Genomic DNA, 72,089 nt, shown 5'->3' with positions numbered 1-72,089 from the left:
AAACTTTAGTAATCACCGTATTCGTTTTTTCAATTCCTCTTCACTAACAATATCAGACTTAATGGGAGCACATCCCCTTGAAAATGTGTTCCAGTTTTTAAGAGACAATGGCTTTTACGAATATATCTAGTTTTACCAATTGTCTTTCAACAATCTTTTTCTTAACATGTTTTCATCTTTTTATAGAGCGCAATTCAGTTCGTGAATGTGTTTTTAAATATCAATTGGTACAATAATTTTGAACGTAATTTTTTACAAAAGATTTCCAATATTTTAAACATACGTTTTAACCAGCACAGTTTGGCCATGGTTAAGTCTTGCGCCATTGAAATTCAGCCTTAATCCAGGCTTACGAAGCGATTGATGTAATAAACCTGCCGTTGGACTGCCGAGCACGGAGCCAAATTACTAGTATATAAAGTATTCAAAAAGTTGAACGCTATTTTCTCAGAATTGGTTGGCTGTTGCGTGTTAATATTTTATTAAATGAAAATCGTAAAAATATAATACTCTGCTCTAAATCTCATCCCAAACATAACTTCCCAACTCATACCCTCCCCTTGTTAATGCGCTACTACCAGAATCCATTTCGTGACACAAGCAATCCCATACACATTAGATTCTAAATTTTTGTGCTACTCGTATTTTCTACTGATGAAAACTGAGATCCTGGGCTTGGAGGTGGTTTAAAATAAACCATAGCATTCACGCCTCTGCTTCATTCAACGAAAATATTCGCTTCATGCCAGATTTTCAACTAACCTGTAAAACCACCCAGCAAGGATTAAGGGTGGTTATGGTCTCCAAGGCTAACTCTCAGCGTATAGGTACCGATTAGCACTAAGGCAAGTGCCGAGGCTGGGAAATTCCAGAATCGATAACTACCTTCCCTTGTTGGACTCCGTGGTGGGTGGTGCTGTCGGAACCCGAATCGCTATTATCTTGTGCATGGGTAAACCAAAGAAATCTCCTTTCAGTGGGCGTCAATGTGAACGAAAAATTTTGCACGAGCATTTTGACACTTTTTTCATTGTTAAACGAAAGTCATCATCTAACGAGACATTCCATACAGTCTTTCCTTTTTTAGTTGAAAAGGCGCTATCTCTAAATATCTTGGGAAAGTTCCCTCAGTGCGGAAACTTCTTTCTGGTGAGTTGCTTGTCTAGGCCAGTACACGAAAGCAAGCCCAGACTATATTGAAATTAAATAATGTTGATTCCATTCCTGGTACTGTCAGTGCACATAATGCAATTAACTTTTGCAGGGGAGTAATTTCGTGTGGTGAATTGTTTCACACACCAATTGAAGAAATCACTCAAAAGCTTAGAAGTCAAGGAGTAACTAATGTCCGACATATTACTATACGAAAAGATGGACAACTTCTTGACTCTAAACATTTAGTGCTCACATTTCATGCCTCCAGAATACCAGATTCTATAAAAGCGTGTTACATGAAATTGGTCGTTCGGCATTATATTCCAAATCCTTTACGGTGTTTTAAATGCCAACGTTTAAGTCATTCTAAAGATTCCTGCCACGGGGCTTTTACTTGCCCCCTTTGTGCAGAAGCAGCCCGATAGTTCTGCTTGTACTGCAGTTGAAAAGTACAAAAATTGCAAAGGTTCTTAATGCTTCCTTTTCTCGCACATGCCCCATTTGAATATTTGAAAAGGAAGTCATCACAGAAAAAATAATGAAACAAATAACATACGCAGAAGCAAAGCGAAATGTCAAAGCCCGCTTACCTGCACCTGGAATTAGCTATGCAAAAGCGGTGCAGAAAACGGTTCAAGCATAAAGCACTCAAGTGGCCCCTGTAATCTTACCTTCTGTTTCCGTCATATTTCTAGCATCATATATACCTTCTGAAACTTGCCCTAAGTCTGCTGAAACCTTTATAAGTTTGCCTTAATAATAGTGATAAAGAAATAGATTATCTAAATATGGAGTTCCAGAGTATACTGCTGATTCACAAGACCTCTAATTTTAATACTGTTAAAAATAGGAAAAAAATGGAAAAATATTCTAACATTAATAGGAATTATTTGCCCAAAAATGTGGGTAAAACATCGAAATTTTATAAAACTGTACATAGCGCAGTAGCATCCAAACTCAGTTCAGATAATAAGCGCAGTTCTTAGTTTTGGAAAACGTCCCCCAAACAAGTTTCAAACACCATTTCCAAAGAGGCTAACCATTCCTCTAATTCTACAAAGAATAAAATCATGGTTTCAGATGATGGTCCCTCTCGTGTTTATAATGGTCCTGCATTTAAGAAATCTGAAGTCTTGGAAACAGATGAGGAAATGAGTACTTCGAGTGCTCTGGAGATAATTCTGGAATACAGCATTAGTGAGGAGTTAGAGGAGACATCTTCAGATGTTAGTACACACGCTCCCCCTCCTCCTAAAGCAACAAAACAAAAACTTAAATATATTATTCCAACGAAGTACAAAAATGTATAATTTTTGCTTGTCTGTTCCTGCTACATTTTCCCGTTTTATTCTAACAAATTACTTAGTAATATTCAAAATATAAATTTCTTTGTCTTATATGAAAAGTTTAGTCTTTATATTTGAATTCTGGGAAAAAAATTAACTCTAGTTTTTAAAAGTGTGACTTTATTCGCTGGAATTCTGAATTCTAATTTTGTGCTAATACATTTTTAAATTTTTACATACAGGTTTTTATATCAATTGCCAAAACTCTAACACTAAATTATATTTCAAGTTTTATATAATATCATATGCTTGGCGCAGTATGGTCAGATTTGGCTTTTGCCCAACAAAACCACAACTACCAACCAATTACCAACTTACACGGTATAGCTGTGTTCGGAAAGATGCAGGCATTGGATCTCAGGCTTCTGGAGGTGTCCGTATCTTCACCTCCAACCTTTTTCCGAGCACACCTCTTATTTTACATACATCTCTTCAGGCTGTAGCTTGCATATTCATATACGATCTTTGGTCACAGTCTTCTGTATTTATCTTCCGCTTCGTGATATCATACGTCAACAAGATCTTGACACCTTAGTGGACCAGTTTCCTAAGCCATTCATTATAATCGGCGATTTCAACGGCCGATTTCCGAGCCCCATAAGGTACTAACTCTCGTGGGCAGCAGATCGAACAGTTTATTGCTAATAACTGTCTCTTCTCAATAATGACGAGCAAATGTACTTCCATGCGCCCACACGTAGCTGTCACTGTCTTGACCTAGCCTTATGCTTCCCTGAACTGCTACCGAAATTGAATTTGGCAGTTGGGGATGATCTGCACAATAGCGATCACTTTCCCCTAATAATCTCCCACTCTGATAGCGGCGGTGCGACTATTTGTCATCTGCTTTTTCTATTCCAGCGGGCAGACTGGAACACATTTTCCCAACTAGCAGTAATCAATGAGGCTATGATCAGTAATGCAGACATTTCGAAAGCAGCGCAAAATGTCATTGATAAGATAATGAACGTCGCTAACGCTACCATTCCGGAAACTACTCCACGTCTAAGAAAATTTCGTAGACCGTGGTGGAATGAAGCCCGCCGCGACAGTCATAATAAACAGAAAAAACTCTGAAATCTATTTAGAAGGTACCCGACGATTAAGAACTTTATTGCTTTTAAAAGAACCAAAGCGCTAGCTCGTCGCATTCGCCGTCGTAGTCAGAGAGAATCATGGACTAAATTTGTTCCATCCATCACATCCTCTACTTCCAGTAAACTTTTATGGAAGAAGGTAAAAGCTGCTAATGGGATCTATCATGAAACTTTCATTTCTGTTTTAAAAACAGGTAATGTTATGCATTCGAGCACATTAGATGTTGTTAACATTATCGGCCAAGCATTTGCACAAGTTTCCACTACTGATTCTTACAGCCCTGATTTTCTGGCACTTAAGAAACGCGCGGAACGATTGCCGTTGAGCTTCAATACCCGAAGTACCATTCCATATAATAGTGGATTCAGGATGTATGAAATAAACATGGTTTTATCTCAGGTCCATGATACCAGCCTTGTGCCTAATGGAATCACATATAACATGCTTCGCCATTTGAACAAACTTTCTCTTTCCAATCTGTTACTGTTATTCAACAGAATTTGAACTGCACAGAAATACCCTTCACAATGGCGAGAAGCTATTGTGATTCCTATATTAAAACCTGGCAAAGAACCACCTGTCCCTCTGAACTACTGACTGGTTTCCGTAGGGGTCGATCTACCTTCGATAACCTCGTATTACTGGACACCCAAATACGCAATGCATTTGTTAGGAGAAACCACCTTGTCTTCATATTCTTCGACATAATAAAAGCATATGACTGTGCTTGGAGCGTTGGCATACTTTCATCACTTTTTATCATTGGTTTTAGAGGAAACTTGCCCATCTTTTTACAGAATTGCAATAACAATGGCCACACTATCTTCCCAGAGAAGAGTAGTTGCATACACTTCTGTCGGAAAAGAAACCTTCACCAGGATCCTGGTATTTGTATTAAAAACATTCCTATTCTTGTTGTGATGGAAATACGGTTTTTCAGAGTGATTCTCGATTGGAAACTCACTTTCCTTCCGCATATCTTATATTTGTAGAAGAAGTGTGAGAAATCCTTAAATATTTTAAAGGTTCTCTCAAAATCATCTTGGGCTGCCGATGGAACCTGCCTTCTCCGTATTCACTAGGCAATCATTCTCACCCGGAGAGATTATGTGTGTGTGTGTTGTATGGTTCCGCCGCTCATTAGTATTGAGGCGATTGGATGCCATCCATCATGCTGCTTTGTGCATTTGCTTTGGTGCGTTCCGTAAGTCTCCAGTTGAAAGCTTCTGTGTTATATATCACCAAGTGCCCCTTTATTTAAGGCGACAGAAATTGTCTGCCTCAATTTATTTTCGAAAGAAGTCTTCCAAAACATTCCCTGACTCAAATGTTATTGCCAGTTAGTCTTCGACTTTTTAATGCCCGCCCTTCTCACATCCTTACATTTTGTGAAAGAGTCAAATTTCTCCTTCATGACTCTAATCTTAACACGGTTCGTGTTAAAGCTGTTGACGTTTTTAGTATCCCACCCTGGGATGTCCAGCAGTTTTCTTACTTGAATCCTTCCATTAGATTCGATAAATCCTCAAATGACCCTGTTGTTTTCCAACAGCTCTTTTTACTTCATCGTTATCAGTATTCTTTGTTTGTGCCAATTTTTATGGAGAGCTCGAAATCAGATGGACATTTCGGTTCTGGCATAATATATCCATCTGATACACTGAACCACCGTCTTAACAATTGTTGCTCTGTTTTTACTGCTACGTTGGTGGCAATTTTCTGTGCTCACCAGAAAATTTCATCCTCTACTCTGTGTAAATTTATTATCTACACCGATAGCATGAATGCTTTGGAGACACTTTCGCATTACCACAATCAGATACATCCGATTGCCATTAAAATTTTATTTACTTTGCGACTGCTGCAGAATGATGGGTTTTAAATCCTTTTCTGTTGGGTTCCGAGTCATGTCGGCATCTTGGGAAATGAGAAGGCAGACTTGGCTGTAAAATCTGCATCCACTTTTTTTAGCAGAGGTCTTTCCTTTTATGATGTTAAAAGGTCCATTGTTTATCATTTTTCTTCTAACTAGCAAAAGCCATAGGTTCTTCAGATCGGAAATAAATAGCATTCTGTTAAAACGGACATTGTTTTGTGGCCTGCTCATTCTATACGTGAGATGGAAGTTAAATTAACTCGTCTCCGTATAGGGCATATGTGCTTTACCCACAAACATCTCATATTTCGAGAAAATGCACCTATATGCAACAGCTGCCAAGTTCCTTTTACTCTTCATCTTGTTTTAATTGAATACCCTGTATTTAATTCTTATCTGCTCGTTTTTCTACCACGGCTTCTTCAACATCACAAGACCTGATGGGTGAAAAATGCCACCCAAATATTTTTAATTTCTTTAAAGCTATTCGATTTTTTTTAACTTGCATTTAGTATTTATTTTCTCCTTTTGTGTGATACAAGATTAAAAGGAAATATTCATTACTTTATTGTATTGAATTTTCATGAATCATAGTTTTAAATTTTTAAGTTTCTAATAATTTTTGTTTCGTCATTTTTCTTGTGTTTCTATCTTTATAATTCTGATCTTGTATTTTAATAAATGAATATTTTATAAACCTTTTTATAATTTTATCATTTGATTGGCGCAGCATAGCCAAATAGTGTTCTTGAGCTAGAAACCAACACAAAACCATGCCATCCAACAAGGAAATTTCAAAGTTTTATCACACTAAATAATACATCTTGCATCCTATTTCCATTTTCTTTTTGATGTGCTTTGCATTTTTATACAGAAGATAGGATTATGAGTTTTAAAAAACCTCTAATTTGCAGTCATGTCAATCGAAAAATAAATTCTGTAACATATTACAGGGTTATAATAATATATAATCGAAACCTCACATTTCTGTTCCAGCCTACGCCTGGCGCCGTCTGTGCGTGGGATGTTGAAGAATCCACCGATCTGCCTGGCATTCAACGTATTTCGAAACTCGAGATCTGAAGAATGGATCCAGATACCGGCGAGTTATAGTAATTATTCTTTGTCTCTTCAAATCAATGTCACTTTAAAATCAACACATTCGAAATAGGTGTCATAACTTTAAATTGTATTATTTTATAGTTCTGTTTTTAAATTGTGAAGATGAATGATTTTTTTTATAATAAATGGAAAGGTCTCGGATTATACGTATTATAAATAAGGGGTGATTCGCTATCACATTTACTGATTTATAAGAGGGACATTCAGAGACTCTCTGGAATCAAACAGCAATGTAGGATCAAAACCGCAGTCGCAAAGAATGGAAAAACGTTGTTAGGACATTGATAACGCATCCACTCAGCAACTACCATCAGACAGTAGGATGGAAGCTTTCACGAATGAGAAAGCAGACATGCCTCTAATACACGGTGCATTCTGAATTGCCAGAAGTTTATAATCTGCACTAAAGATTATACGAAATAAATTTCTTCGACAGACACACCGTGCACTAGAGATGTGCCCTGAATTGGAAGAGATGTTTTAAAATGCAAAAGATGATCTATGAGCCAGTACACGATCGAAATGTGTTCTCTCTCCCCAAACTCCCTTCTGGAACAATTCGAAGTCATATAATGAGCAGTGCGCTTGACTACTGGAACCTAATTATTATTCGGCTTCCAGTAGGTTGCTTTCACAGAAAGATATGCGCAAAAATAATTATCACTTAATATTCAATCTGGCGCAGAATCAGACAGTTTTGTTAAGGCGCATACTTCAAACCTTGAGAAATACTTCTTGTAGCTTTTCTAGTATCTAATGCTAATAATGCTCTCCCAAGTAGGATCCACCAAAATTTATGGAAGTTCAGGATGACTGAACTCACTTTAATTTCATTTGTTCAACTCCTTTCAGTTTTTCAGAATTTTTTGGGGGGTGGAGGGGGGCATTTCTTTTGAATTACCAACTGTTTTAAAGCCTTTCCATATTTTATTTAACAGCTGTTACTACCAAGCTCTCATTGAGTACGAATACGTACGTGTTTGGGCCCCAGTACGGCGCTTACCAGATTTCCATCCACACTCCTTACAACCACAACAATCCTTTCGTCAATGGACTTGAAGCAAAGGAAGGAATGTCCCACTTCTTCGACTTTTCCATAGTAAGTATCAGCCCAATGATTCTTTAATTTTGCATGATTTTATCAGTTTAAGATAAACTGCAGGCAGGATGTTTCAAAACTCTTGGCACGAACTTGAAAGGTTCATAGGACACATAAAAGGCTCTACAAAAAATGGGCGGGAACATATTGCACATGTACAGGCTTTATACTGTAATAATAAAGGTACGGTAAAACTAAGTTAACATATCGGACAAACTGGTACATTTTCAGTGGTTCTTATTGGCTGTCAGATGAGATAAAAATTATGATACATAAATTTTAATAAATAATGTACACTCATGTCCAAAAATTAAGGATAATTCAGAGTCACGCGGAAATCGAACTCTAAAATACATATATCACCCGTAAAATGACTACACACATCTTCGAAATTCATATGCAAATTGCAGGAACACACCAGATGACACGGATAGTACGTCACTATGAAGAGAGTGTAAGAGAGTGATGTATAAGGAATACAGGCAAAGAAGTAAAATTGTTCGCAAGCGCTTTATAAGCCTTTCAGTGCAATAACCGCATAATTATGACACAAAGGACGCATTTGGATGATTTTTTACGTGGCAGAATTATCGGCCGTCTGGAATGTGGGCGTACACAGCTAGAAGTATCCGAGGAACTTGGAATCAACCAGAGTGTCATCTCCAGGCTTTGGCAACGATTTCAAGATGATGGTAGACTTTACAGCACAGGTCGCCCCCGAGTTAAAATGCCGAATGAGGACCGGTATTTGGCAGTTACTGCCAATATAAACAGACGGAGCACAGCATCAGAACGGTCTCGTCAGTTCTCTTCAGCCACTGGTACGAAAGTTTCAAGTAAGACCGCGTACAGACGCTTAGGGCAGATTGGTCTATGTGTTCGTAGGCCTGTCAGATGTGTTCCACTTACTGCAACTCACTGTCGCATGCGGTTAGCCTAGAGTAGATAGCATGCATTTTGAACACCGTAACAGTGGTCTTGTGTGATGTTTTCCGACGAGTCCAGGTTTAGCTTGCAGTCTGATTCTCGCCGGAGTTTCATATGGAGATCGCCATGTACCTGTTACCACCAAGAGAACTTCATTGATTGCAAGTGATGCAGGATTGCTCGTTTGGGGAGGAATTATTCTGGATTCCAGCACTGGCCTGCATGCTCAAATTGGAACCACGACAGGCCAAATCTATCGGGACGTCATTCTGGAACAACATGTACATTTATTTTGGGGTGCCATGGGCGCAGAATTCGTGTTTATGAATGACAACGGCCGTCCTCACCGTGCAAACATCGTAAACGAATGCCTTCGATCGGAGGATATCACCCGCATGGACTGGCCAGCATTCTCACCGGACTTGAATCCAGTAGAGCATATATGGGACATGCTTGGCCGACGACTTGTAGCCCGTCAACCACCTTCCTACTTGTCTACCGGAACTTCGGAAAGCATTGCTTGATGAGTGGTGTAATATTCCCCAAGACCAGATCGATAATTTGATACTCAGCATGCCTAGGAGTTGTATGGACCATATTGCATCGTCTGTGAGACATATTAACCATAACATATTAGACTGTATTAACCATCATACCAACCATGTAATATAGGTTTTTTTCGTAATTTGCTTCAGAGAGCAAAAAATCGCAATTTTTATTAATGATATCAAACATATAGAATCTCTTTTGCTCTTTACCTTTTGTTTTATAACTAGGCTTTACAAATAAGTCACATTTCTCTTGCTTCTGACTCTTTCTTTTCCTGAACTTGCATTATCCTCAATTTATGTACATGAGTGTATTTAAAAAGACACTATCATTAAAATAAAAATTACAATATTTTAAAAAATTATTTTCTACAATTTTATTTTAGAATTTACATTTTATCATTATAACTATTATGAAATCAATTTTTTTGCTGAAATTATCTTCCAGAAACTTATTTTTAAGCAAACACTTATTTTTAAGCAAAACGTAATTCATTTAATTTATTAATAATAATTTAGATCTGAAAATTGTTAAAATAATGCGTTTTCGCATGAGAGAAACAACTTTATAAATTTCAAAATTTTAGGACGTAAGTAAAAAAATAAATATTAGAAATTCCCATCTTTATGAACATCATGTCATGTCAAATAAGGATTATGAAAAAAAATACTATCGCTTTTAATTTGAATCAGAATAAAATCAAATTTCCAAAATGAATAAATTAAATGATGCAATTCACTTGATGCATATTCACTTGGCATGTTTACGAAACAAAAGTAGCAAGTAATGGATTTCAACGAGAAATTGGGGATGCGTAGTTGACTTGTTTCCATTCTCTTCATGCGGAACTTGTATCCTGAATTTTAATTCTGAATTCCTCGAAATAAAATTGCAATGAAGAAAATGAAATTCCTAAAAGGTTCTTCCGCATGGAAAGACTGTGTTATTTTAATGCGCAATTTTCACTTTCTGGTATACAACACGAGGTATATAAAACACATTATATTCGAAAAATACCTCTCCGATTACGATAAACATATTTTTATAAACAAGTAACTATATTTGTTTGAATTAGATAACCCCAAAATGCAACCTTCTAGAGAGATCTCATTTGGCCCGATTTTGCAAAAGGAAACATGTAAAATGTAGTTTGATTTTTTCCCCAAAACTTTTTCACGTCATAATTCTTTAATCAATGTTTACGTTATTTTTTACAGGTAATTAAAAAGAGTTTGCCGAAACCTTATGAAACCGACTGCTTTGACTATTTGGGAAGGCTGAAAGAAGAAGGTCGTGTGGGTCCCACGAACCAGAAGGCTGGCTTACTTATAGTTTCATTTCACTTTCATTTAACTAATTACTTATAGTTTCATTTAACTTCATTAACCGATTTCTTATAATTTCATTTAATGCGACTAAATCGCTGCATGGCATGCGAATTAGTCGCACATATATACTGTTAAAAATTCCATGATGTTGAACAGCATTTTCATTATTATTGTATAACATTATTGAATATCGAATCATATATTATCTCGTAATATTGTACAATATTGTTCAACATGCTGTGCTTCCTTGTAGATGCGATTGATCGAAGTACAGGGTGATTCATATTAAAATATCCTTGTTTGGAAGGCACTGGCGAGAGATCCAGTCGACGTAACGTCTTTATATTTGGAGGATGTACATTTCAAGCCATCGGATATTTATTGGTGCAATAAAAAAGTTAGTTAAAAAAAAAGGTCGCAAGGTGAAATGTGGCATTGCGATGGGTTGAAGGTAGTGAATATGAAACATGACACCAACAATAAGTAACAAAATACAAGGTATCTGTTATAAACTCCATTATTACATTACTAAACGCAAAAATTTCGCCAGCTAGATAAAAATTCGAATATTCAACATTGCGGGCTGCATCGGAAAACAATATTTACATAATGGGTGAATGAAAGGTCTTTCGTAACAGATAAAAGCTGGGCATATAGATTCCGAACATTTTTAGGCTTTTCTCTTTGCCGGAGTGTGTATTGCTACTAAAGTTATTTTACCAAAACAGCAATAACTCTGCCAAAGAGCTTCATCTACACCAAGGGCAGAAATCTTTGCGTACGTCCAATAGCCCTTGCGCTCTGTAGTGAATGGAGAGACGTTTCGAGAAAATAGGCAGCTTTGTTGTTAAAGTAGGCTATGGACATAAAACACAGAGAAAACACAGATGAGTGAAGATGTCACTATATCTGTCGTTGAGCAAGTCAATTCGAACACAATAGAGACATCTAGTGCTCGCGCCGTATTAAGGCAACTGGAGTTGCCATACGCTACAGTTTGGATGTACATGCTGGTAGCACTCGAAGCCTATCCATATAAAATCCATCGTTCGTAAGAGTTAAAACCAGTCTATATGATGTGCGTGAAACGTTCGCTTTACTTTTTTGGCATGGGTGGATGTGGAACAGCATTGACCGTGGAGCCTCCTATGCACCGATGAGGCTCACTTTCACATGTGCAAAATAATGAACATCCAAAACTGCCGTATCTGGTTCATTGCGAATCCTCACTAAATTTAACAAATGCTACTGCATTCACCGCATATTATTGTTTGGATCGGTTTCACTGTGACTTTCTTGATTGGATCATTTTGCTTTGAGGAAGTCATTCCACAGGGACCAATAACCTGCCCCGTAATTGTAGCACCATAGTGTAAGTTCAATATTCCTGAGGAATATTCTGCAATATTCCGATCGGAATATTTTGTCTTTCCAATACTACAGCAGCGTGAATGCCTCACTACAACAAAATGGTGATCCTCCTCACATAGCACGTGTAGTTCAACAATTTCTACGACTCCATTTTACTGAGGATCGCATTATCAGTCCGGCATTTCCTAAAAGATGACCCCCACGTTCACCTGACCTAACGTTTTGCGATTTTTGGCTTTGGAGTTACCTCAAACATAAAATTCATCGAGGAAGCATAGGAAATCTGGCGGATATGAAGAACCAGATCCTCTTGCACGTACACAACATCGAACCCGATTTGTAACTGCCGCTGTGAATCTTGGTATAATACGATATAGTATGTTAGCCATGAAACAAGGTGGGCATATTAAAAACCATCTGTGAAACTTTTGTTTGCTGTTTTTTCTGTCTTTGGTTTGTTAATATCATTGAAATTTCTGTAGTAACAAAAATTTGTGTTACGTAGTAAAGTTTGTTACATTTTTACCTCGTACTCTGTCCTTTATTGTTGGTATCATGTTTCATTTCATTACCTTAAGCCGATCGCAGCACCACATTTTACTTAGTGGCCTTTTTTTAATTATTTTTTCTTATTACACCAATCAATTTTCCATTGCCTGAAATGTATATCGACTGGTTCACTCGCCAGGGTACTTACTTTACTTGGTACTTTAATTTGAATCACCCTATAGATCTGTAGCTTATGACGTGGTCAAATTTTGAGATTTATAGGGAATGACTAAGTATATCAGGAGGAATTTCGCTTAAAACGTTTAATGGTGATATATCTCTAAGGGAAAATGAAACGACGGAATTAACAACATTGTGCCTCGTATTAGTCTGAACAGGTGGAAAGCATTATGATACACTTTATTTCAGAAAATATCGGTGGAATCGACATTTACATACCCGAAATGGTTGATATACCCGAAGTTTCTCGAAATTAAAATTTTTTCCTATATAATATATACAACGTGGAAATTCCTTTTGTGTATTCAAGTATTTTTCCTTTCCTTTATATAACCTTTTCAAGTATTGAAATAAATAAGAATATTATTGAGATAAAAGAGAGTTTAAAAAAAACACAGAGTAGTACAGAGTCTTGACATCATCCAGCACGTATAAATTTTCTTACTTCAAAAATATCTAATTTTCTACTGAATTAATAATAATTGAAAGAAAAAATTACACAAAAATGAGAACTGATATCATTGAAAAAGTATAATCTTTAACTTTAAGATATACCGGTTTTGGTTTCTCTCTCTCTCTCTCTCTCGCTCGCTCGCTCTTTCTGCTATTTTTGGTCGTTTCAAAATATTAAACAAAAACTTTCTTGTTCTTTAATTTTCCAGCAAATATTTTAATTAAAACATTAAAAGTTATTAACCCCATCTGTTATTATGTTTTATTCATTTCTGTTTTAATACTAGCTTTATCACGTTTTCAATTTTGAATACATATTATGATTGATGCTCCCATTCGCATACCAAGTTCAAGTAGATGGACAAGTTTAGCATCAAAAATAGATTTTCAGGCATTTAAATATGAATCTTGGTTATTAAATTTGAAATGTGTTTTAAATACTATCAAAAAAGGCAAAAGAATGAGACTAATCTGGCTACTGTCAAACCTTCAAGAGTTTCATCACTCACCATTATTAAAGTTCACTAGTTCATGGATTGGTTTGTTCCATGAGTCGAGTCAACCATCAAGCATGCATTCCATATATTTCAAGCAGTTTTTAGGCTGGGAGGAGTATTCTTTATCATTTCCAGTAAAAAAAACCATTTTGATGTATGGAAAGATAATTTTGTAAGACCTCTTTAACTGGATTATAAGCGAATATTGAATTAATCTTGTCAGTTCTCATTTTTTTTACCATTCCGTCGATGGATATGGCATCATCTTGATGTGGAAAAGTTCCTCTTTGTATTTTAAAATCTCTCGTAATGTTGTGCAAATTTTTTCGGGTTACTAAACAAAAACGCTTTATTGAAGAGAGCCTTGTTTATCAAATATCTTCGTCATAGGAAGATGAGATGAAACAAGAGGGAGACTTTTATCAAGATTTGTGCCTTTATTTATTTATTTTTGACAAATCTTCCAGTCTCTATTTCATGTCCGAGGGGAACAGTTGGGACACCACTTTTATTTCTGAAACCTTTTGACACAACATGAACATTTTGCGTACAAACTTTCACAACTACAGGGTAAGTGAAACCAGATTTAATAAATCCCAATGCTTTTAGTTGGCGAATTCTTCCTCTCTTTGGTTTAAAGCTACTACTTCGGTGGCAGATATAACTTTTTTGTCACAAGATGATTTCTTGCAGTATATAAGATGATTGGCTCATATTTCTCAATTCTAAATTTCTACTTTAAAAACTCTTGAGACTGACGGAATGCTGACTCGGCGTATGATTTTGTAAATTAGCTGTTGTCTGAAAAGTTCCATAACATAACTCGCAGGTTTGGCTGCTTTTGAGGAAGATATTTTCTTCCGGATAAAACTTTCTACAGTAAGCAGTTTTTTCTCTTTCTAAATATTATCGCTGTATGGCTGCTAATGGCTGCATTAAAAGATTCCATTTCCAACTTATAAATTTTCAAAACGGAAGAAAGTTCAGTTTGTTATTTTTTATTTCTGGCACAATTTCTTTCCACCTATATAATCTTACACGGAGGCGATGCGTAAATCAAATGTGTAACCTAATCATTAGCAGCATGCCTTTCCGTCGAAAGCTTCTACCTATGAGTAAGTTCCTCTTTCTGTGGACTAGGTTGAAGCATTCATCTTTCTGTGGACTCGTCTGTCTCATGCACAATGTATTTCAGTTGAGATACTAGTAATTGTATTAAAATTTGGCCTTTGAAGATGTGCCTTTGATACCCAAGTTCATTATTAAATTTTCAATTTAATCGGCCAATAAGATGAGGTGCTAGATGTCAATGGTGGAAGCACCAAGAAAATCGAAGATATGGGGCACGGCCACTCTTGTAATATATCCTTATTTCATTTCTTTTGTCGTATAAAAAATCGAATGATTTATATCGATCACAAATTCTATGTTTTCATAGAGTACATTAAAAGATTGCCAATACAATTGCATGATTCTATAAATAATTTATTCTCCTTTTTTTATCATTATTTTTACTTTTTCACTTTTCAGAATATTTCATTTTTTAAACAACATTTATTTCCATTTTATATTTTATCCATTTTTTTTACTTTATTTTATTATTGTTTTAATCATGTGTTGATGCAATTTTGTATTTTTGTAGTTATTTGCTTCCAACATACTTTTATAAAACATATTTATATAACATACAAAACTAATGGACTTATTACTGATCAACACCCTTTAAATTTCTGATGCGAAACAATCCAGTTTCGATGTTGGTATACTGATGAAGACATTACCCTCAGAAGGTGAGATTTGTCTTCCTTTTCGTGCTCGCGACATTGCTTAAATATTCTGTAGCTGCAGGGACATCGAGAAATTCTCATAGAATAAATTAAGATATTTTTAAATTGACAGAATAAATACTGATATAACACAAATACAAGATATACTGAGGGCTACATCTCTTTTAATTATTAATTCTTGCCTATCTGCTAACCTTTCAGCGGGAGACAGTATGTGAGAGATATGCTCTTTATTTCCCGCAACTCTTTTCAATAAAAAATTAATCAAAGTTTGTAATTCGAGGCATTTATCTACTATTTGTATTTCAAAGATATTCGTGACCGTTTAAGTATGTTCTTTCAGCTGTATCTTCGATTGTTTGTTCTTTTAAATATTAACATAGATACAATCGACAGTTATATTATTCATTCAAAGAAGAATAAAGAAAAGCTATTTAAAAGAAAATATCTACGACTGCTGCTCTTGTGAAAGAGTACGTTAAGCGAAGAATGCGAAACTGTATAAAGAGAACAAAAACTAAAAGTGATGAAAAGGAAAACAGAACTACACTTTGAAGAAGTGAAGCCATCAAGTAAAGAAGATTTAAACTAGCCAAAATAGTAAACACACCAGAAGCACAAAAATTTAGCTGTGAGATTTTCTAATAATTTAAATATTTGGCACATCCGTAGTATATTTGCTCAGACTACAAAGATGCAATGACATGAATATGAAATTTACTTTCCAGCTAATAATTAAATTTTACTTTTTTTTTATTTCCATACTGTTTCAACAATTTTATATTACAAATTAAAATATTTCAATTAGTATATTGGTAATCTCATTTATTTTGTTTTAGGATCATTCGGCTAATTTATAGATCATTTTCTATCACTTTTTGTGTTTTAAGATTACAATATATCCATTCCTTTGTCAATAAAAATAGTTTAAAACTATTATACTTTTTAACCTTTATTCCGTTACAACTAACTTTAATAATTAACTTCTTAATCTGATTTAAGTATTTTTTTAATAGTGTATCTGAGAAATGAGCGGAAGCCTTTTATGTTGGTACAGAGGGCGGACCAGCTGAAAGGTTAAATAAAGGCAAAAAATCTAATATGAATAATTATTTTTGTGAAATTGTAATTATTACTACTTTTGACAGGAATGCATCGAGGAGTGCAAAATGTCGTTGAGCAGAACAGAATTGAATTGTGTCCTCACTTCGATATGGTATCCACACAGCTTCAGAAGATGCGAACCTGGTATGTTCTTCCTATTTTTGAACGTCAACGTTTCGAATCTTACAATGTATCAATCATGTAAACTGGAACATCCCAAATCGTACAGTGACGTACAGTACTGTTTACAATGGTTTCTGTACTGTTGACCTGAAAAAGATTTTTTTCTTTAATGCTCTCGATTCACTTCCTAAATAGCCCAAATTTATTCTCGTCTCACAAGATATTGAAAGTCTAGTACGACCGGCTGGAAGTCAGTATGAATGGATATTCTTGTTTCAATCATTTGTTCAAGTAAATATTTTTGTCACAAATTGTCATTTCAGAGATTTGAGTGATTGTTGAGGTGGCATTTTCAGCCAATCAAATTATCAAATGATTAAGTAATAATTAATAATAATAACTCGATTCAATAGATAAAACGAATTGACTTCCATGCATTCATTTAACTACAAGAGTCATCCAGAAACTAAATTCAGTTAAACAAATAAAAGAAGGAAAAACAATTATTAGAAGAACATTTTTATTGCATAAGGAAGTGCAATGCTTAGATTATTTTTCACTCGCCATTCTCACCATAGCTGAAGCCTTTATCGTATCAAGAGTTTTTTTTTTTTTTTTTTTTTTTTTTTTTGCTATTGTAGTTGGTAGATGCCTCTGCGATTATGAGAAATTTGAGAAAAGTACATTGACAGTGTCGTAATGGTGAATCTATTGTTATTTTTTTTTATCTTCTCTTCAGTGTCTCTTGGCAAATATTCATCCATCAAAGACTCGTCCAATTCTCTATTTGCCGTGATATTTTCACATCCTCCAAGAAACTTCTCACTGCACGTCCTTACAATTAAGTCACTCAAATTCGTTTTGTCCATCAGTGAATTTCAATTGGTTTAGTGTTCCTAAGCGAACGTAAGAAGGCGAATGGTAGAACGTAATTTTCATGAGGCAGAATATTCAATTTTTAAAAAATTTTAATGACTTTACACGCAGCCGACATAAAACTCAACGAATCTACAAATGACTTCTGTTTTTTACCAATGAGTCAGCAAAATAGATGTGCAAGTGTTAAATCAAGAAATGAGTGCTTCCGAAGTTTAAAAGGAAACATCAGTTCTGAGTACCACCCATATTTCAAACAATTGCCATTTGCTACCATTTTCCCTACTTATGTAAAAATTGTTTTGCCCTTGATTATCATTCAAATTCATATCAAGAGGCATTTAGATGTCTTTGATGTCAGTATTATCTTTCACAAGAAATGCGCCTGAGAGTCGAAACGAAGTGCAATGTCCAAAGTGGGATTCATTGTGTTAATTTAATTTATGGCGTAGGTCGATCGACCTTCTCTTTCGCTCTAGCCAATGCAGTTCAAAGAAAAGGATCGTACATCACAGAAAAATATTATTGCTTGTTTTAATTATCTATAGGTTTACATCATTTTAAAATTCAAAACATTACCTTTTGAATAGTGCCAATTTAGTCTGCGTGTAATTTTTTCTTAAATTTTGAAATTTTTTGAAAAGGATTTTTCGCATATTTTTCAACGATAGACTTTATTGTTGCAAATGTCATATTGTCAACCCGTCTTCATTGTTTCTCAGCTCAATTTTCTTATACTGTTGAAAGTTTAGGAAGAATCTTTCTGCTAATTATCTTAACAGTTTTTATGGGAAATCTAAAAGCGAAATTACTTTATAGGAAATTATCCAATCGCTTAAGTTTTTAAGGCGCTGTACACGACTCCATAAACAGATTATGTGCGAAACTATTAAAATAACACGATTATAATGCTTATCACAAGTTGATGCATAAAAAATTAAATTTGATGGTATTATGAGCATTATCTTACGTAGCTTTTACTAAGAGATTATGATACACTTTCATAACTAGCATTACTGGCGGACTAGCTGGGAGTCAAAGGCAGTTAATACATTCATTAAGTGAAACCTTTAATTATTTAATTAAAAATGGTAGTTGTAAACGATTTTACTGCAAAGAAAAATTCGGGTACACGTCCAGGCTTAGAAGCGAATCTCATATTCTAACCGGAAGTGTGAGAGTAGGTTATTCTAGAATATATGTGAAAAACATGTTACAGTGCGTCTCAAAAGTATATGGACGGGTGAATGTTAGAAATAGCAAATAAAAAAATGAATCAATATTCCTGAAAAAAAACCAATTAGCATATGGAATTATAACATACGTTTATTACAACACAGAAATATTATGCTTATATCATTTTTTGTAAAAATATAAATTGAAAATAAGCTGTCCCAAAAATATATGTACAATGAAAAGAATGTCTTTTTTTTCTACTGTATCGAATAATTTGCATATTCTGCGTTCGGTGCAAGTGACGTAACAGCTTTTAAATAAAAAATCATTGCTTGTTTTCCATTCTCAAGTAGTTGAAAAATAAGAACAGAAAGACGGTGATTTTCTACGAATTCCAGAAAGAAGACTCCCAGGAGCAACTGAAGCAGTGCATGGGTAAAGTGTGTGGACGGAGGCTGGTCTCCTTCAATGCATTTTCAGTAAACAATGATTTATTTTAAAACTTCGGTTTCTCTTCGAGCAGACTTCTTAGAAGAAGCGATACACAATGGCTTAGACGAGAGAGGGTAACAAGCACTCGGGACATTTTTTCGCCCCTTCATATTTCCATTTTAAAAATTGACGTAGACGTACTATATTTTGTTATGATAGTGCATGAGGCGTCCATACCCTTGTTTCCCGGTTGCTATGTCACTGGAGATACAATATTTTGAGTTTGGATAGTCTTTTGATAAGGAAAATGTATTTTCGTTGCAGCAAATGAAAGGGAACTTCTGGCCATGTACACTGCAAGATGTGATGGAAAATGCAAACAGCCATGCATGTGAGTTGAAAGTTTCTATTTTTAGAAAAATTGTCCAAATGAATTTTAATAAAAAAATTATTATTTAGTTTAGTTGAACTGTACTAATTCGAAGACGAGGACTACAACAAACATTTGATTTAAGAAAGAATGGATCTAAAAATGAGTTTCGTAAGAGGAAATTAGAATCATATACTTTTTAAAATCTAAATTTAGTAGTAGCGGTTTATTTTCAGCACTACATAATGCTAATAGATAGTATTTAATTAATAAATAAAAATTAACTAATTTGAATAAATAAATTGCTGATATTCATATTCGAAAACTTATAATAGGTTTTAAAGTAAGCATTTCAACAAATAAGTAACTCATTTCAATAAATAATACTTTAAATACTAAATGAATATTGAAAGTCGTTTTTAAAAAGCTGTAAACTTTATGTTCAATGGATTCAATGTTTTTTTAAATAGCTGCTTTGATCATTGAATACATTGTGCAGTAGTAAAGTCGTGGGAAAAATACTAAAGGATATTCATAGTAATAAATTTGCGCAATTTTTAGAAGACAAAACGCGTTTCTCCAATTTTTAATTTTGATTTCGAATTAACCAAAATAAATGTGAATAATTGACGACATTTCAACATTATTTTGCTTGGAAAATTCAAGGGACCAAGGGAAAAAAAATTCAAATTAAAAAGCTCGAATAAGTCAAGTTTCACTGTATTTTTAAAAATTTCATTTAAAATCTATATAAATAAATGGCACAAACATTTGAAAATAATTTTACTTCTTAAGTACTTTAAATTTTCTCATGACAGTAGTTCCTTACAAAAGGCATAATAAATTGTCCACGATATCTATCAGCGCCGATCTCTTAGCCATCTTTTTCAGAAACTGACTTTACATTATCTTCTCATCTTCCAACCTCATTTTGACTATTTTAATGACAATTTACTTGGTTCTTTTTTTAACTTGAAGTAGAAAAGTATAACTGTGATTGAATCAATCTAGAAAAATTCTTTTATTTTTTAAATTTTAATAGAAAATTTGCGCACAATCCTTTTTTGCCGAGTAGCGGCATGATGACATTTTGAATGGATACTTGATGGAATTTACAAATATGTAAGCCCTACATCTTTAAATTAATTATGCACGTGGGGGACTGCTAAGAAAACGCTTGAAGAAATGTGGACAACCGTTCTTAGTTAGAAGTGATTTAAGTTGGCACTTAATTATTTTTTTCGTATGCATATTTATTTTAATACTTAATTGTTATTACAATTATTTTCCCCGTGTATACGAGCAGAAAGTATTGTGATTGTCAAAAAATTATGCCTGGATATTTTAATGAATCTCCAAGCATTCAAACTTTCAGAATCAGATAAAAATAACACCTTTGAAGTTATAATAAGCATCTCGACAACATAACACAATGGAATGATGGCTTTTACACTTTTTGATTTTTATAAAATTTTAACCGAAATCCACCTAAGGAAAATTTATCTATGTGTCCATTCTAATCATGTAATTACAAAAACTGGAAAACAATACGAGTCGAGGAATAAAGTTTAGAAAAAGTTTTACCACCAAAATTAGATACGCATCAAATTTTGGACTAAATTATAAAATCTGTCAAAAGTTTGCCTTTTTGTTTATGAGTATGTGAAAGTGATAACTCAAAAAACACTTAATAATTGTAATATGATTTGTAAATTTAAGATCAAAATTGTAAATTTTTAGCAAATTTCGGATCTATTTATACTCACAAATCCTTATTCGATTGTCTTAACTTTACGTCGAAGCAAAACACACAGCGCAACATATTTTGTAAATCTTGAGGAAGCACATCTTGCGGATTATTTTTATATTTTTAAGGTGCTGTTTGAAAAATTAAAAATATCTTTAGTGTTATGAATGTAATTTCTTAATATCTTTAAAGCAAATATGTATGTTTGTGGCTTCTGAAATTTTCGTATATCTTTTACTTTTCAGGGAATACATCATGGAAACAAAGAGACTTGATTTCGTTCCAGCTGAAAAAGTAATCACTCTACTAAATTCCTTCCAATAATTACTTTTTGAGGTTTCTGCGCTATAGTTCATTGCGTAAAACGTTTTTAAACCAAGCGTGTCATTTCATTTCATAACCGGTGAATCTGATATGCGTTGTTGCGCATCTTCTCCGCGATCTTTCGAGATAATTGCAAAAAATTGTGAATAAGATATTTTAGCGCAAGGGAAATCGAAACTCACGATCAAAGCTTTAGCGGAGAGAGAGGAAGGGGTGGGTGTCATATATTAAAGCAGTTTAGTTTAAAATTTATAAAGAGGAGGAGCTTGTTGGAGCACAAGAAGATGCTGTGGGACTAGAAAATCAAAAGTAACAATCGTATATTTTAACTGCCAATTTGAAAGGTTTGTTGCAGTCTCCAGTTTGATATACGGCGTGTTACGAGCAGTAAGAGAACTACAGAATATAAAAAGCATTTTCAAGTCTATTGAGTTACAAATGAAGAAATTTATCGTTTTTATCGGTGGCAATCTGCAAAATTTTTTTCCTATCTCTGGGGCTGGAAATTGCTTTGCTCGGATTTAAGCCTTGTGAATATGATTTGACTCTAAACAGAAATCGCCTCCTTATATTCACTGCCGAGCAGTTAGTTTCAAAGATTCTTAAACAATAGTCTCTCAAACTAATATCATTGATTCACTGCAGCCCTTTAAATTTTTCCTATAGTAAAAACAATGATAATTCATTTATCCACCAGCAGTGATAAATATTTGGCAGCTTCACTGGCATACTGGCATGCGATTTCGAAGACCCTAAGTACTGCTCTCCATAGTATAGTTTAAACGAATATTTGGAAGACCTACGTACAACAAGGAACTCGCCCAAGATTCTACGTTGACCATGCACTATTATTGACTGACGTTATTTTGATTAATACTTGTAACCGTAGCTATAAGAAAACAGTTTATTTTCTTTCATGCCCATTTCTTGTCTCCTCGTATACTCCTACACAAGGAAATTTTTTGTTGTATTGCGCTCTTGAAATTTTAGCGGTGAGTGTACATTAATCCTGCATATAAACATTTCAATTCAAGATGTTATTTTCTTTCAATTTGAATTATTTGCGACCAACATTCTAGAATTGTTTAAAGGACTTATTTTCCTCAATAACAAAAAAAAATCTTTTCAGCAAAAATAGTTTTAAATGCTTTTTATAAGAAATCGCTGTCACAGAGGTCTTTAAATTATTTCAACTTAGGTATGAAAGCATTATCAGTCCCTATAATCTTATCTAAACATTAAAAGCTAATTTTAAGCTAAAAATAATTAAAATAATCTCCAAGATTAAAACTTTTGAATAAATCAACTATCTAGAAGAAATTGAACAACTCTGTAGTATCTCGGTAGAATTCTGAAGAAATTACCTCTAGATCAGGCGTTACTACTATTGGTATGACAACTGTTGTTGACTAAGATGATAAAATATTTTCAAAAAAATACTTAGATCAGTTCGAAAACTTTTGAATTAGACTTTTGATAGCAGACTTTCCTTCTATAAATGAATAGTAGTTTCTCTTACATTATGATAATAAGAATTTCAATAATACGTAAAGAAACGAAACTGATCTGACTGAAAATTAAAACCCTTTACACGGGATAATTCAAAGATTTTCTTTCAGAGTTGGTGGGAATAGTAGATGAGCTTCCTGGAAACAAGAAAAAAGGTCAAATTATGTCTGCTATCACATACTTTTTTTCTCTCCGTCGCGTGCCCCTCGAAATAAACAAAAAAATTTGTAGTAAAATTTGCAACCAATTAAAAACGTTAAAGATATTGAAAGAAATATGTTTCTTCTTAAAGTGAAAAATTGGCGGAATTTCTTTTACCTTAAGAGAAGTCATACTCTCTTAGGTAAAACTTCACTCTCCGACCAGCCATAATAAACCAATAACCGACCAGCACGGATAATAAATACTGCATAAACGATCCGCCGCTACAGCAACAATGGTGGGAACTGTAGTTAAGTACTAAGGGCCATCACCGGCCATGGTACAACCCTTCCCTAAGGAAGTACGTCCCATCATCGATGAGAAGAGCCAGACACCCACCTTTTCGTGTACCCTCCACGGTGGCGAGATCCGACCGCCATGCCGGAAGCCTTTCAAGGTGCCCCCGGGGGGATTACTTAAAGACAAAAAGGTTTCGTTCATTTATTTCAAGAAACGTTGATTTTTTTTTTTTTTTGTTGGACATTCTCTTACTTTAGATTAGTATCGACAAGATTATATTTAAATCAGATTTGCTGTTTGTACAAATGTTTTTCGAATTGTAATGTAAATGTAAATGTATAAATTTAATCGAGTTTTGATATCTTATCTCGTGTGCGCGGAAATTTTGTTCATTTGTATATTCTCGATATCGGTATTTTAATTGAATGGGTCGGAAAATAATCATAACGAATCGACTAATTTAACCAAATTTTGAATCCAAAAGTTTCATGACACTTCACAATCAATTCAAATCTCTCACATTTATGTTATTAAAAAAGTGGAAAGGAAATTTTTAAAATTTCTATATTTTTGATTTAAGCTGAAGTATAAGTTCTATATTCATTGCTCTCTTATACTCTGATAAAACTAAAACTTTTAATATGTTGCCTAAATAAAATTTGTTATTAAAACTAAAGCTTGTTTTCAATGAAATGTTTTAAATCAATTCTCCAAAGAAATATAATATTTCATTTCATTTTGCAGATTGTTTGCGAGACCCCAATGCAGATGACAAAGAACACATTGTAAGTTTTCTTCCATTTTTGTGTGTCAGTAATAAAAGTAGCAGGATCAAGACATTCTATACTTAAAAGCAGAAATATTCAGTCATTTCTACAGGCTCATTATTTGCATACAAATGTCCTTGATGAAAATTATCATAAATCATTTATTTATGATTTATGTTAGTGAGTTTGATTAAGGAACTGTTTATTGTCAAAATAAGATTTCAAATTTTGCTTTTTGTTCACAAGCAAATTTCAAATCAACAGATTTCAAAAACTGAAAAAAGTGACAGAAAATAATTGCAATAAAAACTGTTGATTATTTAAAGATAAAATAAGCAATAACTAATTGATTTCTGCATTATTTGTATAAAGGCCATTATTTCTATTTGAAACAAATATTTCTTTGGTGTCTTCCTTTTTCAGTGCTTCTGAGTCCTTCTTTGTGGCAAGATTCTCCCCTGCAATTAAAACCATTTATGAAACTCTACCAAAATATCAGGTGAATAACTTTGCTTTTTGCACAAGATTTCAAAAGAATTTCATTGATTTGCTGTGAGAGGCAAAAAAGAATCTTAAAGCTAAAGTGAAGTATATAAGTATTATTCTAACAATGATTTTTCCCGAACTTCTCTTCTATCCATTATAAATGTTTGAGTCTGTACATGACTAATATAAACAATTAAATAAACTAAAAATATTACGGTCTCGTTTTCGACGTTGGAAAATCGTATATTCGAGACCCTCTTCTAACAGCGACCGTTGATGCACGAATTAGAGTCATAGAGATGTTATTTCGCGAAATCGAAGCACGGTCTTTCTCACTTCAGAATATTCTCCATTCGGATCTCTGTTCAATCTTCGTCGAAACAACCCGGGAAGTTTTCAGCAGTTGAGTCTTCCCTGACGTCTCCATAATATCACTCCCAAACGACCACTTTGCTTTTCGGGCTTAAGAAGATATTACAAAGAGTTTCTCCTGCTATTACTCCTGTGCTCCATTAAAGAAGGTGCTCTAATGTAGTGGCCCTGCTGTGCACAGAAACTTGTGGATAATCGCTGCTGTACGTAGAGGGCGATTTTTTTTTTACATAATTTTTCAAACCGCCAGGTTTTGTCGGAATCTTTAATATACACGATTTTCCAAAATTTATACCATCAACAAATATCTGGACATAAAATTGGAGATCAAAAAACCTAACAGACCGCACACGTTCAGTATTTTTATCAATATTGCAATCTATTCTTGTGATCTTCTCGGCTTTCAATTAAAAGCTTGATTCATTTTAATGAGCTGTATTTTTCTATTCCCTCAGAATTCTTTATCTAATTTTTCGCCAGAAAGTTAAATTGATTCTGCAGCTAATTATCTGTAAAATATTGAATATCGTTTTTCGAGAAACATTTTTTTTACAGAATATTGTCTCTTTTATTGCATACAGCTACATGATTTCAGAAGGAATGTACAGAATGAGTGTACAGATGGAATGAGCATATCGATACTGTGTACAGATATTCTTTACCAGAAATGCGGTTCATTCGCTTTATCCTAAAACATTCCTCTGGCGAATGATAAATTATTCAAGCAGTTTTATAAACATATTTACAAGACACATAAAGATAGAAAATTTAAAAGGCCAATGAAATATTTTCCATGGAATCTTTTGACTTGTCTTCTTTTAAAGCTTTTGTAAGAAAATTTGCAATTTAAAGTTCTGTTTGAACATGTTCTAATTTGATTATATTATTTCCGAACAAATGGTTTATGAAAACACACATTCATATCCCTCGATTGACTCGAGAATTTGGTGGATTTAAATCATTATATTGCTGCTTGACTATCTAAATTTATGATGACATCATTGTTTCTCTCATTGTATCAAAGGCACGACAATGTTGAAACAATATCCTCTCGATATTGCTTCTGTATTCAGAATATCTATATATCGAGGAGCGAATATATTGTACTACATATGGTGCTAATAGAGGTTTAAATTGATTTCATTTCAATTCAATAATAAATGTTTAATCCAAATAATGTTTTGACATATTTCAGAAATATCAACTAAACTTCACACGTTGAGAAACGAATGCTTTTTTTTGTTGCTGTTGCTGTTTCTGACATTTACATGAAACTAATATATTACCTAACACAGTTACGTTACCAGAAAATGCCTTACCATTTTTCACATCCATTGCTAGCATGAAAAGTACTATTCAGAAAACTAAATGTGTCATAAAATAATCCTTTATCTTGTATGCCGTCCAATAACTTAATACTCTTTCAATCAAATGATAACTCTTTCTTCTTTTGCTTATAATTAAATTGTAACAAATGAAATGTTATCTACAAATGATAATCAGAGTGTGTTTTCCATTAGTTAAATATAAAAGTTTATCCATTAATGAATGATACATAATAATGCTAACTATTCATTTGTAAAAGGAAAATTTTAACTTTTCTTTCAACAGTTTGGAGTTTTAAAGCATTTTCTAAAGTATGTGCAAAAGTTTATCACTCGTTATATTCCTATTCCGACCCTTACCATGGTACCATTTTCAGGTTTACAGTTTCTGAGCATGAAAATTTTCAGGTTTCAACTCTTGCACTTTAGATATACAATGAGTTACAATCTGAGACATCTTGTGGCCCAAAACAGTGTTACTTTGAAGTTCTCTTATAATAAATTAAAAATTTAATTATTACATTTTTAATTTAATATGTCAATAATTAATTTTGGATAAAATTTTTATTCTATTCATTTTGCTAAAATGCATTATTTTTTTACTTACTATGAGTTATGCCCGCTAGTTATCCATGTTTATACTCCATTAAGTTATTTAAGATGTTCGATATTTGTAAATAGTAATAGTTCATTGAGCGTAATAAAAAGATAATATTCTGACCTCCCGCATCTGGCAAAGGTTAATAATATCCTATTATTTCATAATTAATGAAATTTGTATTTTTTAAAAATTTTATTTGTAAGCTAGATAAACAATATCGTTTTAATTGATCAGTCTGAAGACTCTTTCTTAGCCTAATGGCCTTAGACAATTGCCTAGTTTGAAATCCACCCCTGGTTGCAATGACGTGATACATTTCATCGTCATTATAAAAAATAGTTAAATATCTACTTACAAGCATATTTTGATAACTAACACTAATGAACTCACAATTATCAGCATCATTAATTATTACATTAATACAATTTTTTTCATTCATTTATTACCTGTCATTACCTCATTTGTTACCTGTTTCTACCCCAACCCTTTCTTCCACCTTTCTCTTATTCTTTTCCAATTTACGTACGCTTGCTAATCTTTTCATCTCTAATAAATTCCTCATAACCAGGCGGGAGTAACATATGAACAGTTTCTATTATATTGTCATATAAATATTCAGTTTTTTATATCAAAAAATTTAATAAACAAATTTAATTTTGATGCAAATGCAAATAACAAACCAAAAAGATTCAATCTTTACAACTGGGGATTTCGACTCTGAAAAGTCTTATTTTTTAAATATGCATCAGATTTGGCAGCTATAGATCAAAAGGTTTGGCCTGCAAAACGGCAACGCACACACATTCATCTTTAGGCTGGGTTTACACTCGGCCAGTAGACAGCGCATGCGTAGAAAGGCTGAAAATGGCTATTCGGTCGATAGCAAATACACTCATGTCCATAAATTAAGGAAAATGCAAGTTCAGGAAAAGAAAGAGTCAGAAGCAAGAGAAATGTTAATTATTTGTAAAGCCTATTTATTAAACAAAAGTTAAAGTGCAAAAGAGATTTTATAGGTTTGATATCATTAATAAAAAATGCGAATTTCTGATAACTGGCGAAAATTACAAAAAAAAAAAAAAAAACTATTTAAAAATACCAATATTACATGATTGGTATGATAGTTAATACATAGTACGTCTCGCAGACGATGTAATACAGTCCGTACAACGCCTAGGCGTCTGAGTATCAAATTATCAATCTTGGGGAATATTACACCACTCATCAAGCAATGCTCACCGAAGTTCCGGTAAACAAGTAGGAAGGTGGTTGACGGGCTACAGGTCGTCGGCCAAGCATGTCCCACACATGCTCAACTGGATTCAAGTTCAATGCTGGCCAGTCCATGCGGGTGATATCCTCCGATCGAAGGCATTCGTTTACGATGTTTGCACGGTGAGGACGGCCGTTGTCATTCATAAAAACGAATTCTGCGCCCATGGCACCCCAAAATAAATGTACATGTTGTTCCAGAATGACGTCCCGATAGATTTGGCCTGTCGTGGTTCCAATTTGAGCATGCAGGCCAGTTCTGGAATCCAGAATAATTCCTCCCCAAACGAGCAATCCTGCATCACTTGCAATCAATGAAGTTCTCTTGGTGGTAACAGGTACCTGGCGATCTCCATATGAAACTCCGGCGAGAATCAGACTGCAAGCTAAACCTGGACTCGTCGGAAAACATCACACAAGACCACTGTTACGGTGTTCACAATGCATGCTATCTACTCCATGCTAACCGCATGCGACAGTGAGTTGCAGTAAGTGGAACGCATATGACAGGCCTACGAACATATAGACCAATCTGCCCTAAGCGTCTGTACGCGGTCTTACTTGAAACTGTCGTAGCAGTGGCTGAAGAGAACTGACGAGACAGTTCTGATGCTGTGCTCCGTCTGTTTCTTTTGGCAGTAACTACCAAATACCGGTCCTCATTCGACATTTTTACTCGGGGGCGACCTGTGCTGTAACGTCTACTCACATTACCATCATCTTGAAATTGTTGCCAAAGCCTGGAGATGACACTCTGGTTGATTCCAAGTTCCTCGGATACTTCTAGCTGTGTACGCCCACATTCCAGACGGCCGATAATTCTGCCACGTAAAAAATCATCCAAATGCGTCCTTTGTGTCATAATTATGCGGTTATTGCACTGAAAGGCTTATAAAGCGCTTGCGAACAATTTTACTTCTTTGTCTGTATTCCTTATACATCACTCTCTTACACTCTCTTCATAGTGACGTACTATCGGTGTCATCTGGTGGCTTCCTGCAATTTGCATATGATTTTTGAAGAGGTGTGTAGTCATTTTACGGGTGATATATGTAATTTAGAGTTCGATTTCCGCGTTACTCTGGATTATCCTGAATTTATGGACATGAGTATATTTGCCCCGACGGACAATAATATGACGTTGTATTGCATTTTTTCTTACTGCGTATGCGTTTGTAGAATTTGGCGGGGTTTTTTTGGCATTGAAAAAAGTGATCATTTAGCATAGATTATTTCCGACATTTTGTGCTCTTTGTTCTTTCTGATGCGAGGTTGTTTGTGTTTCTCGTTTTATTGCCATTTCTTTTCAATAGTTTTCCAAATTTAAGCATGTTGACCTTTTTTTATTTTACCATGTTTCTTTGTGTAAATATCCACCATTTTAATAAAATACATTGTGAAAAAGAAAAATTCAGCTATGCCAAAACGGCAATTTGTAGCCAAGCATGGAATGCTGTGATCTAAGTATAAATTTGTCCCTTTCCTCGCATGGGATGCGTACGGGCTGTTTTATAACTGGCCGTATGTAAACAGGCCGCTATATCCTTCGACTCCAGGTTGGGCATCTTAAAAATGGTATATGTATATATATATATATATATATATATATATATATATATATATATATATATATATATATATATATATATATATATATATACACTGGTGTGCAAAACTTAAGCAACAATGTAAATTTTAAGCAGGTAACCCTGAAATTGCAGAAAATGGGTTATTGCGATCCGTACAATGAACACGCAATTCAGTAGAAAGGTGATACATATGCAAATGTCAGGAACAAAACATCATAGCCGACGTGAGTGTAAGCAAAACGCGTACAATCGGCGTGCGCATTTAAAGACTACAAGGAAAGGAGGCGCAATTAAAGACATTCGCTGCAAGTGCAAGTGAGTTCTTTCGTGAAATATGGTTAGAAGAAATCACCTGGACTTCACACTTGGAAGAATGATAGAAAAGCTGAAGGAGGAGCACAGTTTGACCAGTGTAGCTGAAGAGTTCGAAATCAACAAAAGTGTCGTTTCGCGCGTTTGAAAAGCCTTCCAAACCAGTTGCTAGAAAGGTCTGTGGTGGCCGCCCTAGAAAAACAACTGCAGTGGATGACCTATATATCGTCCTGCAGGAGAAAAGAGCCCGTTACCAGTCAACAAGCGCCACTGCTCAGCATCTGTGTACAGACAAGTGTCGCGGTTTATTGTGGCCAGAAGCCTTCATAAAGGTGGCTTATTCGCCCACCATCCTGAACGCAGCATCCCTTTGAAAGTTGGCCATTAGTGGCACCGTTTAGAGAGGTGTCAAGAGCAAAAAAACTGAACATCTCATCAATGGAGTCATGTCCTCTTTACGTATGATTGGATGAGAGTCGTTTCAGTGCCACAAGTGATTCTCAACGCCATTTGATTATTTGATTTAGAGATAGGTCGGTACATGGTTTCATCCCAGTAACATTACGGAAAAAGACCTCTACGGTGGTCCTGGAGTTGTCGTCGGGGAAGCATTATGCTGAACGGGCAGGACTGAGCTCCCTATTTTCGACAGAAGTTCTGTAACCGGAGATCGCTATTGTAACGTGGTGATCCTTCCCCATAAGCGTCTGTTCCGAGGTGCTATTGGACCAGACTTCGTTTTTATGGATGACAATGCACGGCCACACTGGACAGCTGATGTTCAGAAGCTACTGGAAAATGAAGATATCATTTGAATGAATTGGCCAGCATTCTCTCCGCATTTAAATTCCACAGGACATGTGTGAGATGCTTTCTGGAGACGTCTTTCTGCACGATTACATCTTCCAGAGAACACCCAATAACTGAAACAGATGCTGATTGAGGAATGGACACGCATTCTTACCTCAACAACTGTTGTACAATCTGGTGCTGAGTATGGAGGAACGATGCAAAGCAACCATTACAATAAGGGGATGGTATATCCCATACAAAGGAACATCTGTTTGTTGTTCTTCCTCTCGGACAGACAATCATGTGTAACGATACTATGAGTTTAATAAAGTCTTTCTTTGTTTGATTCCATACTATATGCATTGTATTCATTTTTGCGCTACTATTCTTTCGACATCGTTTAAGTACAAAATGCTGCCTCTCATTTCTGAATTTCATGTCTCTCATATTATTTCTCGTGGAGTTATGGCAAAAAATGTACCTGTTGCTTAAGTTTTACACATTAGTGTATATATAGATATACTTTTTTTATAAAGATAGATTTCAACAATATATAAAATAGTTTCTTTTGTTTCAGCTGACAGAGGTTTTCAGCAACATCGGCGGTTTTATTGGAATGTGGATGGGCGTATCCTTAATTGCTCTTTATAATATGTTCGAAGAAGCACTTGTTTTTTTATGGAAATCTTTGATGGCGAGAAATTTCAATTCTTATACAAAAGTTGTATAGAACTGAATATCTTCTGTACCTCCTCTTAATATTGAAGTTTCTTCACGAAATATGATGTAAATATTTCATGTAATGCGTTTCTGACGCTTAGCACTTAAAAATGAAATAAATTTTCATATTTACTAGTGCTTAAATATCATGTTTTTTTATGCCATTTTACTTGTTCCATACATGTAAAGACAGAATTTTGTAATTGATTTTTCACTCACTTTCAGAAATGTTATTTTCTATATACTACAATTGTTTGTTCTCGATGATAATACACATAATATTAATTGATGCTACACACATGTCTACAATTCAATAATCAGTTAATCATCAATCAACCCTTAACTGGGGAGGGGAAATTTTAGGACTTAACTGGGGAGGTGATGTTCAGCATGAGACCGCAATTTATTTATTACGCAAATTAAATTTTCTAATAAATGTATTAGTATGAAAAACTGCCAATATATTTTGCAGATATTTTTCTTGATATATAGATATGTTTTAGAAATTTTTCAAAATATATTGTTAATGAAAAAAGTAAATGCATTGGAACATACATTTTCTTCTCAAATTACATATTACGATAAATAATATTCTTGAAAAACATATTACTTTTTACTTTTTAAATCATATTTATTTTTACAGTATATGAAGGTATATAGAAGACAATATAATGTAAAATTCAACAATTATATGAAAAATTAAAAAAAAATTGACAATGGGTAAAATTGGCCCTTTTTCTATCGGCTTGTGTGACTTTCATAGCACGGTTTTCTAGGGCATTTTAAACATACAGGTTACGAACTAGTATAAATATCAACCTAAAATTTTTTTATATATATATCTCTTGGCATATAAATATATTTTATAAATTTTTCAAAGTACATTATCACTAGAAAAATTTATTAATTATGTTTGAACATACATATCAGAATCAGTTGAATGCGTATTTTCATCGAAAAACTCTTCTGTACAATTATCCTTATCACTAAAATCACGGTCTGCTTCATTTAAAAGTATCTGGAGCACTGCTTCATAATAGGATCAGTAAATTGGGCGATATTTCGGGTCCCAAGTTTTAGCAACATCTGCTAAGCCTTGTTTATCACTGGGACACTAACAGGAAGTGCGATCTTAGAGACCGTTCACAAAGAAATAACTGAATTATTTTTTAAAGCATCAGCTGAAATCGGTTGAAAAAGTGCACGTGTATTGAAGGTCACAAAATAGGAAGCTACAGGGTCAATCCATTCAATTGAGCTAAAAATAGAATAGGGGTGACCGAAAATCCACGCTAGCGATCTCACAGACCACACGTCCCCAGTTAATAGTTAAATTAAATTTTGATCCTGTACCTATGACGCTACCTGTTTGTGAGTTTGAAAATTCTTTTCTTTCGATTAAAAAATGGAAGATGGTTAAAATACAAAAAAATACGCAATTAGATATATTAATAAAAGTTCGTTTATCAAATGTATTTTAAATTAAAATTGATTTTATTTTTTTTTCAAGTACGTGGGCAAATCAAAATAGAAGGAAGGAACAGTTGTCACTCATAAGATTCATTACGTAGAATTAATATCGAGTTGAACTCTATGTAATAAATCCTGCAAGTAATAACCATAATAAATATAAAATATATAATATAATAATTAAGATATCACCCTTATCAAATGAGTCCTCTTCAGAGCGGAGAGGTGGCATTGCTCGTCATGACGCCCTCTCTTTTAATAAGCGTTTAATTTAATTTTGGCTTTTCAATTGAAATCTCACATTAATAATTCACTTTATGTCAGTACATGTGACTTCACTTGCCTTTTTTTCAAAATAAAACATGAATCACCTATAAATTTAAAACAATTATAACATTAAAGATTACTTTTTTACAGGCAAATCGTTGTTCTCAGAAACAAAATAACAAACTGGTTAATGAGTAATTAATGTTCCTAATAACTACTCATACCGTAATTAATGATTTTTAAAATTCAGTGTATAAACCATTATAAACCAAATATTTTAAAATTCAAATATTAATTTACTTGATAAATAAACTTATAACATTTTTAATCGGCCTTGCAACTTGTCCTTCAGTCCAGCAACCCTTTGTCTGTGGAAATACGCCATGGTCAATGTGTCTCGAATACTTATCGAAAGCAATATATTTATATAATCGATATTTTAAACTGTCATTGATAAATAAAGCTAGACCATAATTCCGTACTTTCAAACAGAAAAAAAAGTTTTCGTAACTAGATCCAAATTGTATAAGGAATGGAGCTAAAATTTTAACAACAATGAAATTGTGAAATGTAAACCAGCATAATGTGAGCATCCTAGATAGGAGAATATTTAATTGATATTGCCAAAGGAATGCGTAGAAATTTTGAATATTTTTTTTATAAAATGAAAAATTCTTAAAGAGAGAGAATTGAACAGTGCATCAGAATATATCTCGTCATTATATTTCTACCAGGTGTTGATCAATAATTTTTTTTTTTATTCTTTTTGGTCATGCCATGTATTCATTTGGTTTCGAGAAAAAGGAAATTCCCGAGATTTGCTACAAAGAATCAAGAGAGAATCGGACAGCAATCTAAGAACAGATCACAATTTGTTTTTAGATTTCATATTACGAGAAGATGCACAAACTGAATGTCGAAACTTGTCATAGAGGTATAATTTATGTTCATTATTCCAGTTAACTAGTTTGCATAAATCGCAGTCAATTCTAAGGATAATTAAACATATTAATTAAAAATATTTACCGAAACTTTTCTTCCTGCTTATTGTAAGAGATGTCAATGATATAATATATAATTATATACAATATAAATTGATATTGACATGATATAAATTGATGACAGACAGCTAATTAAGACATGATAAATGGATGGACAGACCGCTAATTAAAGGCTTTATACCAAAATATAAAAAAGTCCACAATTCTTATGATAAAATTATGTGCTAAATTTCATACATCCAGCTCTTTGCATTTATGAGTTATCTCATTCACAAGGACACAAAAGACTGACGGATTTCAGAGGACACGCAATTTGTTACAAATCTCTACATGAAGTGGAGAATTTTTCCGTGTAGCTAGTTAAATTTTGAAGACCGAATATTTTTTTTTTCGGAGTAAAGGAGGTCTAAACTTTTATCAAAAAATATAACATTATTTTCTCTAAGTATACATAAAAATTAAAAGAATGTTTAATATTCAGTATCTTTTAGTCAACATAAAATCTTTCACCTTTATACTTCGAAAATTCTTTTAAGGAAAATTTAAGAGAATTCATGGAGCATAAGTAAATGAAATTTCTGATTGACCTTTAGCACATAACATACAGAAAGTAGGACGTCTCCATAAAGTCTAATGAAACATCGGTTTGACATACAATGTGCGCTAGGACGTTGGGAATAATAACACAATGAGAAATGTTAAGGCAGTCATTATGCACATTTATTGCAATTAATGTTTGCAACAATAAAGGTATTCAAATTTATACAGTCGCGACGTCTTTCGTCTTCAAAACATTTTTTGGCAATGTTATTAATGCATTGATTGTTCCGTTGCTTTTATGTAAGAGTTTAATTTACTGAAAATCCGAACGTTGTAATCTTTAGGAACAAGATAAATCACTATTTTCCGTGACAACTGCAAATATTTGATGGCGCGGAAAGAAAGACCTTTCATTTAACTGTGGCTTTTCTAATTCGTTTATTTGTACTATTTTAGCCTTACGCATAACAACAAAAAATGAGTGCTCATTTGAATGAAAATACTAATAGTAGTACATAAAATACATATGATTGGAAGAATGATTTTCAATGCAGTTCTCGTTGTACGACAAGAGAAATCTCATCTGATGTACTCGCGTGTCTTCAAATTTTCCTTCTTCGTAAACGGTTAAGTCCGAAATGAAAACATTTCAAATTGATCTTCAAATAGAGGGGGAGGGGGGGTGTAAAGAGTTAGAAAAATCAATAAACCTGATCATTTATTGAGAGACAAAATACGATAACATGATTTTCATTTAATAATAAAATCGATTTATTTTTTCAATATTTTGATTTCATTAGCTTAAACATATTAATGTGAACTATGCTGTATCTGATATTTTCAAATCAAAGAAAAGTTGTATATTACTTAAACCGTTTTTCATATTCTATATAGAACAAAAGAAATAATTTGTAAGCCTTTTATTTAAATAGAGATTTCAAAAAAAATCAGCATTTAGAGAGTTTATGGGGGTTGGATTAATTCAAGAAGTATTGCATTCATACAAATTCGATTGCCCCAACAGTAGCATGTCTCTAGAATACTAATTAAAACATTTCTTTGCTACTGAATAACAGTGAGAATATTGAACAACGTCTTAAAAAATTGCACAATATCTTCGAAATCGATTTTGTTTCCGATAAATACTATTTTCAGCTGTACATTTTGTCAAAAGGTCATTTCTTTTAAATTATATAGAAGAAAGAAAACATGTTAATAATATAAGTACTAATATAAGAAAAAATACATAATTTATAAATTACATATTCAAATTCAAATATATATTCAGAAAATTAAGTGAGGAAAAGTATTTTTAATGTATTTTTAAGAAGACTTATACAATAACATAACCCTCTTGCAAATTTATAATAATGATGTGCCCTATGATGCAGTGAGTTAAGTTTTTTATTTTAAATAAATATGAATTGAATCGTCATTAGTGATGTAAAGGGATAGTGATATTTAATGGTAAAAAAATAAAAGGAAAGAAAGGAAAAAGGAAAAGAAAAAAATATTTTGATTTTTCCACACAGCTATATTGGAAATATGGACATTCCTTCGGTTTTACTTGTTCTAATTGCTGTTACGAGAAAATTGCTGTTAACCAACTCAGTTCAGTAGTATTACTAGAATTGAAATAAACAAAGTAAATGACCTACACATATTTTCAGAAAGTGTTAAACTGAGTTAAAGAATTGTAGAGTTACTTTTTTTTCTTACTTTGTTGAATATAAAATATACAAAAGGAAAATATCGCAATTTTCAATAAACTCAACCTAGAGAGTCTGACGAATCTTTGTTTCTAGATCACCGTCAGCCAGAAAAAATAACTCGAATGTATCAAAAAAAATTTGGTATGTTTTTCTAGTCTAAATTGCAAATGCGCATCAAATTTTCAATGAAACCTGTCTATCCGTCCGTTTGCGTGTGGGCACGTTATTTTTTAAATGTGCAGTGAATGCCTATCATAAATCATATATATACCCATTATAAATCATATGTATCTGTCATAAATCTTATCAGATATCTGTAAACTACAGGCTAAAGATGATTAGCCTTAGAAACAGAAATATTTAAATTCTTTCGATCACTCTTATGCAACCGAAATTCAGATATTAACTTAAAATTATTGAATATAAGATGCCTTAATAATAAGCAAATATTAGTAAGTTAATTCTAAAAGATAAATTATATAGTAGCTATATTATCAAAGAATTAAAATTATATCGAATTAATTAAAAAATAAAGATCATTACAATGAAGCTGAAAGTCCAATAACCTGACTAATTCATCGAATATGTTTCGGTCCTGAAAAATTAGAACAAAAGGGTAATAAACTAGACTTCAGGATTAAAAAAAAAAAAAAAAAATGGATCCAAAATAATTTTTAAAATGTGATGAAAAGAATCAATGATTTACTAAATGTGAGAACTAAGGACTGATTAAAATATGGATTTTATAATTTTGTTGGAACCTTTAATGAATTTGATGAAAATCATAAATAAATTTCTTGTCCTGTTATTTTTCAACATTTTTATTCTTTTCCTTTTGAAAACTAATCAAAATGGATATTTATTAAGTTTTGTATTTTAAATTTCAAATTTAAATTCAATTTAATTAAAATCTTTCGCCGTCAAGAAGGAAAAAAGTATTAGAAAAGATTCGCAAAGCATCTGCTATTTCAATGCAATTGGATGTAGCAGCTTTCGGTTAGTTCTTGGTCTCCTTCTTTCCCCTTCAAACTTTTTTGTTTTTCCAAAATTCCATTGGGATAGGTTTTTCGTGAGTTTTTGTCGTTTTCTTTTTTCCAATAACTTCGTACAGTGGAACTGTAGAGAAAAAAAAAATTGTCCAAAAGTTCCTCCTTTTTCTTCATCCGAATTCTGGATTTTTTAAGAAACATTCTTCAAGCATGAAGATAACTTTCTATGTTCAACTAACAATTTGTTTTATTTAGATAGGAAATATCAGCTTGGAGGTGGTTTAATTATCGGTATTCCGAAGAACGCATCTGGTAGAATGATCCCAATTAATGCTATACATAATACCAACCATGAAATTCTTGCAGTTGAAGTTTATCAGAAAGGCTTACATTTTATTATCATTAACGTAACCAAGAACTCAATACAAAAAATAAAAAAAATTGGTTCTTTCTATCTCCTGTTTTTCTATTCGGTGACTTTAATATCCATAACCCACTTTGGGGATCAAATAAATCATCTAATTTAAGAAATGACTTCGTAGAATGGCTTCAAAATTCCAGTTTTGTCCTCTTTCATACTTCGAACTAGGGATTGCAATATCGGACCAAAAGTTCAATACCGGCATTCGGTATTTTTTAGATCTTAATACCGGGACACCGGTTTTAATACCGGTAGGGGAAATTTTAGAAAAAGAAAGAAAAGCAGGTGTTTCTTTGTTTTATTTGCCAGTTTTATTAGAGAGTATAAATATCACAAAAAATAATTTGTAACTTATAAATTATAACAGTATATAAAGAATCACATAAAAAGTAAAGGAACATCTTATTTATTTAATTCACAAAAAAGTGTAAATATTACTATTCAGTCTGTGGTACTATTACTATCATGAAGCCTGGAACATAATTTTGTGCAAAAATTACCAGCTGTCGAAAACGCTCTTACTGCATCTACGCTAGTTGGTGGTACTGTTAGCAATGCGCGATATACTTTTTCCAATACCTAATACCTCTAAATCCCTCATCTTCAAATAAATCGATTTTTCATCAGATGGTTTTGGATATAGCTGATTTCTGTATTGTATTTTGGTTTGTTGATTTTTTTTTATTTATTTATCACTAATTCTAATTTTTGTTCAAGAGACAATTCCTTTTCAATACCGACATTAGGGTCATCATATTCTGAGATAACTGTTCCGAATTCTTCTGAATGTAGATAGGTTTGTGGGTAAGAACTTTTAAGAAAATTTACTATAAACTTGGTCAGATTTGAATTGGTTAATCTGTTTTCATTTTCATTTTCATTTTTAAAATCATTATAATTATGTAAATACCATAAGACATTTTCTATTTTGGTATGCCTTTCTTCTGTGCGATTTTTCAATGTAATATATAATTCTTCAGGTAGTGATGTGTGCTTTGGTGAATGGTTTCTTTCCCTTCAGGTACAATCAGATTGCAGTATATAAAATCTACATAGCCATTACGGAAGCCCACAATCTAAAGAAATGAAATATTGGAATTTGTCTAAATATTGAAAGTGAATAGATTCTGTTTACGTTGATTGTCTTATCCTGAAAGCTTGGTATCAAAGTCAATATTTCAAAGGTTCTGCACAACTTTCTCCAAAACCGAACTTTTGTAGTTCGTTGGAGAAATTCTGTTACAGGAAGGAAAACCTTTCAGAAAGAATTGTCTCAATGTAGTGTTGTCTCGCCCATACTCTTTGTAATTTTCCTTGCGGTTTTCTTTGAAACTTTTGATACTGGTGTGGGATGCTCAATTTTTACTGATGATATTTTTGTCTTTTGTGATCATGATCTTAATATTACATTTCAAAGAAACTTCAGAATACAATGGAAAACATCTACAAATGTTGTAATCAGTGGAAACTTAAAATCACTCCCAAGAAATGCCCTATTGCTGACCTATCAAAAAAGAAATTGCAGTCAACTCCTCGAATTACATATGCTCATTTCTCTCTCCCTTGGAAACAATATATTAAATATTTAGGCATCTACTTTGCCAAACAAACCAAAATGGGGTCACATTAAAAAAATATTCGAGCTAAACCACTTTGAAAAATTAATGCTTTAAAATCTATTGCGTATAAAACTTGCGCCCTCAGAGCAATGGATCTCGTAAACATAACCAATAAAGCATTTTAAGTCTATTTTATTACAGCAGCTCAATTACCAATAAAATCTCCAAAACTCAATACAAAGCCTGCAATTCGATACAAACTATAGCTCTTAGAATAATACTTGAACTGCTCAAATGGACCCAAAATATTATTCTAAATAAATTCGAGGGTCAGGAAAAGCTATCGGAAAAGATTAAAAGATTAGCTATGCAATTCTTTCTTAGGAAAGTTGCAAATGGGGCTCATTCACCTATTTATGATTCTGTATTTATCACCAATCCTGGCATTAAATTAGTTTTAAAAAACGAAGTTTTAATTGAAAATTTGTTTGCGAACCTGAATTCTTCTACAAATCATATTATTGCTCTATCATACCCTCTCGTCTCCCGAAACAATTTCATCTTGTGAAAATCATCTTTTAGATTTTAGTTTTCAAAATAAAACTCTACTCAGTTATATGGTCAAGGATTCCTTTGAAGAAACGGTATGCAAACAATTTAAAGATTATTATATTATCGCTACGTATGCATCCAAATCTCAATCTTTCACTTCAATTGTGGGTATCTCTTTAACCAATTCTTCTTCTATAGAATTCATCCCATCAATTCCATATTTACAGCGAAAGCCTTGGCACTTTGTCAAGCTCTGGATGAACTTTCAGTTACAGGAAAAAAACCTGCTTTTGTTGATAGACAGTTATTCGGCCTTTCAGCTTTAAAATGCCTTACAATTAAATCTCTAAAAGTCTCTCAAGATCATTAGCTGGCAAAATTCAAGCACGGAGAAATTTAAATCAATGAACATGCTTGGTGTGATCTCCAAGACATTCACAGATATATTGGTAAGAAAAGGAAAAGATAAACGTACTCGCAAAAGCAGTCACGGAATCGCACCCATTTGCTTGCGTGGATTGCTTAGAAGATTTAATTTCTCATTATCGGGAAATCTCACTACAAAAAACAAGTCACATTTTCCCAAAATAGCAAATATTAAGAATTTATTGACGATGTTCCTCCCATGTTTTCCTTTAATTCATCGCTTAAAAATAGAAGAGAAGATATCATAACTACAGATCTTTTAATTCGTATGATTATAACTCCAGACCTGTTGAATAGATTTGGTTTACACAATTATCCTTAGTGCCAAGTTTATAATTTTGATTATCTTGTTTATCATCTTGTTTTGTTCCAAATACGCAACTCATAGATCAAATTTTCTTTCAAAATTTAATATTGATCTTCATTCAAAGCGTTTATTCAAAAGGCTGTTTCTAATAAGCAGTATCTTCAAATTCTTCTTCAATCTCTGAAATTTTTAAATATCTATTGAATGCACTCTTTTGGCATTAGAGGATAACTGCCTTTGTTGCCTAAAATCTCATTCTCATCCTATTTCAATCAATCAATTCTTTCTGAGTAAAACCACGTGCTCATTGTTTACTTTCTTGAAATGTAATGCTGCTAACAGAAATAAGTTGGTTTCGTTTGCAAATATTCATATACTTCGAACACACTGAACACGACTGCCAAACTTTTGAAAATATTTGGATCAGTATCCTTTGTTTTTGTGATTGTACCATTCATTGTGCTGCTTCACGCTTGAATTTTATTCTTTTCCCATTGAAGTGGCAATCTCTGGATGACGAGTATGAATTATTATAAAGTTGGCAAATCACTTTTGCGCTCTTTGAAGTTGCATTATTTGCATACCAGGTGTGTACGGAATTTTTTCTCATGTAAAAATTCTTTAATCATTTTTATCATGTCTGTGAATATAGAATGTATTGATTTTAACTTGCGGTGTGTGATAGTAATATTTTTTTCATTTTGTTAATATAAAATAAAAGAATTGAAATATGTTCAGTATTAATGATACAGCTTTTGTTATTACATTTCAGAATGAGTTATAAAAAATTACAAAAGTCAAAACTACAAAAATAGAGATATAGATGATAATACATCTAATTATTAATTAATGATTTAAAAATGCATATTTACAAAAAATTGCAATTTGTTTGGAAATTTCAACTAGAAAATTGGAAATAATATTTATAGCACTAAAGGTATATATATATATCTCCTCCTTCTCTCAGTATCCAACAATTCCAGTACACTGCAATTTTTCATATCTTTTACATGTTTCATAAAAAGGCAAAAGCTCATATTGAATTCTATTAGTTTCAAATTATTTACAAAAGATTGAACAATAAAAAATATAAATGATTACTTTTAAATAATCTTAGAGTTTTTAGAAATTTTAGAATGTGTATATTTTTTTTTCCTGCCAAAGTATTTAAATTTATTTTACATACTAATATGAATAGTGTACTTTTGTCTCGGACTGTCATTATTCAAAATAGGTTGCATTTTTTTACATGAACTTGATGAACATAATTTTTTTCACTCTATGACTTAGTGCATATTTTATTGTTGAAATCTTATATATTAATATTGTAATAATTTATATTCTTATTAACTACTCTTTCTGATGATGATGAGAAAGTGAAGTTTTAAAATTTCTTGATATCAAAAATTATTTTTTTCTGTACAAATTCATTTAGATAGAAAAAAAACCACATAATTATCTTTAATTTGAAATATTATATTTTGACATAAATATTGAAATTTTAAAAAAAGTTCAGGTAAATAATATATTATTAAGATGAAGAAAGTTATGAAAACATTTTTACTGTATATGTTTGCTTATATTTAAAATTTATTAAAAAATAAATATGAATTATTTTTCATTTATAATATAGTGTAAGATATTCTAAAAGTTTTTTGGAATATAATTTTTAATGGTCTTTAAAAAAACTATACTTTAATCAATAATGGAACTTGTTTACATATTATTTAAAATCTTTTATATACTTTATAATTTATTGACGTAACATATTAATAATTGATTTTTTTTAAAGGTGCATAAGTGAAATACAGAAAAAGATTAAAAACAGCTATTATTTCATGTATGGAGATGCCATGCTTTCTAGTTCTCGAATTGGCCAAATCATTGATAACAGTGCTGATAAATGTGGGGATAGTATTGCAGTTGTGTCAGTTCAACAGAATATATCCAAAACTTATTCTGAATTGAGACATGAGGTAATTCTTCCTTCTACAAGTTGAAATAGCAATGATTGATCTGATGGACAGAAAAAACTCTACCTAATTTTCATTTTCATAATTCATTGCATTTTATTATAATAATCTCTTCACACTGTAATGCTACTTTGTATTGATGCTATTTTTTCCTTTGAATAATTTATTATTTTATATTATTACTTGTAAATAAAACTATTCTTTTTATAAATGATCAAGATAATATTTGAGAGAACAATAACATCCATTTAACCATATTTTATATTTTGTTTTGCTGTGAAAATGAAAGAATGCCATATTTTAATATTTTTTAAGTAAAATCTGCAAACAGAATGAGTTAAATTTAAATGTTGAGTAAAGTGGAAGTGTAAGAAGTATACTGCAATATATCCTTATTCCATTTACCACCTTATTTAGAAAATGAGTAGTTAGAATTTTTTATTGATTTTCTAAATAAAAATTGATATATTGATCCAAGTATTTAATTTATTGAATATTTAATTAATTTTATTTATTAATCTATTGAAACATTAAAGGGGAGGGGGGGGGCTTTGAAGTTTCTCTTTACATTCTGTCTTTCTAAAGTGACTATACATTTTATTTAAATAAACAAAATGTCTTAAAACAGCTTTCAGATATATTTGCAGTTATATTATATAACTTTGTTTTTTAATAAAAATATTGTTACATTTAGTTATTTCTTTTAAAAAAAAAATAACCATTGCTAATGTCAATATAAGTTATGTACCTGTTTGTATGAATAATGCTCTGTGCCATCCCTCTTACGCTCTGAATTTCTTCTTGTAAATATTATTTTAATATTAAATATGTCATGGTTTTTAAAATAAATATATTTTATAGAATTTAGATGATTCTCCTGATAGTATTAAAGTGTTATATAATATTTTTAAGATATTTGATATTCCTCATGCTGTATTATTCTTAAAAAATGTCATCTGATATTGTTAAGTGTCTTTTTATTTGGGGGAGGGCGATTCCTTATAATTTATCTGTTTTAAAGAACACAGGCCTTGTTTTATATCAGGCACATTTTTTTAATGGTATCTTGTCTGAATTCTAATATATCTTGAGAAAAAAAATTGTATCTCTTGTTATACATTTAATTTAACAAATGTTCATTACTTTTAAAAATTCAAACTTAAACATAAGCATAAACAATTGCAAATACTATATTATAAATCTATTAATCTCTAATGTAATGTAGTTTTGAATTCATAAAGAAATCTAGTTGAAATAAGTAGTTAAATATTTAATATGATGACATATGTAGCACTAAATAGTTTTTGGCAAAATCACCCCTTTCTTTCATAATTCAGGTTGTACTTTCTGTTTTCTTTAATTTGTTTATGCTTGTCCTAAAGAAAGGAGGGAATGGTAACAAAATTTTCAAAATAATATAATAAAATCTAGCCATTTTGAGTGAACAGTACACATAAATAATACACGCTTCCTCTCCAACACAGGTTAAAAATCAACATATACAGAAAAAAAATTGTGATTACCAATGTAGTTTGATAAAAATGATAGATGTTTCAAACACTAAGATTGTATACTGCATATTTAATCACCAATTTTTTCTTTTAATTAAGCTATGGTAAAATTCTTAGTTTTGCTGATGATAGAATTTTGATTTTTAAAATGAACTTATTTGGCTGATTTCTTTTTTATAAATTAACTGATATATGCAGTTTTCCAGTGTTTTACGCTTTTTCAGTTAGTGTAATGAATATATCATAATCTTTGATTTGTTATTTCTTTTATTTATAGTAAAAGGAAATGCATCCCTTGCTTGTATGTCTTTTTTGTACTTTTTAATATGGTATGTATTGATAAAATATTGTAATTATCAAAAAATTTGATCTTGTTATTTTGATATATCTCTATGTTTTAGACCTCCTTGAGTTCAAAAAAATGTTTCTCATTATGTCTATCTGACAAAAATAACTCAAAAATACTTTGAGCAAACTGAAGAAGTTTGGGATATCATCTTTACAGCAAATTTGTAGATTTCTGTCAAGTTTCAAGCAAAATTCATTTAGAGGAAGTTTGCCTGCCCAGCTATCCAAATATACAATAACTACAAAATGAAAGAACTAGCTAGATGTGTTCATAGCTAACATTTAATATGTAAACACCTATCAAATTTGGAATAAAATCTATCATGGGTTTGAATTTCTGTCAGTCTATAGTTTTACAAGTATGTAAGTCGGGCAACTGAAAAATGCAATGACTTAAATATATGAAATTTGATATGTGATTTTCTGACTACAATTGTAGCTTTGTGCCAAATTTTGATTTCAATTAATGGGAAACAATACATCTAAAAAATGCATTCGATTTTTGGATGCCTATTGCTAAATACCAAAAATTAATTGTCAAAAAAGATTTTTGACAATTAATTGTCAAGTATCACACAAAACATTCTAAATTCATACCAAAATGCTAAATTCATGCCTAATATCAATATTTCATAGTTACTGTTCAGCAGTGTCAATTTCCCCAGTGACATTTAGGGCTTTATCCAGGTCCACAATTTTAATTAGGGGAAGAGACAGATAACATCTTTGTTAGAAAATAAATGAGACAATTTTGGAGAGATCACTTACATTGGTTGTTTTATAATTTTTAACTTTTTTTTCCCCAGGCTGAAAGATTGGCATCTGGCTTGATTTCCATTGGTTTAAGGAAAGGCGACAGAATTGGCATCTGTTGTCCTAATTGTTACGAGTGGCCTCTGGTGCAATTTGCTGCAGCTAAAGCTGGTTTAATTTTGGTACCTATTTACTTCCTGCTTTTTAGTTTATTTCAATGACACAAATTTGTCATACTTTTCTCTATCTACAACAAAATGGGTGGCATGTAAATTTAAAATGGAAAATTCAAGGAAAACGAAGGAAAGAATAGTTGATGATAAAAATATGAGTGAAAATTCCATAGTGATTCAATTTATGGAAGGGGGAAAAAACATTTCAAATTGTCTAACAGGCATAACTATTATATTCTCTTGCTGTGAAAGTTACTAAGAGACAAATGTGATCACTGAAATTTTGATGCATAATCACACTCTTTGACCATACTCAATTAACCTGTAAGCATTTATTGTGGAGATAACTCATTTGTTTTAATACAGCTTGTCAAAGTTTTATGCTATGTTTAATGCATCATATTGAATTGCCTGGATTTCACTTATCAATGTTCTTACTATTTTCAGACTCCTATCATCCTGAATGATTTATTATATCTCTTTATTTTCTTGGATTATATTGGTTTTTACTTTTTAATATTAGCTTCATTAATACATTTAAGTAAAAAGCTTAATAATGGTATTAACATAAGTAATTTTTTTAATGATTTTTACGGTTTGTCTTAACATGGTATGAAGTTTGATCTTAGATTTGTTGAAGGTTTTTTTTTTTTTTGTTTGTTTGTTTACACTTTATCTAAAGATTTTCATATTTTATCAGTTATTTCAAACAAACTTATCTAGTGCAGTTTAATCGAAATTGGACATAGTGCCACAAATCTATCATTTAAGCATATTTCAAATTTATAAGATCATTTCTCACCTTTAATGGATTCTGATAGGAATGGAATTATGTAGTCCAATGGCTAAACAGTTCATTTATATTTTCCTCGTTTTAGATTTATTATAGACATTATAAAGATATAGACATATTATATCTTTTCCTTTCCTCTTTGTTGAAATATTTCAATATAATTTTATGAAATTAAATCATAAAATATTACATTAAATTTATGAACACTTCAGATTGTGTTCATAAATTGTGGTTGTGTTATTTCATCAACATTTTACAAAATGTAGCCTTGATTTTCAAAGTTGTTTGGAAGTTGTTTTACTGCAGATTTTTTTTTTTTTTAAGTTTTGAAATTTTATGAAGAAATTATTTGTGAAATTAATAATGTGGTGGGGGTTTAAACATTTAACAAAAATGCTAAATGTATTTATTTAAATGTTTATTGTTGAATGCATTTATTTGTAATTTGCTAAAATTATTAAATAGGTTAATATTAACCCTGCATCTCAAGCCATGGAATTGGAATATTGCTTAAAAAAGGTATTCCTTTTTTAATAATGTATTACAGATCTTTTACTGAATTTGAACACATTTTATAAAAACCTGTCTTTTTAATATTTTATCATACACTTTTATTTAACTTTTCTTCAAAATGCTTGTATACCAATATATTTGAGATAAAGAAAATTAAATAATTTTATAGCATAATATCAAATTTTCTTACTTTTTATTTAATTTGACTTTTTTTATATGTGTATTGATGGAATTGTGTGATCAATTTTTCACTTCCTTCTTGCTGTGCTAAAATATTCACATTTTCACTCAGGGACAATATACTATTTCACCATTTAACTATCTGGTAATAAGCTAATTTTTTTAAATTGTGATTACCTAATTATAAAAACTGATAAAAATTTATTTTATGATTCCATAATTCTAAGAATAATTAATTACAAATGTAAAACAAAAAAGAAAAGCAGAAGGAAATTGAAATAAAAATAATTTATCTAATAGACCAATAAGAATGTATTTTTAAAATTGGTTTTATTAAATTTATCCTTTGTATGATTTTCTGATTTCTTTACTTTTACAGCTTTTTTTTCTTCTAATTTTTGTTATAATTAGATGTCCTAGGTTATTATATTAGATGTCTAATTACTGTCCTAGGTTGGTTGCAAAGCACTTGTGATATGGGATATGCTTAAAACTCAAGATTACTATCAGATATTGTGTGATATAATCCCTGATTTACCAAAAAGCACATATGGAAGCCCAAAAAATAACAAGTAAAATTTATTATTTAATAACTGATTATTTAATTAAAATTATTCATTTTTATTATTCACTTTATTACCCAGTCTTCTAATGGTATATACTATATTTTGAAAGCTTTTAAATTCAATCATTCTTTCTTTCTTTTCAGGTTATCGAATTTAGAACACATAATTATGATTTCTGACAGTAAGAAAAAGTAAGTGTTTGCTTGCATTTTTCTTAGTTCTGCATTTTTTTTTTATTTATTTAAATCCACTTGCTTTATGTTTATAAATTTGAAATTTTGTTATTAAGTTTTCACTTCTTAGATTTTTTACTTACTTACTTACAAAGTGTACTAGAATTTCAAAATTATGTCTATATATAATATTCTTGATAACAATATAAATTTTAAAAAAAAATTCAGAAATAAAATATCATTTGATTGAATAATTTATTTAAAGTTTTTCTTATGAATGGTGCCAATTTATTAAAAAAAAAGGATAAAATTGATTTGAGGAATCCAGAATATTTTTAATAATGATTATTAAAATTATGAATATTTATTATTCATAAAGATTTTGAAAACATTAATCATAAAGTGGTTCTAACACTGATTATTCATGCTAAATATAATAATTTAGGCAAAAACTGAAAAAAGTAGAAGTAGAAAGTTTATCTATCATTATTTTCAGAAATGTTAGCATCAACTTGTCTACAATTCAGAATTATATATCTTTGATAGTTTTCAAATAATTTCAAAATTCAATTATTGGAATATCTGGTACTGTAATTTCTAATTTCTTTTCGAAATGAGGAACCATATTTTCTTATGTCTCTACCAATATTATATATCATCATTGTATTGAATAAGGTAACTTACTCTTATAATAAAAATAGAAATATATCCTTTATTTCAAAATTATCTATTTTTTATCTGCTTTGCCTTCTTCAAAGGAAAAACAAAGTATATCTTATTTGGTTTCTTTTGCAAAATCATTATTCATTTTTACAACTATATTAGCTAATTAGAATTAAATTATAAATAAGCAATTCTTATTTATCATTGACTTCAGGTACATGCATTTTATTGTATTTTACGATTCTGCTAACAATAATGTCGCAAAATCATTTGTTTGAAATGAGTTATAGTAAAAGGCAATTTTGTATTTTCTTTTTCGTTTGTAGTGGAATATTAAGTCTCAAAGATGTGTTTGAAAGTGCTGATAAAGAAAGTGATATGAAATTATCTGAAGTTGAAAAACTATTACAGTTTGATGATCCTGTAAATATTCAGTTTACATCTGTAAGTAACTAATTTTTTATGTTAATTTTAATCGTTATTATATACAATAATTGGTTTTCTTTCTATATTATTAAATCATTTTACTAAAAAATTTTTTCCTTCCAATTTCCGTCGTATCTTTTAAAAAAAGAAACTTATATAGCACTCATACTTTCAAAAGTACACTAAACTTAAGCAGATACTTAATTTGTACCTAATGCCTTAAACATAAACATCAGCGATTTGGGCTTGTGTCTTTGAGTTGGAATGATCAATTATTTAGGGAGAAATGTGACTCATAATTAAACATACAAGACATCACATATTGTGTGAAAGGGTAGAGTTGACACACACAATACACCATATCTGTAAAGGGACGATGATGGTGATATTTTACTGAGAATATTTGTAATTTAAGATAAGAGAAGAACATATAAAGATATGGGTTTAGCACTTCCTTCCTTCAGACTATAACATTCTGATGAACAAACTGGGATATTCGTTTATTGCACTTTAAAATATAGGAGGGGATAAGCACATACTTTATTTGATCTAATACTTTCACTTCTTTAGTATAAAGAGTTTATTTTTACTGCCCATATACTGAATGAAAAGTTATGCACTCCTTCCGTGATTGCTATCTGTTTATTCCTCAAACTAATGTTAAAGCTTTATCAAGTTTCTTTCAAGAAGTGTTGTCTTCAAGCCTTCAGAATTATAGCTGTATACACCTAAATAAAGAATGGTATTAAAAAATGAAAGCATATCTGTAACAAAGTTACAGAAAATTTCAATCTCTGTGATTTCTAAAGAGCAACTACTTTATGCACTAAGCTTGATTTGTTGTCTTTTTGTATATTGTAGAGAAATCATGCAGTTCAAATTTCTGCATTCATTGAAATTTGAGATGTAGCTGTCCTATTAGGACAACAGTATTGTATATTTTCAATATTTTGAAATTCTTTATATTATCTTAAATATGTAGTAGTAATATTATAGAGCATCATGTGGTAATTTGGTGGAAACTGTAATTTCATAAACTTCAAATAGCTTAAGAAAATTGCCATTTCATATTTGAAGTTCCTTAGCAAATAAGTTATCATTCCAGTATCAGACTGAATAAAAAAATATCATTAGCAAGGAGGCAGTGGGGATCACTGATATATATAATGGTCTTTCAATTTCTTATATTGGGAGCTGGAACCAAAGAGATATAATTTTTTATAATATATGAAGTTAAGCTAAACATTGTAAATATAATTTTTGCAATATATATATACATAGTATTACAAAAATTTTGTACTTCTATCAGGAGGCAGTAAAACACAACTAAACAAGCACATATCATTGTATAATGTATGCTTAGAACTCGATGGAATAGGGGGGGGGCAGTGTTGCTTTCCATCTGGAGAGGCATTTTCCTGCTGTCAAACTATGATTTCTTTCCCTATAAAACTTAGAGTAATTTTAACTCGATTTGAACTAGCTTTAGTGCTTTGGTGTTTTATTGTCTAACACCAAATTTGTATATTTATATCAAATTTTGATGGAAATCAATTTGCAGGAAATTTGACTGTCTGAGTGCTAGTGAACATGATAACTTCAAAATGCAAAGAACTATATTGGTAAGGTTTGGCACATTGCTTTAGTATCTAACGTACAGATCTGTCTCAAATTTTATATCAAATTCATCATTGATCATTTATTTTTATTATAATATTCTCAATCAATATGGATCTTATTAGGATCTACCAAACATAAAAATTAATGTTATGAGTGAAAGTAATCGTACTTCTCCACACTTTCAAAACCAGCTTAAAACATTACTTTGCCATTGGATTAACTTTACAGGAACCCTAGAAATTAAAATATCTCAACTATCACATAACATATTAAAATGACGTACTGCTTACAATGGAAATTTTTTTTAATAAATTTGTTATGTAATTAAGTTACTTTAAATGTGTTATTCTATTAGGCTTCATCTGATTGCGGAGAAAAATCATTATTGCCTATTATGTAAGACTGTAGATCATGTTTTTCCATTTCTGGCGATATTTTTACATGATCTTTTATTAATTTTTGGCTTATATTAAAGGCTAATTATTTTTTTAATTATTCTCCACATTCCTATTTACAAAATATCACTCTTTATCTAATTTGCTTTAAGAGTACTTTTTCTCTAGGGTACAACTGGCACACCTAAAGGAGCAGTTCTTACGCACCACAACCTTGTGAATAATGCTTTGCTTGCCGGACGAAGATTTGGATTTAACTTATATGTAAGAAGTTATTTTTATATAAATTTTTTCATATTGTAATCTGTTTTTCATTCAATTCTTAAATTTTGCACATTGAAAATTAAAAAGGAGAAAATAATTTTTTAAAAAAAATTATACTTTTTAAGTATTGTAATTAAAGTGTGTTTCTGAAAACCAAGTTATTTTAGTTTTAAAAGCATGTTAAGTTCATATAAATGTATGTTATGTATTATGTAAAACCAAAGGTAGTTTTTCAATTCAAAAAGAAGCATTACTGAAAACTTTATTGATTAAAAAAAATTTTAAAAAAAACTTAAAGTTAATGTTTTGCAGGAATTTAGCATCAGATTTATGCTTTTTAACAATATTAAAAAAGCAGGTTTTGATGTTTTCTTAATTTGTTCTCTATGTTATTTTTCTCTTTGGAGAACACTATTCTTTACTTAAATCATTGATATATTGCATAGGAGTTGAAAATAAAAATACTTAAATAATACACATGCTGGCTGTAGAAAGTTAAGGCAAAAATTATTTTGGAGAATCCTACATGTAATTGCATGTACATTGACTGTAGGCACACGATGTAATTCTTTACCATTTTTTTAAAAATTTATTTAACCATATGGGCGCTGAATTCGTGGTTACTGGAATCTTCGAACCGGATTCACTTTTAATACCCTGATCTGATTCTTTGTTTGATTTTGCCTTACTTCTTATGTTTTTTTGGCCCTCGATCACAACTCTTTTCGATATATAGATGACCGGCTCACCTAAATGAAAGTAGGAACTATCGTTTTAACCGCATTTTTTCCCTCGTGGTAGAAGTTTGAGATTTCTCTGTTAGATGGAGTGTGCTTGAAAAACTCTGCTGTAAAGCATTTGCGGCGAATAGTCTAAAGGAGATAAGAATGACAGAGCAAATAACGTCCGGCAGTGTTTTCCTGCAAAACCTACTTAGTGAACAGTTATGGTCCAATTATGTAACAAATACGATCTTTGTATTATCTTAAGATTCAAAGAATTATCTTTTTAAAGCTATCAATTTCATTTCCGTATAATTTATGCCTTAATTCCAAAAATATTTTTTAATTCAATTTGATACACAATTAGTTTTGAAATGCTATGATGAAATTCAAATTCGCCCACCAAAACATTCAGTTGGGTGTTTTTTGCCAGTAATTAACGCCGTAATAGGATTTTCACTTCACTGTTTTTATTTCACATATGTACACTTTAATTTGCAGTAACTTAATATAATTGAATTTATGTTTTTCAGTTATAACAAATAACAAAGGGAATTTTTTTTAAAAAAAGGCATTCTATATTGATCATTTAACAGTCTAAAATTCGATATTCTAAGCAAACAAGCTAATCGCCAAAGGCGGCTAGGATTAAGATAAAGCTTAATCCTATGCGGCTCACTATCATTTAAATTCTAAACCCAAAAACAAAAAAAATATGTAGATAACCTATTTAGACCTATAGGAGTACACAGTTTGAATTTCGTAAAGATTTTACTTATCGTTTTGATTGTTGTTGTTGTTTTGGGGTGGGGGGGGGGGGGGAGTACTCCATCATCTGGAACACTGCGCCGCCAGAGCTCTGAAAAGTGCGACTACATTGCAGTAAAGCGCAGAAATTAGAAAAAATCTAGAATTTAAATTTTAAAAAAAACTTATGTTATATTTGTGTAGCAGATTTAGTATGATCGAAGGTGCACCAAAAAGAGGCTCAGATTCGCTACTGGAAAATAATTTTTAAGTATTTTTGCTGCTTCGGAAAAAAGTAAGTGAACTCCTCCATTTTCAATACAATTAATTTACAAAAAAATGTACATTTATATTTAATAGAAAATAAGCTCTGTTATATGTATATATATAATTAAAAAAATATTTATACAATTTTATAAAACTAACGTTAGCAGAACTCAAAATAAAGAACAGGAAACTCCGTTCAGCTCTAAGTAAAGATGACCAAGGCTATTGTTAAGAAAAATAAAATAAAAGCACAAAACATCGAATCCATAGTAAGGAGTAGTCATTTCCAATAATTCTGACCCTCCCAAACGCTATTCCTTAAATTGAATTCATTTTCCAAGAATTCTGTTGGATTGCGTTTTTATCCATCATTGTATTTTAAATCTTTTTCCTATACGAGGCATGTAAAGATAAAATATTGTGATTGCCGAAAAATTACTGCTCGAGATTTCCAAAACCTTCCATGTTTCGAACCACCCCGAGACCGGGGAAGAGAGAGAAGAGATTTATTTCAGCTGGTGGAGGCAGTAATTCAAACTCGTGATTGTACGTGGTTTGAACGCCGAAATTGTAGATTTCTATCAAAGGAAACAATGTGGAAGAAATTCGTCAGCAGGGAGGCTGTCTGTCTGCTATTTGGTTTGTGATTTTAATGTGAAAATTACAAATTTATAACAAATTTTGAACCTAATCAGCTAAATAAAGCCCAAATTCATACGTGATTTTTTTTACAATATCACAAAGTACAAAATATTAACAAACAATATTTTGTACACAACACTCTTTATTTTGAAGTAAATCGAGGGTAGAACGCTTACTTCTATTTGAATCAGTTGTTATCGTTTTAGTTCTGAATTTGTTCGAATTTTGTAATTTTTATCTTAATATCTCCATAGCTTATTTCTTTAAATAAAGCAATTTATGCAAATTTTTTAGAAACCTGTTGTATGCTGTCACCTTCCTCTGTTTCATTCTTTTGGTTGTGTCTATGGATCTTTGTCTTCAATATTTTATCAAGGGACGTGTGTTTTCCCATCTCTTACATTCGATGCGTTTTCGAGCTTGGCAGCAACCGAAAAATACAGGTAAAACACAAATTTACTCAAAAAAAAAAAAAATAAAAAAAAAAAAACTGCACTGTAGTTTTAAAATTATTAAATGCCTTTACTGTCAGAGAAAAATAAAGTTCCATTTCTTTATAATTTGGAAAGGAACAATACATTTTCGATTTGTATGTATTAACTAATTTTATCGGAGGCGGCTTAGATTATGTCAAATATAATTTATTTTTCTCGTAAATGATTTATTGTTGATTTTTAATGCTAGTTTTACTTAATGCCGATTTAAAATTGTTAACTTTTTGTAACCAGTGTCGGCAACTAATAACTGCATTAATGTTTTGCTTTTTAAGAAAAAGTTTTAGGTTACGGAGGAAAAAAAAAGTGAAAAATAATCTGAACCAGAAAATTTCTTTTTTTATGAATTCCTGGTTGTTTATGGAACAAGGGAATAAATGTTTTTGCTAAAACTATCTTGGAATCTTCGCCATTCATAGATTAGATCTCCTCAGAGGATATTATTTCCACTATTGAAAAGAATAAACCCAAACAAGCTCAAAAAATTATCATACGAGCAAATATTCAAGTGGAAACATCCCAGATATTATTACATCACTAAATGGATTCAAAACAAAATATTCAGCAGATTTATTGCACTTATTATTAATAAAATAGCCTCTTATGCAAATTAAACTTTTCTATCAATTCCTTGTGTGCCACTTATAATGAAAGCAGCGATCTTATATTGAAATATGAAAAATATTTAGCCTATATATTTGTGCCCTGAAAAAAGGTTCAAACCGTTCATCCCAACTTTCGGGGATTTTTTTTTTTTTTTTTTGCTTAATTTGTTGCAAGTCTTTGCCAACAAAAATTATCTAATCGTCTTTATTCAAGCTGTTAAAGTATTTTGAACGCTTATTATCTGCAACTTTCGGCATTCAGAATCTCTCCTTACTGTTTACATTCAAGTTACTGCTACGATGAATGATGTTCCAAAACTGAAAATTTCTAATTAATTTGATATATTGTTCCTAAGTTGCCTGCTACAAAGGCTAAATAATGATATTTTCTCCTTAACTTTCCTTCCCCCCCCCCATAGCGTTTTTCTTTTCTGATGTTCTGATGTTAGCTTTTTTTGGGATTTTCTTTATATTCTCTGCAGGTGTTCTGTTGTTTTCGGAACTCCAACCATGTATGTCGACATGATTCGTAATTTCAAGTCTGGAAAATTTAATATTGGATCTTTAAAACAAGGTATTTTTTCTCATGTTTATTTATGCAGCTTGACTTGTTTCATGTTTGTACAAGTGGAATTTTGTTACCTTTTTTTCAATCACTTTCTGATGTGGTGGGTTTTCTATATTTATTTGTTTCTGATGGCAGCATATTTTTAATATCTTCGGTACTTAAATAATTATAATTAATTAAATATAATTAGTTAATTGATAATTTAGTTAAATTTAGATCATGTATGTTTGGCGCCACATAGTAGAAAATTTGAGGAAAAATTTATTTCAAGATTCCATAATATTTATTATAATGCATTATAAATTTAAGAATAATGCAAATTCGAAAATAATTGATTAACTATAGTTTCTGTTGTTTTTTTTTATTAGCTAATAAAAGTATATTTAAAAAAAGTATTTTTATTAAATTTATCCTCTGTGGCGAAAGTCATTCCAGTCATGATACCAAATTTTTTCATTCGAAGGAATCATTGGTGGAGCCGCAGCAAATGCGTCCCTTGTGAAAGATATCAGAGAAATCCTCGATATACCTCATCTCATGGTAAGTTGTGAATGGATGATTTCCTCATGCTTTGCTGACAAGCAGTGAAATTATAACTACAATCAAAAAAGTAGTTAACTAGAAGTTCGTCTGGTAGTCAAGAAAAGATACGCTATGATGGCTTATATATTTAAGTGGCGCTCTGATTTTAAATAAATATGCCGGTTGTATTTTCAGTCTTGTATCTGAATATAAGAGTGTGAAAATATGAGTCTGTGCAATCGCACAGTAAAAGCGAATACAGTTCGTTGAGAGAAATATAATTGCTTATCTTTTAAAATGGTAGCTTATCTTTATGATTTTTAAAAATTAAAATGGTTTTAATAAAATGAGAGAAGACTAAAAGCGTATACATTTTAAAACTTACCTAATCGATTGTTTTAGGCATTAAACAAATCAAATGAGATGTATTTTATTTTTTGATGTGAAAAACTAGAAGTGTGGATTTAAAATTTTTTTGGATTTTTGTGAAAAGAAATAGCTTCTGATGAACATTGGATAACAGCGTAAACTAGAAATATTAATTTCAAAATCATTCAATGCCTCAGAAAAGAGTTGATTTTCAAGTTACTGGGAAGGAAAGCGGAAATTATATTTCTGAATATTGTGTCATTAAATGTTAGAAATCATATTTTTGAATGATAGTCGATACATATATATCACGATAAAATAATAAACGAAAAATATTCATAACAAAATTAAATTCTCTAACTTTTCTGATTTGAAATGTCAATAGGAGGCAAAGAAAACAAAAACAAAATATATGTCATATTAAATGTAAATAAATCCACATAATTTACTTTCGTTTATTGAAATCTCTTAAAACCATCAGTATTCTGAAGGAGTGACTGTTTGGACGAAAATTTTTGAGTGCAAAAAGAAAAAAAAACGGAAATAATTTTTATTAAAAATAACAGATCTATCAATGAAATTTTAAGCAATAAAAACCTATGCCATGATTTAAGTAAATAACCAAACATCAATCATTTATTTTTACTCATTCTAAAATTTATTTCTTTATTTTTTTTAAACTAATCTTATAGTATAAATAGAAAAAAAAAATTATCTGTATATTTCTAATGTACTAACAGTTCCATCCAGTTTTTTTTTTTTTAATCGAATCTTATTTTTATTATTTGAATTTTATTTGTGTTAGTTTAGCGTGATTTCGTTTAAAAATTTCAAACTGATTTAAAAATATTTGTTTTTCAGAAAAAATTTGAAATATTTTTATGACACATTTTATATTTAAGGGCTGTCCATATATAATAATAAGTGGGAAATTATTTCTGATGTTTGAATTACGTCAGTGCAAAATCATTGTATATATCATTATTTATGTTTAATTATAATTTCAATCTTTACACTCTTCGGTACAAAGGATCAGAAGGGGGAAAAAATGAGGATTACATTTCATAAGAAATAAAAAAAGGGAAGCAGTTTTGGCATATTCCCTGGGCGCTATTTTATATAAGTACGCCAATGTACTCATCACACTCCTTAATAATCAATGACTTAAAAATGGAATTGCTCTTCTCATCTATTTCTTTTACATATGCAAACGGACTTTACTTTCTTGATACAAAAACATCCTCATACAATATGAGAAAGGAAACGTTTTTGCAAAATGGACTCTTATTTAACTACAATATGCGATACATCTTCCTATGTAATTCCGTTCTCTAAAAATGAATCCGAAATACGGTATACAAATAAAAAGCTCTTGTCGAAAAATATTGTCAGTTATTCGTTGAAAAATGTGTGATCGAAGTTGCCTGAAGAAAGCTGGCTTTCAGTCTGAGTGAAAGTTGGATTTTTACTGATTCAAGGTGGGATACGGAGCGACGGAGACAAGTCCGGCCGTCTCCTCTACTCGATTTGTTGAGGACTTTGAAAACGTGACGAATGGCGTAATGCAACTGGTGGAATACGCAGAGGTAAGTGGTCCCCGCATTTGATTATTAGTCTTCCTTTACTAAGAAATCGGGTGCAAGAGAATAGTCAAAATTGTATTTCAAAAGAGTAAAACAGTGGATCGATGCAATTACGTTTTCAATTTTATCTTTGTGTCATTTTTTTAAAATTTTTCATGTGCTTATGTTTGTTTTGTAAATTAAGTATTTATGAATTGCACATAACTATGTGTTGCTTGACATAGATGCCAGTCTTTATCCGATCATTTTTACTTGACTTTTTCATTGTTTGTTAAGATGAGATTTTCCTTGATTTTTTTGAAATTGAATCATTCTGAATTTAGTTAATCAATTATTTTAATTTCCGATTCCATACAAAGGATACCTTATGTTAATGATTTAAGAAAAATTCAAGATTATTTATAATAAAGATTTGTGAATTAAATTCTAAAAAATAAATAGAATATAAAAACTTTTTATTCATTAATAAGTCTGATTTGTGTTTGGGAAAATGAATTCTTTTTATGCAGAAAAATGTTACCTGGTCATTAAACTTTTGACTCGTTCGTCTCATTTCGTAATAAGTATTATAAATGAAGTTGATATATTTTATTATAAATTATTATAATAAAAAATATATTTTATTATATTTAATGAAGTTGAGACTGATTATTTGAGTTGAGTTATTATAAGTTCAGACCTTATATTTTAAATGAAGTTGAGACTGATAGAACTATAAAAAGTACTCAGTAACTACAAGGTGATTATAATTAGTGACACTATTCAGGCGCCTTTAGAGCCCATTCTGCCTATCGGATTTTGATAGAACATTGGTATATATGTTACATGGACCATGGGGAAGACATTTCTGCATTAATAAAATAGTTAAAATTTTGAACAGCAGATGACATTTTTTAAAAATTTCTTGTGCAAATTAGTCCAACCTATAAAAAGACTTGCAGTCAAAGCCCGAAAATAATTTTGCTTGCCTTTGTCATTGTTAATCATGCCCTTACAGAAGAAAGCTTTACTGGTAAAACTGTTTTATCAAAACAGCAGCAATAGCTTAGCTTTACTGTTTAAAGGAATTGCAAAATAGGTCTATGTCTAAGAATGATTTGAAGAAGATGCTATGAAATTTGAAGAGACTGGAGGCTTGGATGTATTAAGAGGAAGAGTTCGGAAACTAGTTGCGAATGAAACTGTCGAAGTCTCTACTGTTTAGGTTAAAAGAGCCTCCAGTTCCAGCTATTCTTCCGCAAGTGGTCGATCAGTGTCACGTGAATTAGCGATTTCTTGGTCAGCAGTACGAAATATTCTGCGGTCCGTTTTAAAACGGTATCCATATAAGATCAACGTGGTGCAAATGCTGCAACCTCAAGACCTCTAAACACGTTATGAATTTCCTTGCCGATTTTTGAAAAGAATGGGTATAAATGACGCGTGGTCTTGGCAAATTCTATGGTCAAATGAGGCGCACTTTTTCTTTCTTTTCTTGAATAATCAAAATTACTCCATATGGGAGTGCGTCATCTCCTAATGTCCTGTACCAACAACCACTGCATTCTGAATTCTTGGCTACATGGTGTGGATTACTGCTGATTTTATTCTCAGGCTGTTTTTCTTTGAAACTCTCACTCCTCAAGGTCTTAAAACGGGCTATGTCATGAGTGCATGGTACAGTGACCTTCGACTGCAGGTCATTCTCGCTTTACGGGAACGGCAATGTTTGCAGATCACTGTATTCATGCAAGATGGAGGACAACACCCCACATTGGATGCCAAGTCAGAGAACTGCTTCGTGCTAACTTTGGCGAGAATCGTATAATATCTAGAGCTCCTGGCCTCCTCATTCGCCCAATTTAAATTCCTGTGATTTCTTGTTGTGGGGATACCTAAATGTTTAAAGAGGTGGAATCGGGACCTGAATTAAAAGCCAGCATGATACGTCATATTGCTGGAATCCTTAGAGAGTTTCTGCGCGCTGTCATTGAATACGCTATAATAGCTGTCAATGTCACGTTGAGCATATTCTGTAACTGAATGAAGTTCAATGATTCTGACAGATTTCTTTTGCTTTTCTTTAGGCACCACAATTCTCCTTCGGTTTTTTTTTTTTTTTTTTGCCAAAAATTTGTTTCCATGGTCCATATAACGTATATACCAAGTTTCATCAAAATCCGAAAGGCGGAACAAGTTCTAGAGGGATCTAAATAGGGTCACTTTAGTTATAAACATCCTGTGTATCTAAATCAGATTTGACATATTTCCACGGAAGCTCGAATTGCAGCGTTTTATGAATCGATAGTATCAATTCTTGTGTTCAATTAATTTTCTTTTATATAATAATTCTACAGTATTATTTATATCGAAAATACTTTTTGCTTAAATCATTCTGTTGATAGTTTTTATCATGGTCCTATTCAAATTTGCCTAGTTCCTAGTTACTGCCATCCATATGTCTGCATGTGTTGTCAGTACGGGATTCCCAATTATAATTTGTAGTGTTATTATTTTTTTCTTTTCTTTTTTGTTGTTTGTATTTTCACATGCATGATTTTTTTAATTTAATTTTTGGATACATTTTAAATATATGAAATTTTAGGTTAAGATTGTTGACGACAAAGGGCAACTACTACCTGTGAACGCCAGAGGCGAGCTTTGTGTTCGAGGACATAACACATTTTTAGGCTACTGGGACGACGAAGAGAAAACCGCCCAAGTTCTGGACAAAACGCATTGGTATCACACAGGGTAAGATGGAATTTCATTTGCTGTACTGAGTCGTTTTCAAGTTCATCTCCTCTTCTTTTAAATAGATATATAGGCTTAAAAAACGACTCCACATTTATTCATACGTCGTGTGATAGTTCCCACGTTCTCCTCATAATGTATTTGAGGAGAACATATGAATGAAATGAAACTTATTTCTGTTTCTTTGCATTTTTAGATTATTTGCAATAATAGTTATTTTTTTGCAGTACCTGATTTTTTTTATCCAAATTGTCACCAAAGTTATACAAATTGTTAAATTATTGGTGACATTTATATACTGAAAGAATTTCGCTTTTTGAATTTTAAGTTAATGTTTTGTGGAGAAGAGCCCTTTATTTGCCTGTAAAGTGTGTTTTCAAATTTCTGTTATCAAAAAATAAAAATTTCATGGAAATCAAGTTATCATGTGGGAACATTTTAATTGCGCAATAGAAATTTTAATTGATGAGATATGGACTTTTAAAATATAATTGGCTGCATGAAACACATTGATGAATTGAATTATTTGAAATATTTTTGTTAAGTGGATTGATTTTCAAACTGTGATTTTTCTGCAGAGGTATTTTCAGCAATATGATTAGTATTCAAAATAAAAATTTGAAACTTGGTATCTTAATTCAAGTATTTTGAATTTAGTGGGGTTTTTTTTTGTTTTGTTTTGTTTTTCTAGTATAGAATATTTTTTTACCAAGTTAAGTTTTTGTAGTCCATAATTCTAATGATTCATTTCTATCACAGACTCTGTTCCGGAAACATCATCATTCACATCTATGTCTATGTTTTTATTTTATAATGTAATCTTTCACTGACGCAACAGGATTTTTAAAACATAATTGGTCATAGCATACGCTGTGATATCGAACCGTTTGAAATATTTAGAAAAAAATTCAATTGGTTTTACTCTAGAAAAATACTGACTCTCTCTCTAAGCTCTAGAAGGAAGGTTTACATGATTTGGAATTTTAAAATAAAAGTTTTGAAATCGAATTTTTTTTTCACTTCTTTATTTGATAACTTTTTATGACCTATGCTATTTATACTGTCACAAATAAAATGTGATTTTAAAAAATCATTTTTAATGTGAAATAAAGATAAAATTCTCAATCTCTCTTCAAGTATAAAGATTAAAAACTAATGCAACTAAAAGAACTGAAATAGGTGCAATTTCTGGAACTTTTTTGGTTGTCATCTTTGTGTGTAACATTTCAATCTTTCTTTGATTCGGACTAGAGATCTTGCAAGCATGAATGAATACGGTTTTATCAAAATCGTCGGAAGGATCAAAGATATGATAATTCGTGGTGGAGAAAATATCTATCCCTTGGAAGTTGAAAATTTTTTGAACACACATCCATCTATTCTGGAAGTGCATGTAAGTATTTGCTTATAACTTTTTGAATGAGTCTAAGACATTGTGGTTAATGAAGAATAATTTTTTTTGCAACTAAATTACTTTACCTCCTGAAGGATAAATAATAATAAAGTTGTGTGTGTTTACAATTCATTATTTTATTGAATAGGAGGTATTATATTATTCGCGCATTGATTAAAGTAATTTTAGGTTTTAAAAAAATGGGCATTTGGATGAATCTGAAGCGAATTAAATAATTTATTTATTTTAACTTTGTCATAGAGTTTCTTAAGAAAATTACTTAAATGAGTAGAATCTCTTTATATTTTGCTCTCTATAGTGATATAATAAGAGTAAAACGCATCCGGGCTACAGTATTTTTATTTATTGCTTACTTTGAGATAATAAACTTTCAAAGTGGCTTTTTAATCTTGATACGATTCTTCATAGCATTTGCTGAGAATGACGTCTATACGCCTTTGTCGCTGTGATTTACCTCTCATTCTTTTCTTCTCAAAGAAAAACGGACGCTTTCTCAAAACATACTGGGTGTCCAGGTAGTCTATTTTAAATAGTCTCCAGCTATGAGAATTCATCCTTTGCACTCAGTTAATCACATATGCTTCAAGCATCCAATTGGTTCCTGAGAAGATTAGCCCCCCCCCCCCCCCGAAAATGATGGCTTCTCAAGAAAAGGTTGCATTTTATTGATTTAAGATTTAAACCCAAACTATTAGACTATGGATGAAAAACATTCCTTGGTTTCTTTTCCTATGTCTTGTGATAAGAGATCGAACAAAGATGTTCTCAATGTTCTGCATACAACTAATAATGACCTTGTGTGTCAAATGATGAAAAAGAATGTTAACTGCTTTTCCTTTTGTAATATGTTTTCTTAATAAAATGATTGTGACACCCTGCAATTTGTTCAGAAATTGGAACTTTCAAAATCTTTTGCAGATCTGCGGCGTTCCAGACGATCGGATGGGCGAGGAGGCGTGCGCGTGGATTTGCTTGAAGGAAGGCGCAAAGCTCACTGAGGAAGAAGTAAAGGAATTTTGTAAAGGAAAGGTAACTATTTTACCTGCTTCTTCACTTTTTCGAATGAAGCTAAGGTTCAAATCCTTCCTAAGGTTCAAATTGTATAATTATTTTTGATATACAATGGTAATTTCAAAGTCAACTTATTTTCTTATTTGTTCTTTAGTTCTTAAAAATGATCTCAATTTGAAAGTCCTTTTAGCTCTGTTCAAAAGCAATATCGGTTATGAAATCGGGAATGAATTACAATTTTAGGGATTTCTAGTCCACTATTTTAATTAGTACAAGCCATCAAAAAAATACCTGGACACTGCTCTTTACTCCGAAACTAATCTCTTAGATCTAAATAATTATCGTACAGTAAAACAGTAAACGCCTGATCAAGTTACATAAAATATTGCATTTAAAATTTTAGTAAGCATAAATTTCAGCGAACCATCTGGTCGTCAAAGATGGCTGGCTTTAAAATCAATTCCAAAATGAGATGAAAATATCGATAGATGTAATGTAATTTTGTCTGTTTGCTGCATGAATTTCTCATTTTCAGAAATATTAACATCCTTGTTAAGTATTCGGAAATTATTTTTCTCTCTTTCAAACTGTTATTTCTGTGGATAAATATTTTTTGTAGTTATTTCAATGTTTGTGAATCAGTTGGCTGGTTTAACAGGGAGAGTAAAATTAACAATATTTTATTTTAGATAAGCCATTACAAGATTCCACGGTACATCATGTTTGTCAAAGAATTTCCAAAGACTCAATCAGGAAAGATAAAGAAATCTGAAATGACAAAAATTGCTTCTGAAAAACTGAAATTGTAATTGAAATAATGCAGCTCTGTGTTAATTTTGCAAATGATTTTCTTAAATATTTTCTAGTAAGCACTTTTTTATTATTTTGAAAGCTCATTTCAAAAACAGTATTTTAGAATTTCATGTTTTATTATATAGTGAAACTTGGCTAATTTAAAATTACCCATATTACAATAAATGTTTGAGTTATAAAAAGACTGAATTAAAAATCCATTGTTGCAAGTGAAAATGTAATTTTTAAAATAAAAGAAGCATTAAAGATTTTTTTTAACGTTAAACAGGATATAAATAAGTAATAATAGTGATTTTAATAAATAAAAATTTTTATAAGTAAAGATTCTTTTGGAATATACAATTTAATACTATACTGAAAAAATTTCAATCAATAAATATTTGATTAAGCACTTATTAACGTTATATAACACTTTGAATGCAACATTTGTGGAATAAAACTTCAAACAAAACATAGCTATTGATACCAAACATAATCAACGTGTTTCGTTAAAGAAGAATTTTGTTATTTATAATTTGATTGAATATTATATACACCTGTAAGTTCTTGAGGAAATTTAAAAAAATATATATTTACTGCAGTTTTATTATCAAATAAATACCGATATATTTATATGATGAAAACAATTCAAAATTAAAAGATTTTAAATTACAGGTAATATTTTTAAAAATTCAGGGCAATAGAAAAAAAATCGAATGAGCCAAGTTTCATTACATTGTCACTGAGAAGATTACTGTAACTTTGAATCATATGATTTGCCTCATTATATTGAATTGTACTAGCATGAGTTTTATTTACTGAAATCTTCTTACAACTAGTCAAGAATAACAATTATCTTGTATATTATTAACTTGTTCTGCATTATTTTTATGTACTATGTAATGATTTTTTAAATTTGTTTGGAGTATTTGATGATGTGCAAATCATTTAAAAAAATCAATATTTATTTAAAAAAAATTTTTTAAATTTCTGCTTATAACATGTTTTTTGGATAATTTCTCCATGCCATGTTATTGTAATTTAGTCTAAGACAGATTTAAGGACTGGCGCCATGGGGCATACTAAAATTCAAGAATTGTGAAAACACTGAGGCCAGATTCTGTTTATCAGTATTAGAAATGGAAATAATCTGAAAGGCAATTTAGATTCAAAACATTTAATTAAGCTTCATTAATACATTCTAAAAAGCTACTTCACCTGTGATTTTCTTTTTTCCTATCCTTGTTTATGCTGGAGCAGAAGAGTGAGTCATTTTTGAGGCACAAACAGAAGAAGTTGATTTGAAAGGAATCATATTCTTTGTCTCATTAAAACAGAGCTTTCAATTGCAACTTCCAACAGCAACACAAGCACTTCGATGGATTTTGTGTTCAAGATTCAGTATGCAACTTGTATTCATGCATACAAGAATCATTTATCAGCATGTATCTCTGTGTATTGATGAAATACTGGTGCAATACAGTTATCCAGCAACACGTATTTGTGCCTCAGTAGATTATATGTGAGGAACACGGAAAGGAATTTCCCTATATAGATGGGGGGGGTGCAAGAATGGGAGCACGAATAAGAAAGACTGAAGAAGGACTGGCCTGAATGTTTTCCGACCCGTGGGCTAACTTTGGAATTGTTTGGCACTATAAGTGATTCCAAGAGCTGCTAATTAATTTCTGGAAACTCCTTTTATTTATTTGGTCCTCTTGATATAGTATTCTTTCTGTATGCTCTTGATAAATCAATCAAATCTTTGTCGCTTTCCACCATAACCATGTGCTTAATGTTGTTTTCTGAAGTGCATTTGCAGTTACTTGTTTAATACATTCAAATATGCAAACAGTTTATCGATCAAATCTTTGTCACTTCCCACAAATATGCCAATGCTTTGTAATAGTAGAAATATGCCCATGTTTCTACTATTACACATTTTTAATTAGTTTGACTTGTTTCATGTTTGTCAAGATAGAATTTGGACACCAATTTTTCACCTTTTTCCTGGTTTCTTAAAAAATTCTCCCCCCCCCCTCCCTTTTTTTTTTTTTTTTATATATTTTGTGTCCTTGATGGTAAAACATTAGCTTAATATCTTCAGAATTTGTGTACTGATTAATTTCAGTTTTGATTCCAATCAAGTAATGCTGACTGATTGTTAATATATGAAAAAAAAAATTAATTACTAGTTGCCAAAAAAAGTATTATGAATTAAAGGCTGAAAAATGAATAATAATTAAAATGAATCTACTTTTTATTACACTAATAAAAATGTGCTCTCAAAAATTATTTCTACAAAACTTATTTGTAACTGCATTTTGTTGATTTTTTTTCTTTAATTTTTCTTGAAACATTATAATTTTTCTATCTACTTTCTTTTTTGTTATAGCATAATCTTTTATGTTATACTACAAAATTTGAATGTTTGTTGATGTTTAATGGGTTGATTTATTGGTTGATCATGGTAGTATTATATTAATTGTGTTGTTTTTTTTTAATTTTGTGTATGATTTCTTTCTAATATGATTCATTATGGTATAATTTATTACACATGTTTTTTGTTATGACAGAATGTAATTTTTAAGCATGATTTATAGTGTTTTGTAAATCTTGTTTGTTTATAGTATTTTCATTAAAAAAAAATGTTTAAACTGCTGTTTTAGTGACTGTAGTGCATTTTAATGCACTGATTTAAACTTTTGGAATGTTAAATGTTAATAACAAAGAGCATCCTTTATTTCAACGTATCTGTATGGAGTTGCTTCTAATTTACATATTTCATTTCTAAAGGAAATTCCAATTTTCACTTGAACTAATCTATCAAATAGCTTTATCAATCCTAGGAAACAAACCATCATTATGCAAGAATCTTCTGTTGAGATGTAGACAGATTATTCTGCTCTTACAATAGGTGTGAATTTTAAGATCAAATTCATTTCCTTCTCTCATCATTCTGGCCAATGAATTTCAAAGTTTGATTTGTTATTTGATCGAACTTCTTTAATCTGTATTCAGTTATTTCGGCATCTACTAAACAGTGAATTGCCTTGAGATTCAGAAAGTAACAGGTAAATAGACAAAAAGTGCTTTCAAACTGGATGTCACATAGTATTATTGTTGGAGGGATCCTTCCAATTTTTCCAAGCATTCTTGTCAGAGTTGAAATTTGGACTTTGCAATGGTCAAAGTAAATCTTAGAATTCAGAAGCATATTCATGGTACTACCATTATATGGTTTTTGCACAGTCGATGGTGGTATTGTATCCAATGAAAGACCTTTTACATGCTCCATTCCTGCCTGTTATGGACTTGATAAACAGGAATGCTCGGTTAATCCTTGGATGACACTCAGAAGCTGTTAGGGCTTGGCAAAACAGAATATACATATTCCACACCATGATGCAACCGGCAGAATCTTGATGGGTAATGAGGGTGATCTTGCTCAATTTAGCCTCTTTTCTGAAATGCTCATGGGTTAGTAATTTTCTGGCCGGTGTCTGCTTCCCTTTTTCTTCAGTTGTGATTAATTTTTACAATTCAACAATTTTACCAGCTGTGTTAATTTACTTAGATATCATCTCATCTTTAGGAATCCTGAAAGAACCGAAGAAAATATAGTTTATGCTGAATTATTTCTTAGAAATTCTATAATGCACTAGTAGTGGGACTCATTTATATAATTGGAGTCAAATCCCATGAACACAGTTGTAAAAATAGCTGGTTTTGCAAAAACATTACAGAAGCAATTCTAATGTTTCGTGAGCAGTATATGTACTATCTTGAAATGTATCTAGTCTTCCGATGTAGTCATTAGCGTTATTTGTAAAATGTTTTCTGTAATGTGGAAAGCATACAATGTCATTTCTGTTAATGGGCTACTGCTATAAGAATCGATGGCACAGTTCGATTGCAAATACCACTGAGTGGTTTTGTGTTCTTTGGAATCGAAACATGATCACAGAAACTTAAAGCAAGAAGGAACAACTCCCTGACTGAAGGCCCCACTCCTCCGGTACTAACGAATGCAATAAAGTCAGGAGGGAAATGAGCATGTGATATCCAAGGGGAAGAGAGGAGCAGAGACGAAAAGGGACTTCGGAGACGAACTTGGCCAAGAGAACAAAAGTCATGTGATTTGTCATAAACTAATAGAATTTAAATTTTGCTTTCAGGTTGATCTATTAAGCCCTTCTATGTAAATTTATGTAAAATATAATATTCTAGAATTGGATTTACTTGCTGAGGTTATTTTTACAAAGTTATATGCATACATCATGGTCGATTGGAAACATTTAATCAAAGTGGCAGCTCAGGCCGAGGAGGAAAGTACACCAATCATATTGAAGGGAAATTTAATATGGTCCAGCAAATAAACAAAGTAAAAGTAGGGGGGAGTACTCATAACTTACACTGAACTGTGAGGGATACTTAAAATGATGGATTCCTCAAAATTGCTGGAAGCAGTTATTCACCATGTTTGTGATTACATCTAAGGATTTGAAACATTTCAGACTATGTGTGTATTTATTGGTTATAATTATACGATTACCACTATTTAATTTTCAACCTTTGTTATTATTGTCTTGCAACAAATTAGATTTGACTGTTTTTTCGCGGCAAACTTATTGGATACCTTGACTAGAAACTATCTATAAAAGTATAATTGCAAAGACACATATATGAAAATTTTATAATTTACTAGAGTAAGAGGTATTTTCCAGTAGTTTTTGCTTTAGTACATCTATTTTACTGTGAGTACTATCTTATGACGCGTGACTACCTTAGCTATTTTCGACTTCATGTCTAAACACATAATGGGAGAAAAAACATCAGTGCTTTACATTTCAAATAACTGGAGGGGAAAAGAGCAAGATTACTGATTGTCACCGTCTTTCTCCAATAGTGCCGGCATTTTCAGTTCTAGGGACTCTTTGTGCATTCTGCCAATTTCTGACGGCTGTTCGATCTTGTGGAATATTTTCTTATGTTTCCTTTCTATATATAAATAATTTAATATTAATTATAGTAGTATTTTATTGGGTATTTTTTTATTTATTAAATTATTCATAACATTGATTTTTTGATGAGGTGGGAGGATGGGCTCTTATTTCACCTGAACTCTTAAAAATTTTTAAAGGTGCTATTAATTTAATATTGAGGAAGTTATAAACGGAAAAGTTTTTCAATGAATAGTTAAAAGATATTATTCTCAGGAAGCAAATGAAGCTTGTTGAAATTTATATAATATTATAAAGTCCACTTGTTGGTCATTACTTTTTAAAACTATATTAAGGATTTTGCATACTTTCTATTGTGTCTCTATTTTCCATTAATAATTATTATCTTTTACAATTGTTGTACTATTTTTAGTTATTTTTCTTTATCTTTTCAGAATAATTGCTATGCATTAAATTAAGTAATTTTAAATTTAACATATTTAAAAATATTAAGAAATAAAATATATAAAAATTCTTATATATTTTATTCATATATATAATAATAATATATTTAATATCAAAATATTAAATATATAAGAATTCTCTAATAAGATTAGAACAATAAAGTATAAATTTTTAGCAATGAATCATTATTTTTAATTTTTTGAAAATTTCGTTTTTATTTATTTTATCATAGAACATCCATACACTGCACATTGAATGAAAAAAAAATTATAATTGTTTATAAATCTTATTATGTAAAAAACTAAATTTTTTCTATACTTTTCTTTAAAAAAATGTTCAATGTTTTTGTAATTTATTTGTATTGTTTTAGTATTTTTTTTTTCGGATTATAATAGAACCATATTATTTAATCTGTTTTTCTGCGTCAAGATTTGTTAAATGCAAAGCATTTAAAATTTTCTGTATTTTGTTATGGGACTAAATTTTTTTTATCCCCCTTTAACTCTTTTGTTACATAATTTTGAAACCGGTTTAACTCATATAATACTTAATTTTTAACATAATGTGTTTTTTTTACTTCATTAGTACAATACATAATAACAGAAATTCTTTTTAATGAAATAAAAAATCTTGTCACAAATCTCGATTTTTTCATTCTTGTTTTACTTGCGCGTCACTTTCAATATGTTACCAAAACGAATGCAATTATTTTGCTAGCTTAATCTAAGTATTTTATATTTCTGATTTCTTTTTTGTCATGATGGGTATTACCAAAAGGAATAAATGAAAATGGAAAGTATTTTTATAAATTATACGTATTTTTTTTTTTTAAATAAGTTCAATTGTTACACTAAATGCTATATGCATAATATATTCGGTCGCTGTTGATAGATTCCAGTAAACACTTCAATGGATTGCAATAAGAAAGCAAAAATATTTTATGACAGTGCTAAAAATACTAAAACATTATTGGAACATTCATTCTTCAGGGGAACACGTGATTTAATATTTCTAGACACAGTGAAAATATTTTGAATCTTATTGCAGAAATGAAAAGTGATGTTGCCAACTGCATGTAAATACTCGATAGTTAATTTTGCTTGGTACCATTCCAAAGATTTTTTATTTATTTTGAGCTGGGATATAGATAACGGTTGTGTGAATATATTTTCGATAGTTATCTGTGAAAACGACTCAATTCCAATCATTTAAATTTCTTAGTTAAAATTCTATTATACTCGTCCTGACATACAATTCCCTAACTTTAAAGGACGTTTTTAACAAATTTGATTGTTACAACGTCTGTCTTGTAGTTTGCCAGCAGATATGCTTTCGTTTTTAATAAAAATAGAGAAGATCGAAAATTTGCAAATAAAAATTATTTCATGTAAGGACCATTTTTAAAAATCTACTCTAGTAATCCAGTATTAGAATACAGAGGAAATGGCATAGCTTAAATATACATGGAATTATCTGTGCCGTGTTGGAAGAGCAACGAAATAAGAATCTGGAAAAATGTTAAAAGAACGATGAAATAATATTGATGTTTTAGTGAAGAGCATTACTAATAATAAAAGCGGATGCGTGTGTAATATGTTAGCACTCTTCAAGAGAGAAAGGGCTTTCAAATGTCTGGTATATATTTTGAAGAGTGAGAATGTACGCTTCTAAATAATTTTTTTTTAAAAAATCAATTAAAATTCTAAACTTTAATTTCATCCCATTTTTATCCGGATTTTTGTGAATTTTCAAAAATAATTTTTATATAATTTAAGCAATACTTTTCTCCTTTGAAATAAGTTTGAAAAACTTTTTTCATTGTTTTTACAATTATTTCATTGCTTGTTTATCTTCAGTTGTTTAAAGCTAAATTTATATCCTAATGTATTTTACGATCTTTCTGTTTATTATTATTATTTCTTCAAATTTTCTTTCAAACCTGTTGGCAAAGTCCTCTAAGATGCAAGTGTATTATAACACTAAGCTCATAGTAGCCCACTGTTGTTATTTATCTTTAATTCTACGTGTTTGTTTGTTTTAATTCAGTTTATATGCAGTTAGACGTTACTGTGCCACCGTAATGCTGAAATCTTTGTCCCTATTGGTCCTGATCATTTTCAATTAGTTGCAGGGCAGAATTAGTAAATAGGCAAAGGATAATTGTTAAAGGCCTCCAACTTTGGAGACCCCGAGCCTTCGATGATTTTTTTAGAGATCATTTAATTTCGCACCTTCATTTTATCATAGAAACTGATCAGTCAGTGCATGACAATTCCATTAATGACGAAGCAGGAGTTGAAACTTTCATATGTTTTATTTTCACATATATATGGACACGGACATTTCTGAGCTACCACACAAACACATTACAACACAAAGACGGGAGAGAGAGTGTGTACATGTCGGCGTCTCGAATACTTCTGGTTAGGGGAACAGAATTTCTCCACCGGAGGGAGTCAAAACTCTAACAGAAACCATGCCCCTGAATTTATCCAAAATTATAATAAATATTAATCAAGTTATTTATAGTATTCGAGCAACATTCTCAATTAATTACCGTTTGCAACTTTTATGCAGTAGGCCTCTGAAAAAAAGTTCTATGTTTATAACTTAAACATGTGCGATTTTATTATTAGATATTATTTAGACTATGTTTTAAAAATGTTTTTTTTTAACTATATTGCATAATAATATTTTTAAAATTTAACTGCACATTTTTTTTTTATATGTAATAAGCTGAAACCAAGTTAAAGCGATCCGCAGTTAAATGTTTCAATATGTCAAAAAATTTTGTTTAAACTGCGCACATAGAGATTAAATTAAAATAAATAAAATATAGCGGATTTTGAAATGTGAGCATGGAAAAAGGGAGCTTTACGACTTGCGTTGCTTTAAGGCCCTTAGAAAGCTTAATCCGATCCTGATTAGATGCCTCGAATTAC

The 72,089-nt window shown here is 31.3% G+C and overlaps 1 protein-coding gene across 3 annotated transcripts; it reads left to right on the top strand.

Annotated features, from left to right (window-relative positions):
* Positions 1-41,085: 41,085 nt before the first annotated feature.
* LOC129963136 (medium-chain acyl-CoA ligase ACSF2, mitochondrial-like) lies at positions 41,086-67,976 on the top strand. Of its 3 annotated transcripts, none has more exons than XM_056077232.1 (16): positions 41,086-41,506; positions 42,712-42,895; positions 45,558-45,686; positions 46,936-46,989; positions 47,617-47,735; positions 47,873-47,920; positions 48,892-49,009; positions 51,175-51,270; positions 53,943-54,091; positions 55,230-55,321; positions 55,779-55,855; positions 57,685-57,792; positions 60,374-60,522; positions 61,774-61,915; positions 62,855-62,965; positions 63,637-67,976. In XM_056077232.1, exons 1-16 carry the CDS (start codon positions 41,433-41,435, stop codon positions 63,754-63,756), a joined length of 1,770 nt encoding a protein of 589 aa, XP_055933207.1. In that variant the 5' UTR covers positions 41,086-41,432; the 3' UTR covers positions 63,757-67,976. The 3 variants fall into 3 exon arrangements, with proteins under 3 accessions (XP_055933207.1, XP_055933208.1, XP_055933209.1); XM_056077234.1 differs by lacking the exon at positions 41,086-41,506 and adding an exon at positions 44,681-44,732 and having other exon boundaries at positions 42,763-42,895; XM_056077233.1 differs by lacking the exon at positions 46,936-46,989.
* Positions 67,977-72,089: the final 4,113 nt, after the last annotated feature.

Source organism: Argiope bruennichi, chromosome 3 (genome assembly GCF_947563725.1).
Source record: "Argiope bruennichi chromosome 3, qqArgBrue1.1, whole genome shotgun sequence".
NCBI lineage: Eukaryota > Metazoa > Arthropoda > Arachnida > Araneae > Araneidae > Argiope > Argiope bruennichi.
Note: the sequence above shows the minus strand (reverse complement) of the source record. Positions and strands in the feature narration are given on the sequence as shown.

Bases quoted from the DNA above. Each gene is read 5' to 3' on its own strand.
- LOC129963136 (XM_056077232.1), top strand. From the start codon at position 41,433: ATGACGAGTATGAATTATTATAAAGTTGGCAAATCACTTTTGCGCTCT. The intron at 46,990-47,616 runs GTATTCCTTTTT...TTACTGTCCTAG, and splicing joins TGGAATATTGCTTAAAAAAG to GTTGGTTGCAAAGCACTTGT. The intron at 51,271-53,942 runs GTAAGAAGTTAT...CAAATTTTTTAG, and splicing joins GATTTGGATTTAACTTATAT to AAACCTGTTGTATGCTGTCA.